At 35.4% G+C, this 58012-nt stretch overlaps 1 protein-coding gene across 1 annotated transcript; it reads left to right on the forward strand.

Moving 5' to 3' along the window:
• Positions 1–24361: 24361 nt before the first annotated feature.
• Positions 24362–41769, forward strand: LOC136819530 (glutamate--cysteine ligase catalytic subunit-like). The gene is made up of 15 exons (XM_067075764.1): positions 24362–24428; positions 25146–25282; positions 27479–27638; positions 28731–28800; positions 29496–29681; positions 31285–31343; positions 31970–32109; positions 32592–32666; positions 32994–33110; positions 36347–36488; positions 36929–37125; positions 38424–38604; positions 39692–39753; positions 41095–41215; positions 41441–41769. The coding sequence occupies exons 1-15, from the start codon at positions 24410–24412 to the stop codon at positions 41722–41724; spliced, it is 1950 nt and encodes a 649-aa protein (XP_066931865.1). The 5' UTR covers positions 24362–24409; the 3' UTR covers positions 41725–41769.
• Positions 41770–58012: the final 16243 nt, after the last annotated feature.

Below are 58012 nucleotides of genomic sequence, written 5' to 3' on the forward strand. Positions count from 1 at the left end.
CCAGCAAAAGCATGCTCATTTTTAAGTATAACCATCATTCTTTCAAAATAAACAAAAATCGTTTAATTCTGATAAATCTACAAGTCAGAATCTTCATTTTAATGAAAACCTCCGTTTTGGGGGCCGTCTCCGTTTTGGGGGCCATATACTGTAAGCAAACGTTATCACTCTTATTTAAAAAAAACAAAACCTTTAAACGATTTTCTAAAGTCTGTTCACGATAAGTGTGCACTCTTTTTTCTTTTACCTATAACTTTTGAAGGAATTCTTCAATCTTTATAAATTTGGTATCGTTGGAGAGATATTTTTGAGTGGAACAATTTGAAATAAAAAAGTCTTTGAAAAAATTCTAAAAACGAAGGTGAAAATGAAGAAGAAAAAAATGAAGATCTTGTAGAGAAGTGCTATAACTTTCATTTTCACTGGAGAGATTCTTTGATCTTAGGAGATCATCACTGTGAAGAAATTTCACTAAAATATTTATTCAATATAAAGTTATGATACAAAGTTAATAAGTGAGTGACCCCAAAAAACAGCAGAAAACAGCAGAAAACAGCGTTTTTAGACGTCAATCAGCTTATAACTTTGCTTGATATCTTTTGACTGAATGATTATTTTCGAGAAATTTTTTCACAGTGATGATGTTCGATAACCAAGGATTCACTTCAGTGAAAATGATAGTTATAGCACCTTTCTACAAGATCTTCATTTTTTTCTTCTTCATTTTCATCTTCATTTTTAGAATTTGTTTAAAAATTTTTTTATTTCAAATTGATCCTCTCACTAATATCTTTCCAATGATACCAAATTTATAAAGATTGAAGAATTCCTTCAAAAGTTATAGGTAAATGAAAAAAGAGTGCACACTTATCGTGAATAGACTTTAAATCAACACAGTATCCGTACTTTTAGAAAAAAATCCATTCCAATCTTCAGCCAACTATCCCTGGAAATGGAATTTTACCCAAAACAACGGAATCTGTCCAAATATGTTCACTTGATTATTCTTTTAAGTACAAACCTTTTTTCTTCACTGTCAAAAACCTTGAGAACAGAATTGTGTGAAAATAGCTATCCTTTAAAGTGTCTCAATGAGATCACAATTACAAATCTCTTCCTTTGATAAGTTCGACATAGTCTAAAACCGCATATGCTCAAGATATTGATCTTTGCAGCAAAATCAAAAATGTCACCGGGATTAATTATATGATAAGAAAGTCAAGAAACCTTTTTGTAAAGTCCATTGGAGTTAGTTTAGCATGCAGGCTGTACGCATTCCCTCTGTAATTTAATGTTTTGATATAGGCATACTCAATATAAAATCCCCGGTCTGGAAAACTTTTGTTTAACAGTTAAGGCTTGGAACACCAGAATTTTTATTTGCGTTGGTGCAATGCAACATGCTCCATCCCACCAACCTGAAACGCCTTCTTGTGTCTCCACCCCATTTTTCTTTCTACCAATAAAAGTGAAATCTCACTTTTGTGCCGGGGACAAAATCAGCGTGTATTTTGGCTATTTCACTCACTTTTTATCCCATGGAAAAGAAAAGAAACCATGGTACACGTAATTTTTTTTCGTGTTTATGGGATTGAGTATGTCAACGCAAAAAAAAACTTCTTTTATCTTTTTTTTTATCTATAGTGTAGGTAACACGAACAAACAGTACAAAACTAAATGTTCCTAACCTCCCGCAAAAGGACCACCAGATCATACCGCCAGATCATACTAACTAAGAGGATAATTACTAACAAAAAATGAAAAACAAAAACAAAAAGGGCTAGGAGAGCAGTTAGAGTAAAAACTAGAATAACGGTCCCCCAAAACGGCTAGTCTCACAGATGAATTTTATCGTTATGCTCAATATATCATGATTTTGGATATTGCTAAACTCGGGGTCGCCATAAAGAAGTATCCTACACAATGTTTTGGGATTAAATGGAAACAAGGTTATGTCAAGTTGAAGAAGGCTGTCAAACATCACAAGTCTGTCGTTAACTTAACACCCGGGGGGTACTAGGGTTGCGAGCTGACGGGGGGGGGTGCCGCCCGAATTTCAAATTTTGGACCCTTACCGGGACTAAAAAGGAGAAAACAAAGGGAAATTTTGGGAATTTTATTACCCTTAGTGGGACAAATTTGACCAATTTTGACCAAATTTTGATCTTTCAGGGGGTAAAAAGTTATATTTTCCTATTTTTCCGACCCTTAGTGGGACTGAAATTAGATTTTTTGATTTTTCCGACCCTTAGCGGGACTTTGGAAGTACAAAAAAGGTACCCTTAATGGCGGCACATACCGTACCCTCCATTTGCCTAAGTAGCCCCCCCCCCGGTACTTAACAGTGAGAAGATTTCGTATATGATTATGAGGTTATTCCATTCATTTATGCAAAAAGGAAAGAAATAGGCAGCATGATAACGCTCGGTTCTACAGAAAGGTGCCTCGAGTCGTGGTTTTATCCTTCGCCCTGTATTGCGTTTTTCCTCTCCTCTCTGGGGAGGAAGAATATTCGTAAGATAAGCAGGAGCAAAGCCTTTTATTATTTTATAAGAAAATATAAGTCTTCTAATTAACCACCTGTCTGCCAGGCTTTCAAAGCCCAACTCAAGGTAAATTTTTTCTCTGGATGTTCCTTTGAAGCATCCAGTAATTGCAAGACAAGTATCATATTGAACAGACTCGAGTTTTTTCAGAGAATGTAGTATTACCAGGATGATCATATACGATATCTCCATAATCTAGGTGTGGTCTAACATAGGTTTTGTATATAGTGACAAGAGAATCCCTGGGTAGAAACTTGCGAAGTCTGCAAATAAGACCAACACCTTGATTAGCTTTTTTTAAATTTTTTCATCAAGGTGACGTTCAAAGGCCAGCTTTTGATCAAGTATGAGACCAAGATGTTTTTAATGATCCTGAACTGCGATGGCAGCATTATTGAAAGTAATTTCTGGCGGGTCAGGTGAATTTAACCTCTGGGTAAAGTACACTTCAACTGCCTGTTTAGAAGGATCAGGGTCGAAGGACATTTTCCATTGATGAGCCCACTCACTTATCTTCTGCATGTCTCAGTTCTCGAGAACAGTGAATATAGTCTAGAATAAGCGAAAACAAGGATGAGTCATCAGCAAAAATTTTGATCATGGAAATGATTCCTTCAGGGAGGTCATTTTAATGTAAATAAAAAAAAGAGGGGGTTCGAGAATAGATCCCTGAGGTACACCGGCCAAGACTTCCGTCCAATCAGAAGCTTAACCATCAAGAACAACCCACTACCGTCTCCCGTGAAGAAAATTCTGGATTAATAAAAGAAGGGAGCCAGAAACACCATATGACTTAAGTTTGAAAATCAAACCATCGTGCCAAACTCTGTCAAAAGCTTTGGAGATATCAAGGAATACTCCACGAGTATCTATGGGTGGATCAACATCAAAACCATTCAGGATGTTGTGTGTTATGGATAACAGCTGGGACACACAATATATTTGTTTTCGTTGGAACGTTAGGAATAAGATTATTGCTGGCATCTCGAACAGGTGGAATCCTTGACGACTTCCTCCTATGGAGAAATTGATTTAGAATAGATCAGTATTTCTTCGAACCCAAGTTTGGTCATTAACATTATTTGCCAAGCGAGAAAAATAAGAATCTTTAGCATCCCTGACAGCCCTTCTACACCTAGATTGATGTTCTTGAAGGTTTTTGAGGTCTTCTCTCCTCCTCCCATTTTTTACATGCCGCTCATAAACTTTCGATTTTATCTCAGCTGTCATCCATACCGCATCCTTATTCCTGATGGTTATGACTTTATTAGGCACAAAGTTTGACATAATACTATGGTATATTATGGTTTCAGTCAAGAGGAAGACCCGGCCATCCATATCAGTACCCTCAAAACACCTATCCCAGTCAACCATGTCTACCGCTCTTCGTATAAGAACGGGATCTGCTGAGGTCCCAAACTTTTCGTTCATAAGATAAAGTGAAGGGGATTTTAAAATTTAGCTTGCAAAAGGTTGCACTTAGGGTGTAAAGATGGGAGGATACTAGTATCCAGAATCAAATGATCAGCTGATAAAAATTAGATCAATGCAAAGAAGTTGAATTATCAAGGAGACGAGGAGGGTCACCGATTAATTGTTTCAGACCATGCTGGGTAGCTAAATTTTGAATTTCTCTACCTCCAGGATCGGTGACGTTACCGCTCCATCAGTCAGTTAATGCTCTCCAAGCCAAAAATTAAAACAAAAAAAAGAAAAAAATAATTGCGAAAGAAGTTGTAAAAAAAGAAAAGAAATGCTTAATGTATAAAAAAATCATTTCGTAAAAAGATTCCAACGTGGTTATTAAAGGGACAATATACAAAAAATGAAAAAAAAGTACTTGAGGCAATTATATCCATGTAGTTAGTATGATATTGTTTGAATTCGCAATCTAAAAATGTAATAGAATGCTAATTAAGAATGCTAAAAGGACACATTTAAATGTTTCACTCTCAAGAGTACTTTTTTATATTGAACCAATGACTTTGTGAAAGAAGGATATACGCACGTTTTCTTTACTTTATAAGAATATTTATGGTGAAATTGCATTATTAACAAAATTCAGCTGCAAATGTGTTGACGAGCGTCTCTTTCCGGTATGAGAGCCAATTCGGAGAGAATTTTCGACGCAAATTGAGTTGAAGGTCTTGGATAGCTAAGATTTGATCGATTTCTAAGTCTTACAGGTCTTTGATCGTTAAATCAGGTCTTGGATAGCTAAATAGTTCCGCGCGGCAAAACAGGTAGGTCTTGAATAGCAAAATCAGGTCTTGGATAGCTAGATTTTGCGTTCAAGTTTTGAAGGTCTTTGGTCGCTAATGGAGGTCTTTGATCGCTTACGGAAAAAAAGTCAATATTCAAAACAAGAGCAGTGCCCAATCCCGAAGAGTAGTTTTACGCTCGAAACGGAGGAAGATATGGCGTAGCCGTTATAGTGAAAATACACCCTTGATTACATAGCTTGATTAGTAATCAAAATATGCTGTGAATTTCATTTTTTCCACTGTCACAATTAGACTTTTGTTGAAAATCGTTTACCTTTTTCATCTCTCAATTTTCTTTTGACTTCATATTCTTAAAAGTCATCCCAAAAGTCATTAAGGTGAACAAAAGAAATGTAAAGAGATGGAAAAACAGCTTTTCTGATTACTTAAAGTTCAATTATCCTTTCTTTTTGAAAATTTTATTGTGAAAATGTTGATTAGGTCATTAAATCAAGTCCAGAAAAGACGGCTCGCCATACAAGAAATTGGACTGTTTCTAAATGATTTGACGATAAAGTTTTTTGCCGATTACTAGTTCAATTTTTAAGAATAAGGAGCAATTTTTACCAATGTATAGCAAAGGAAATTCTTAACGCAATGATATTAAATTAATTCTTGTAAAACTGTCAGAATTCGAGTAAAGTCAAGATAAAGTTATAATTTTCTCGAGCTCTAACTTTCCATATAATGGTGTGGTCATGATGCGGTTGTACACGTTTTTTTTTAATAAGGAACGCGTTTATAAGGAACTTGAGGCTGAAAATGGTGTCTGAGAAATAAGGACTTGTTAAGGAACTGCTCAGGCTGAGAATAAAAAATCAAGTTTATAAACAGCAAGAGTTCAATTTGAACTTGCACACATTTACAACAACCAAAATAAAATAACCGAAAATATTGCTGAAACACCTTTCAATATGTCAAAAAGACAAAAAATGCTGATAAAGAAGCTACACACTTAGCAAATCCAAACTTAACAGCTAAGTAACTAAGGAACTCGATAAGGAACTTTGAAGCTGAAACTCTCTGGCAAAATAAGGAACTACAGGCTCAGAGCCAAGTTAAGGTTCCTTATAAAAAAAAAACGTGTATCAGTAGAATTGATAGGAAATTCTGAGCGAGAAAATATATGTCTATCTTTTCGTATAGGCGAGACCTGATATATGACGAGCTGTTTTTCCATTGTTTTCAAAATACTGTTTTCCATCTCTTTACATTCCTGTGCGTGAACTAAAAGAGTTCTCAAGATTTCCAAACCACTCAAAATACGAGCACAAAAACTGTGCTAGGTCTCTTCTGGCGACAAAAATTCGTTGCTGAATCTATCGCCATCATAAAAACCAGAAAGATTGGATTCAGAAAACGGGTTTTCGGGGGAAGTTATATGAGCAGTTATAAGTTATAAATATATTTCAACTATATAACTATCTTTTTCCATGTAATCCCCAATGAAATAGAAGCCCGAGGGGCTAGAAGTGCTCCTAGGTGGGATTTAAAGCCAATAAATCCTACCTAAGTTGCTTCATATCACACAAATGCCGGATTGAAAGTAAAAATTACTGCAAGATTCTCAAAAATGTACCATTCGAATACAAACAACAAAAAAGTCGCGAGATTCAATCCGTAATCAAACCGCAGCGCACATTTTTAAAGGTTTCACTTTTTCTTGCCCAAGAAAAGTCAAACATTCGCTTTCTGGCTTTTGTTTCATTGGTTATTCCTGCTTCAAAAGATACATCCTCATAGAGCAGGTGGCCCAGGATTTTTGTATAACATTCACCAATCTTTAGAGAAAATTCATGCAGCCTCTTAACCCTAACCCTAGCTGGGAGACCCGTCTACTCTGTTCGTGTGGTTTCGAAGTATAGCATTTAGTTAAAACGAATAATGATGTAGAAATCTCGATAGAAATAACAGAGTAGCCAGGTATTTTTGTAGAAGCCAAATCTGTCCGCAGAATTCTATTGGCTGTTAAACAATTGTTGAAATCACGTGATATCATTTTTTGATTGGGAGTGCACGAATCTGATTGGCTAACCTTATCAACGGCTTTTTTGGCACGAAATTCAAACCAAATGTAAACAAATTCAAACTGGATCATAAATACCATACTCTAAATGAGTAGCTTTTGATGGGATTTTCGCTTACTATGTTGTAAGTTTGAATAGAGGGTATGGATCTCCAGACTACCCTAACCCCTAAACACTGCATTACCAACAGTAAAGAGAGTAAAATAAAAAAACAAAAAAATCATCTCAAGAACAACCAATACATCAAACCAGTTTGCGAACTCTGCAAAATTCGATAAGTAACTTTTGTTGTAACAGCTTGCAATTTTCTATAACAAGATGTCTACGGGATGATGTCTGCGCTATTAAAGGTCATTAAAAAATAAGATTAATTTTCCTTGTTCAAACAAATAGCACTACATACTTTTCATCTTACAGTATAATGTAATAATTTTGATTTGCTTTTATAATTCAAAATTGGAATAAACAGCGGGAACACCCTTTTGTTACATGTTTAAAAGCTCTGACAATAATCAAAAGATCGGTTATGAGATTAAAAATGAAACTTTTGTAAAAGAATTGCTATTTCTCATTTAACACTATTATGAAAGTCTGTCCCAAAAGCCCGGGGGGTACTTAGGCAAATGGAGGGTACGGTAGGTGCCGCCCTTAAGGGTACCTTTTTTGGACTTCCAAAGTCCCGCTAAGGGTCGGAAAAATCAGAAAATCAAATTTCAGTCCCACTAAGGGTCGGAAAAATAGGAAAATTTCAACTTTTTACCCCCTGAAAGATCGAAATTTGGTCAAAATTGGTCAAATTTGTCCCGCTAAGGGTCGTAAAATTCTCAAAATTTTCCTTTGTTTTCTCCTTTCTAGTCCCGGTAAGGGTCCAAAGTTCGAAAGTCGGGCAGCACCCCCCTGTCAGCTCGCAACCCTAGTACCCCCCCCCCCGGGCCCAAAAGATTGTTTAAACAAAGTTATTTCAGATAGTATCTCCGGACCTAGCCATAGTATCATCATGAAATTGGTTTGTTCGTTAGACTTATGATTCTCCACGCTGAATTGCCTAATTCAATTAAATTAAGGGCTCTGATCAAAGTCAAGAAGTTTATTAAGGGATTTAAAAAGAAAACTTTTGTTTTGAGTTCCTTTACACTTTTAACAAAAAACTGTCTCTACAATTTGTTTAGTAATTTACCCTATCAAGGGTTATTAGCAATTTAATTACAAAAATGACGTTATGAAACTGAAAAAGACGTAAATAAAGTGTTATTAATATTATTCTCTTCTACAAAAAGTACTTAGTTTTAATTAACCTTTTTGTTTAATTCTTTTTTAATTATCTGCGCCAAAGGTTGAACTATCTAAAAAAATTCCGGAAAAATTTTCTAAATTGGTGTACACAATTTTTTTATAAGAACTTCCAAAATTTTTTAAGTCTTTAAGTGTTCTTAACTTTTTGAGTTGTAAGCCTAAAAATGTTCTTAACATGTTCCTGTTTTCACCATTCTTTGAGCAATTTTGTCCATTTTACTAAAAAATTGGGTGTTTTAGAGTCCCTAAAGTCTTAAATGTTCTTGACATTTTTGCCATCGAAGCCTTATTTTCTTATATAGTTTGTTCTTATATAAAAAAGCGTGTATCAAGAGTTAGGACTCTTTTTGTACGAATAATTTGGATGAAATATTGGTCAAAAGCCACTATTTCCAAGATTCTGAGAGAAAAAAGGTTTTACAAAAATCTTCCGAAAATCTAGTGCAAAGATTTTTTGAAAATATAATTTTTGAATTTTCAGATTCATGAATAGTTGGCCTAACAGAAAAAGTATAACATGCCATAGTTTTGTTCTCGGTTTTGTTGGTTACATCAGTCAGAAAAAGACATTTTATACATGACGGTTATGAAAAATTCACTATTGTCAAAGCCGTTAAAATCTTTTTTAGAAACAAATTATCTAAATAGATGTTGCAGGTATGCTTTTTTGGACCCAAAAAGTCCCTCTAAGGGTTACAATAAAACAAACACTCCAATAGTTATCCCTAAAAAGGCTAAGTTTTAGAAAAAAGTCCCGGTAAGGTCCCAAGATTCACAAAATTACTTTTCTTCCTTAGATTTTTTCCCGATTTTCAAAAATCGGGCACCCTCCGTCTTTTTGCAAACATATTACCTAAAAAAAGACAAAGAAAATTTAAACAGGTTAACCCAAATTTAATTCTTAATTAATGTAATTCTTAAGCTATAATTGTATACACGTTGCGCATCCTCTACATGTCAGAGGGGATGTTCGGGTGAGTAAGGGCGTGTCTAGATTTAAAAAAATCACAAATCCCGAATCCATGTTCTCAAGAAAAATTATTATTAACAACTAAAATTATTGAAATAATGTTTCCTATAGTACATCGAAGTTCGATAGGCATCCAGTAGTGTAGCCAAGAGGGACGCAAAGTTTGTGTAGGAGAGAAGATTTTTATGACACTGTAATTATCTTTTAATACCATGAATAGATGATTACAGTTTCATAAAAATCTGCTCTCCTACACAAATTTTGCACCCCTCTTGGCTACGCTACTGGGTATCTTCAGGGTTTATTCTTCTTTTCAAGATTGCGGTGAGCAAAAATAGACTAATCTACTGATAACAACGTTGACACATTTATGCCAAAAACATACTCTTTTAGTGTTGTAAATAACCTTATAAAGACATGGTACAGGTTTTGGTTTTATGTGTGGTCTCAAGTTCTTCACCGCGATCCTTCCGTTCTTTATTTCAGGTCCGTTATTTTCTTTAACTTTATGGATTTCTTGAACATCTGGTCTGTGATTTATTGACTGGTCCAATGTCCATTGCGTATCTTCTTCATGGATATTGTTTAGAGACTCGATTATCTTTTGTGATGGAAATGATTTGTCTGAAATGCTGCTCTCCGTGATTTCATTCACGGATTTTCCTTCACTAATATTGACCATGGAAATCAAAACTATTACCAAAAGTATCCAACGTTTTATTTCATCATTGATAACGACTGCCATTTCATCTAAATTCTTCATCGAACATTTCATTTGGTGATTTTGCCTCCCTATCATCACAGACATGGTATTTATAAAGAATTTTGTTACCGGGGTCTCGTTATTTTCTTCGTAGAGGTGTGATTCTAATTGTAAAAACCCCCCATCCTGTATAAACGTCATAACGCAGTTTATCTACACATATAATAGCATAATGCTCCGATTACCAAAATATCAAGAACAAGTTAAGAACATTTTAGGGCTGAGGACTGTAAACACTTTGAAACACCCCAGCTGGCACACAACGTTGTTTCAACGTTCGTCTAACGTTATATGGACGTTGTGAGCGTTAGATGGACGTTGACAAAACGTTGAAACAACGTTGTGTGCCAGCTGGGACCCACTTTTTAGGGAAATTACACAAAAATACTTACAAATTGATAATATTTTTAGGCTTAGAAGATGAAACATTTTGAAAGATCTTAAACATCCGAAAGCTTTCAAAAAATTCATGAATGTTCTTATAAAAATGTGCTGTGTCCATTTAACAACCAAATAAAGTTTAAAACCGTTGCGTTTCTAATAAAATTAAAGTTATGTGTGAAATAAGCCCTTGAAATAGAAGATCCGGAGTCTCAAAATGCATTATGTTTCAGATAATACACACCCCTGTGTCACTGACGTTGCAGGAACTCTCACCCACTGGAAAATTTGATTCCTTTTGGAAACATACTCTTGCATATCTATTGTGAGTTGAAAATTTGCTGGGTAAATGCCTCCTTTCGATAAAAAGTGTATTGAGAAATCTAATACTAAAAATTTCGCGTAAAGTTGATTTCGCTGTCAACAAAAACGCAAAATTATCGAACAAACAATATGGCTTCATTAACAACCGTTCAACCGTGACACAGCTTTTGTACTATCTGGATAAATGTTATGAGAGCATCTCGAAAGGAAACGTTGTTGATAGTATCTACTTCGATTTTGCTAAGGCTTTCGACACTGTACCCCAACGTCGACTATGCAAGAAACTATCAGCATATGGCATCTACGGTTCAATCTTAAAATGGATAACGTCATTTCTAACAGGTCGAACACAATCAGTAAAAGTGAACCAGTCCTTCTCGACTACAGACCCTGTAGTGAGTGGTATTCCACAGGGTAGTGTACTGGGACCAATACTGTTCGTGCTATACATCAATGATCTTCCTGAAAAGGTCATCTCATTGATCCTACTGTTTGCTGATGATACCAAAATCTTCAAAGAAGTCAATTGCATCGAAGACTCTGTTTCCCTTCAGAATGATATAGACACACTTGTGGAATGGTCGAAAGACTGGCTATTACAATTCCATCCTGAAAAGTGTCACGTTCTGACGCTAGGAAAGCTTGGAAACATCAAACATGTTCATCCATATTCCCTAGATGGACGCCAATTGGAACACGTCTTTGAAGAAAAAGATCTTGGAATCCTCATTGACTCAGAACTTATATTTGAAGAACACATTGCAAAGCAAGTCAAAAAAGCAAACGCGATACTTGGCATAATCAATCGAGGATTTGTAAACATGAGTACAAGTACATTTAAAACATTGTATTGTACGTTTGTTCGCATCTGGAGTACGCTCAGTCAGTATGGTCTCCGTTTCTACGTAAACACGTAAATCTGATCGAAGGAGTACAAAGACGGGCAACAAAACTTGTTCAAAAATGTCGTAATATGTCTTATGAAGAACGATTGCGTGAATTAGATCTTCCTACGCTCGAGTTTAGAAGACACTTTTGTGACATGGTCCAACTTTACAAGCACATCAACTATTACGAAAAAGATACCATCCCAAACAAGATAGCCCGTCGAACGCGACCAAACAGAAGGCACAACTTTGAGATGATTCCAAACTTTGGAAGCGATGGACTCCGTGGTGTACCAACGAATCCCTTCTTTTATCGAACTATACCAACCTGGAATAAGTTGCCAAAAGATGTCGCTGAAGCAAAGACAGTCAAAGTCTTCAAAGAAAGACTCAACACTGCATGGAGTAAACACCCGAAAAGATTCAACACAAGACAATTGTAAAATACGTTGTATAATCACGATCAGTTCCAGAGGCCCTCCTGCGCCTAGAACTTTGTTACATTATAATAATAATAATAATAATAATAAAATAAAATTTTGCCAAAATTATACCGACATAAAATATTTCATTATCCTTTCCATTGGACACACTTAAAAGATCACCAAGATATACCTCTTATAAAAAACTTTTATGTTAGGGGTTGAGCAAAAGTATAAGTATATATAATGAGGTATAATGATGCAACAGTATGATCAAAGTTTCCGTTTCCAACGAAAAATAATATATTTCTTAGTATTGTTCTAAATGCCATTGGGACTGCGAGATACTACTTCGGATAGCTTTAAATTCGTTTCAATCTATCTTTTGACAAGTCGACGGCCAATGGCGTTCAGTTTATGAGCTGTACCCACTAAAACTTCGTGAACTGTTTTTTTGAAAACTTCGCTTGGCGATAAAATAAGTTTTTGTTATAAGAACAAGCTATGTAAGAACATAAGGCTTCAATGGTCAAACTGTCAAGAACAAGTTAAGAATTTTGTGGACTCAAAAACACCCTTTTTCTTAGGAAAATGATCAAAAACACTCACAAAATACAAGCCCCCTTCTCAGAGACCCGCTGGGATTTTTTCAGCCAGTTGGGATAATAAAAACCGACCAAAACTCGATGGGGATTGATATTCCAATGTTTTTTATGGATGGGGGATTTGAAATACATTATTTTCATGTCAGAAAATTCAGTGGGTATGGAAAAAACGGAAAGCACGATATTTTGTGGTGAGGATTTTCTTATCTGATTATTTTCAGCGATAACAAAGTAAAATTCGAGTATAATTTTCCACTGGGCACGACATTTTGGCCATTTTTTCGAGTGGGAAGGGTTCACAGTGGGTCTGTGAGAAGGGAATGTCAAAATGGTCGAAATGGTCAAAATAAAATACTATTATAACATTATATGATCATATAGTTATGTTATTCTTTACGTAGTGGGTGTAATGTAATGAAAACTGAAAATCTTTAATACATATCGACGACTTTTAATACTCAGTATTTGTGAAATGAATACTACGTTACCAAAAATTTAACATTTCAAGAAACTGTTGAAATAAGATATTTAGGTTTTGGATTTATTTAGTCAGCTGATTCAATGTGTGTAAATAACAGTAAAAGCGCTCTGCGTGGGGGACAATAATATTATCAGACAAAAAATCTGACAGAAAAAAAACGGGCATAAAGGAAACAGCAAAAAGGCCCTCAAAATATCATAGAAACTCGATTCGTTTAAAAAATACTCTAAATACTCCCAATTTTTTAGGGTATGGTCCAAAAATAGTCACAAAATGGTGAAGGTGAGAAAATTTTAAGATAATTTTTAGGCTTGAAAAGTTAAGAATATCCGAGGGCTTTAGAAATTTTGGACGCTTTTACAAATGTATAAGATTCAGTTTTAGCTGCTTCAGTTGTAGTTTTATCTCGACACCCCGGTGTCACAGACCCGGTGGACCCTCGTCCCGGTGGAAAAATAGGCCGAAAGATCGTCCCCGATGGAAAAAATACCTTATAATTTCAAATTGTTCTATGATTTTATCCCCACAGAAAATTGAATGTAAAGATTGCACTCCAAAACCATCCCACTGGAGTTTTTGAGCTAGAAAAAATAGATTTTCTATCCACATTGGCAATTTGATAGAGATTTTCATACCCACTGAGGGAAAAGTTCCACCGGGGCACTGAGACAGGGGTGTATCTCGGCATGGTACGAAAAATACAAGACACATACCGCATTAATCTTATTTAAGATATCTTAATTTCAAGTCTTCCAAAAAAAAACAAGAATAATAAAATCATTATCTTTAAACATTAATACATTCCAAAACATTCTTGGTGATAGTAAACTCAAGACACGATCCGGATTTAGCACAGATTACCCGTTTCGTATTGATAACACGATTGATACATTTCTGAACACCACCGTACATGTTTCTTGTATTTAAACGGGTAATCTGTGCTAAATCCGGATTATTTCTAATTCTGTTTTGATGAGTCTTAAACAAGAGAAATATTCATTGATAAACTTTTTATACATCAATTTGTCACACACGCACTAGGGCTCCAGCTCTGGAAAATTTGGCAAACATTTTATCTACGGTGTGATACTAGCCGAGAATTTTAGTCACACTAATAAATTAACGTTGATTTTATCCCCATTGAAAATTCAATGGTTGAAAATGTCTCTCTTAGACCATTCCCACTGGATTTTTTTAACCTTGGCGAAGAATAGAATTTCTATCGCCATTAGCATTTCAAAATTTTTTTTTAACTCCACTGGGCAAAAAAGTTCTACCGGGCTGTGAGACAGGGTCTTTTTATTGTACACTGCAGATATTTAAAGAATATGACTCTAACAGGAAAGTTTTAAGTCTCTTTTGGGAATTGGATGAGTGATTTTCGATAAGAAATGCAATAAAAATGCTTCGAAAAATCATTTAATTAATAGGGAAGGAGAGTGAGTATCATCATATCGTCAATAATGTCATACGTGTGAGAAAACGGAGATTTCCCTACCTTCAAAGTGTAACCAAAATAAAGCAGGAGCACTGGAAGGTCACAAGCCCAAAAGGATAAAATCGATAAAAAGATAAGAGAGTAGCGAAAAGGATGTAATGACCACAGAAAAATGGGATTCAAAAAACAAAGCCGTAATAACTGAAATCTAGACCGGAGACCCGTTTATCGCTTCACTGTATGGATATCTCGAAACACTCGAATTCCTATCAAATCGTCATTATGAAGTTAATTTTTCAAAATGGTGTCATAGAAACAAACAAACGACTTTCAGTAAAAAGGAAGTTTCTTATTTTCTTTAGTAAAAACTTCAATATAAACAAAATATTAATCAACAAAACAATCTTTCAAGGGCTCTGACCATAGTCGGAAAATTGATTTCACTATTTGAACATAAAAGTTATGTTTTTAGTGTCGACGGCGCACGCGTCCAAACAATTTTCCATTGTTTTGATTTTAGCGACCGCACTTTCCCGTAAAAAAACGGTAGGTAAAACTCCAGTTCTCGTAAGGAAACCTAGCAGAGAAATGGTAGGTAAAGATATCCTTTTAATCATAACTTCTTTTCCTCTAGATGAATTTTTTGTTAAATTTTCAGGAGAGATCCATAAAATTATCATTGATATCATGTTCAAATATCTAAATCATTCTCTTTAAAGGAAAGAAAAAATGACAATGTTTACATTCCTTTAACCTTCCACAGTTACTAAAGTGCGCTTTTTTACCTACCATTTTCACAGTGGAACACGGTGTATTGCCTTTATAAATTACTTTTTAATCAAATCCCTAGAGAGTAATTAAGAATTTAATTGCAAAAATGACGCTATGAACTTTAAAAAGACGTTAATTATATGTTACATCACCTTCTTCTATAAGTTTTATAGTTTTAATGGGTAATTAGCCTTTTTGTTTTGAACTTTTTTCAAACTATCCGGAGAGAATTGAACTGTTTTAAATTCTTTGGAAAAATTTTCTAAATTAATGCATCAAAAGTTATGGCTGTTTTTCAATGAAAAACTTGGATGGAAAATTGGTCAAAGGCTCGTCAAAAAGCTATTATTTTCAAGATTTTGAAGCAATTAAGCTTTTAGAAAAATTTTCCGAAAAAATTATTTTAATACAGTAAACGATATGACACCATCTACCGCAAAAAAAAATTCAAAAAATTTTTTCTTCACCGAAAATAAGCTCCTCAAAGTTGAAATACTCTTCTTCGCTATAATAAGTCTTTCTTCTTCATCAAATTTTTCATTGCGATTCTTAAATTTTCAAAATCACGGATCACTAGCCTAACAAAATATGTATAACATCTACAGTTTTGTGTGCTACATCAAGTAGAAATTCTATGTATGAATATTTTGTACGCGGCAAATATCAAAAATTCACTATGGTCAGAGCCCTTAAGCTCAACGTACGAAAAATAAGCATATCCTTGGTATTCATGACGTAATCTTTATACGAAAACACCCGAAAATCACCGGGCGTTAGCGACCCGTTAAGAAATTGAAACTGTGAAAGATTTCTTTCGAAAGAAACTCACTTCAATTAGACTTTGAGGTTTCTGGGGAATTTGTAAATAGTAAACTGCATACTGATACAGTCTGCTAGACATTAATAAGGTAAAATTTGCTCTTCATCTTTGATTCTTTCTACAGTGATTAGATTGACACATGATGTGCGGGTTTTCAGAGGTTAATATATTCTTTGAAAACTTAACCTCTGATACTCAGGGTAGCATGTTGCAGTAAGAGAGCTCTTATGATTGGTTTGTTTTCCCGTTTTCCTGCGCGTTTGTTTATTTGAACCAGTTGCTATTACCTACCTACAAAAGGATTTCTCCTCTTTGTCAGTTTGTTATGGATTGGAATGACATTTATTTGGATCATCCTGGCAAGAATAATGTTGCTATTTAATACTGTTGATCTTCATCATAAATTTTCTTTTGCTGGTTCAACAGAGTTGTCGACGCCTTCTACATAATGATTAATTGTTTTGTTGCTAGCTACTTTTTAAGGTGATCTCCTTGATTGTTCTTTGAAAACTCAGCCTCTGATATTCAGGACATTTAACAGTATGATCAAAGCTTCCGTTTTCTAAAGTTGTTCTAATTGCGATTTCAGGTAGATTTAAATTCGTTTCAATCTTTCTTTGGACAAGGCGACGGCCAATGGCGTTCAGTTTATGAGCTGTACCCACTAAAACTTCGTGAACTATTATTTTTGGATTTCGCTGGGCGATAAAGTAAAGATACACGTTTTATCAACTATATTTAACATAAGGCCTCGATGACCAAATTGCTAAGAACGATATAATGACTTTGTGGACTCAAAAACATCCTTTTCTTAGAAAAATGGTCAAAAATACTCACAAATTACACCCCCTTCTCACAGACCCGGTAGGATTTTTTCAGCCAGTTGGGATAATAATAACCGACCAAAACTCGATGGGGATAGATATTGATGTTCCCATGTATTTTATGGCTGGGGGTTTGAGTTCTATTATTTTTGAACCAGAAAATTCAGTGAGGATGAAAAATAGCACGATATTTTGTGCTCAAGATTTTCTTATCAGATTATTTTCAGTGGGGACAAAAATTCGAGTATAATCCACTGGGGACGATATTTTGGCCATTTTTTCCAGTTGGAAGGGTTCTCATAGGTCTGTGAGAAGGAAATGTCAAAATGTTCAAAATAAAATCAAGTTAAAAACATTTTTAGGTATAAAACTCAAAAAATTAACAATATCCTCCGAAGGCTTCAACAATTTTGGATGTTATTAAAAAAAAGAAAACGTGTAAACGTGTAAATCACGTCTAAGATTTTTAATACACTCATTATTCGTGAAATGAATACTATGTTACCAAAGATTTAACATTTCAAAAAACTTTTGAAATATTATATTTAGGTTTTGAATTTATTTAGTCAGCTGATTCAATGTGTGTCTATAGATATCAGAAATTCGAGAATGTTTGAATTGTCGCGAAATGCTGCAAATAAATTTATCATATTAAGTTTATAAGAACAAGGAAGGTCAAAAAAGATAAGAGAACAATTTAAGAACAATACTCTCGGGTGCCTAATAAACGTACATGTACGTTTATTTTTTTCGTATCAAATTTCCCGCCTGTACGCACCTTATTAGGAACTGTACGTTTATTTATTCTGAAGAATTTTCCCGCCTGTACGTTTATTCCCTCCTGTACGTTTATTTACTTTCACCCAATATCGCCCAATTCATACTGCAAAAATTAGTTATTTTTTGTTCAAGTAATAAGATATGTTGAAAGGCGGTTAATTACATTCGAACGTATCGGAGATTTCGAGTGTTACGCGAGTTAATTCGAACGTTTTGCTTATTTAGTACTTGTCATTGATCTATAAGATACATGTACTTAAGTCAGTCGTTTCGATCTAGATGTTCTACTTTTGAAAAATTGGTAGATTATTCCCTGTACGTTTATTTCAGCATGTACGTTTATTTATTTTAGCTCTGATTTCTCGCCTGTACGTTTATTTCAGCCTGTACGTTTATTAATTCCAATTTTATTCTCTCCCCTGTACGTTTATTTTGGTCTGTACGTTTATTAGGCACCCAAGAGTAATGGTCCTCAATGCCTAAGAAATTAGGGTCGAGCTAGTAAAGATTGGTTATAAATCTTTAAAAAAATGATTTTCGCTAAACTCCATTGTTTTTAACCGGAAATCGTTGGCAATGAAGCAGACTGACCCTAAACAAAAACGTCCTAAAATGTCCAAGATAAAAGCTAAAGCGCTCTGCGTTGGGGGAAATTATACTACCAGACAAAAAATCTGACAGAAAAAAACTGGGAATAAGGGAAACAGCAAAAATCAACAGACATGGCGGAAGCGGGGAGACTGGGGAGACTTCAGCCTCGCCACTTTTGAGCAAACAAAATTTTTTTGAAAATTGATGAATGGAAAAGATTGCACTTCAAAACCATCCCCACTGGAATTTTTGAGCTAGAAACAATAGATTTTCTATCCACATTGGCATTTTGATAGAGATTTTCATACCCACTGAGCCAGTGAGGGAAAAAGTTCCACCGGGGCACTGAGACAGGGGTGTATCTCGGCATGGTACGAAAAATACAAGACACATACATTAATCTTATTTAAGATATCTGTCTTCCAAAACACAAAAAAAACAATAAAATCATTTTCTTTAAACATTAATACATTCCAAAACATTCTTGGTGATAATATACTCCACACATTTGGAATTAAAACAGATTTGTTTTTTCGTTTTTATAACACGATTTATACATTTCTGTAAACCACCGTACGAGCTTGTTGTAGGGTCATCTGATACTGCCACCGCAAAAGATGACGAGGTCATGGTTGATAACAGAGCCAAGGAAATCAAGATGAATGTTGTTGAAACCATTTCTAATTCTGTTTTGATGAGTCTTAAACAAGAAAAAAATTAATTGATGATAAATATTTTATACACCCATGTGTCACAGACAACACTAACCCCAGCTCCACTGGAAAATTTGGCAAAAATTTCGTACCCGGTGGGATATTATCCTAGAATTTCAGCAACACTGGGAAATTGACGTTAATTTCATTCATATTCGAAATTTAATGGTCAAAAATTGCTCTCTAAAATCATTTCCATTAGATTCTTTAACTATGGTGAATAATAGAATCTCTATATCCATTGGGATTTCGATAGGAATGAGTTTTAACTCCACATGGGACAAAAAGGTTCCACTGAGGCTGTGAGACAGGGTTGTTTTTATTGTACACTTCACATATTCTTAGTCTTTGCATACCACGATTGGTATCGTCGTTGTGGGTACGATTCCCCTTACCAGTAAAATTCCACCAACGTTTCCAAAATATTTCCACAGTTTTTCATATTTTGTTAATTAAGTAACGCAATTTCCGCCATTATGGAAGAAAAACGTTCGAATCTCTGGAGGCGATTCCTTACGCAAATCGAAGGTTTGCTTCCATAATGGTGGAAATTACGTTACTTAAAAAAACATGAAAAACCTCTATAGCTGGCATAAGATTGGAAAGGAGCATTACGAAAATCTTGTTTTGACTTAAGAAACTGAAGTTGGGACTGTTGTCTTTTTCCCAGGGGATGGGTACTTAGGGTAAGGGTCGGAAAAATTAAAAAAATCAAATTTCAGTCCCACTAAGGGTTCAAAATTCGGTCAAAATTGGTCAAATTTGTCCCAATAAGGGTCGTAAAATTCGTAGAATATTCCTTTGTCTTCTCCTTTTTAGTTCTGGTAAGGGTCAAAGGCTCCCCCCCCCCCCGTCAGCTCGCAGCCTTAGTACCCCCGGGTCTTTTTCCTTCAGAAAATGGCAATGGAATCTTATTATGACAAGTGAAAATTTTACCCAAAGTGACGGTAGGTGTTTACCCTGCATTGATTTCTATTTTTACCTAGTTTGGGTGTGGTGCACCTTTAAACTCAAGAATGTTTGAAAATTTAAAGATACCTAGTGATTTGACTCAATGATGGTCAAGAAAGGTTTCATTCGTGAAAAGATAACCTTGTCACTCGTACATGTTTGGTACTCAACTATTCTACTTATACCCCCTGGAGGGATTCTTCCAGGATCAGTACAGAGGAAAAGAAAAGTGTGTGAGGTCCACTGACCTTTATATATCCCTTGACCAAGCAATATCCGCCTTCTTTGATTGAAGTTTGTTTTGAATTAGTACCCGAGAAGAAGCCATTTCAATGTTAAAGATTAACGGCGCTTCATCATCAAAAGTATTCGAAAGTAGATCTAACGCGCTCGATGCATTTTCAACACTATTGAGTAGTACCGCCATTAGGGTACCAATTTCAAATAACTCTAATCAAAGATTTTTGGTTGGCCAGGATTGTGTTACTTGGTCCAGGGATATATAAAGGTCAGTGGCGAGGTGAGAAAAACGAAAGATTTTCCATCTACCTTCAAAGTGTAACCAAAAAAATCTAAAAATGATATTTGATTGCTTCTTGTCTCTCACAGCGCAAAAAACATAAGGAATTCTTTATCTTTCACAATGTCCATAAAACAAAGATTGATAGAAGTGTATATTTACAAAAAAATTGAAACCATCATGAAAAAGAAAAATCACTCACTCTAAATATTTGCACAATGAATTTGATCCCAGCTGTCACACAACGTTGTTTCAACGTTCATCTAACGTTATATGGACGTTGTGAACGTCAAATAAACGTTGAAACAACGTTGTGTGCCAGCTAGGATGATTCCCATCATAAAGAATATATAAAAAAAACATATTTATTCAGTTTAGATTTCGTCTTCGTAGTTCACAGCACTTGCAAGTCGAATATTCTAAAATAAATTTTCCCTCTTTGGTCTTAAAAACAACACTTCAGACTGCGGTGAAGGGGGTGTCCGAAATGTCCGAAAATTAATGATCAAAGAGAAGCCATTTTGCATCCGGGGAAAGGTATTAAAACGCTTTTTTATAAAAATATTCGTAATGAAATTGGAGAAAAAAATAAGAATATGTTAAGACTATAACGATCATTTTGGCAACTGAACCTTAGAATGTCATTTTTAGACCATTTTACCTGTAAATATCCCCAAGCAATAACGCTCAAAACTTTCACGCCCCTCCAAAGCGGTTTGCGTGGATGCGTGAAAATTGAAAACAAATGTGTGAATCGATAAAAATTTTTGTGAACGTGAAAATCCACTTTTTGATTGTGTGAATGCGTCAATCTGCCTTCTTTTTTGTGTGAATACGTGAATTTTCTCTTTTTCCGCTAATTTTGTGTAAATTTCCCGATTTTTCCAAATGTTTTTCCGATTTTCTGAAAAATTGGGTTTGCGTGAATGCTGAAAAAAATGCGTGATTGTGTGGGGGCTCATTCACGGTAATACACAACCTTTGCTTGAAGGTGATTAGCTCTAGTTTAGACGGTCAACTTTCTGCCCTGTCAGTTCTAATTGTTAGAGTAGACAGAAAGTTGGCAGTTAAAAACTTCCTGGAAGGATGACTTTAAAAAAAAGATATGAAATATTGCTAATGTGCTGCTGGAGTTTAGAAAATAACCCTGGTAAATCTCATTCTTAAGCGAAAATTGGACCCTGTGTCAGACATTTCGTCCCTGAAATGTAAAATTTAGAAGTAATTTGGATCTTATAAGATGAAAAGTGATCAGAACACGACCATATCAGATGATATTATTGTAAACTTCTAATGGTGTCAAAAACAAATGTCCTGAGTGGTCATTAAAGACACCCCTGTCTCAGTGCCCCGGTGGCCTGATTTCAGTACATGATTTTTTTCAGTACATGGTTTCAGTACATGATTTTTTCCTACGTCACTGCAGTAATCAAATTTTTATTGCACTCATTTGTGAATTGAGATATAAATTGAATAAAGACAGCGACAATAAAAAACAGTTCTTGAATTCCCAAGCCATTTAGGATGATTACAAATGAGTGCAATAAAAATTTGATTACTGCAGTGACGTAGGAAAAAATCATGTACTGAAACCATGTACTGAAAAAAATCATGTACTGAAATCAGGCCACCGGGGCACTGAGACAGGGGTGTTTAAAGATAAGGCCAGAGAAAAACGATTAGACGCTTGCTTATGAGAATAAAAAATCTTTCGTGGAAGAACCATCCCACACTTCTTCAGATCTAATGGAAATGTTCCTAGAATTTCTAAAGTTCTTAAGAAACGGAGAACTCAATTTGCGGGACACTGCTATCGCGCTGAGCACGAGATCATTTCCTCTCTTCTTCTTTGGACAATCCATCGGGGTAGAAGGCTCTCATCTCCTGATGTTATTCTCTCTAGGGACACAGACATACTAAAACAAGATCTTGGAACAGTTATGAGGGATAGGCATGTTCGGAGAAGTATTGTTAATGCCATGTATACATAATATTAATATAAAATTTTAGCTATTTTTAGAAGCTTCTTGGTCTAATTTTTATAATTCAATGATAAACCTTGCAATACAGTATCTGTTTATCGATTCACTTATATTTTAGACAGGAGATCCATCCTGTATTTTTATAAACTGATGTATACAGGACAGGTTCCAGACTGTCAGGCAGATTTCTGCCTCAAAAAAAATACTGCAGGATATTAGAATTTAGCGCTGTCCTCACTTAAAATTAAAACAACTTTAAAAAGTTGAGTTTTTTCTACAAAAGTAGAATAGTGAAATAATAACAGAATCTGACTGTCTGTGTTTTCAGTCGTCGTTTGAAGCTGGGGAGTCTCGTTATCTCCACGGTCCTCCACCGCAGAGGTGGTAAGTAAAAATGCGCATTTTAGTACTGTGGAAGGTTAGAAGGAATGTAAACATTGTCAATCTTTTTCTCTCCTTGAAAGAGAATGATTTAGATATTTGAACATGATATCAATGATAATTTTATAACCTGATAACAGCTGTTCATAACTTTCTTACGCAAACGGTAAACCTCTGAAGGCGCTTGAAAATTATACATCTGAGGAAAATAGTCCTCCCGCGGAAAATTCTACAATATGAATCTTGTTGTGCGCCGGAAAGTAAAAAACTGATACGGCACCCTATTCATAAAGAGCCCCCCAGCGGTTTGTGTGATGGCGTGATTGGGACTTTTTTCTTGCGTGATGGCGTGATTAGAGATTTTTTTTGGCGTGATGGCGTGATCAATATTTTGGCGTGATGCGTGATAGGGCAAAAATTTGAGGCGTAATGCGTGATTTGGGCTATTTTTTGCGTGATGACAATTTTTAGCGATTTTCGTGATGCGTGATGGAGAAAATTTCTTTGCGTGATGGCGTGATTAAGGGTGCCGCTGGGGGGCCTCCATAAACACAATCATGCAACTTCGTTGTCGTTCCCAGTCCTTTTAGACGAACATGGTCCTTTCGATTTCGAGATTGCATATTTGTCAGATTGTTATGTTTTCACACATCCCTTTAGAGCTTCAGTGTTGTGTGCAGAAAACATTCACAATCCGATATCAGGTTATAACTTTATGGATCTCTCCAGAAAATTTCACAAAAATTCATATAGAGGAAAAGAAGTTATGATTAAAAGGAGTTCTTTACCTACCGCTTCTCTGCTGGGTTTCCTTATGAGAACCGGATTTTCACCTACCGTTTTTCTGCGGGGGAGAGTGAAGTTTCCCGCAGTCGCTAAAATCAAAACAATGGAAAATTGTTTGGACGCGTACGCAGTCAACATTCCTAAAAGGTGTATTCAAACTTGTAGTCCAAACCATTCTGTTCATTTCAACTTCAGTAAATAAAAGAAGAAATCACAGCATGGTAATCAATCGACTTGGCAGAGTTGACAAAGTTGCACATGCTTCCTGCATTATTGAATTGTTTACGACTTAAGGCACAGCATAATATCAACTATTGACGAAAGATGAAAGGATTACAACTTAATTCATTTAAGGTGTTCAATGAAAAAGCTTGAATGGAGATTCAACATTATTCTAAAAGGATTTTATTCACAAGTTTTCCCATTTTAAAATTGATTTGATATTTTGATACCTCAAAACATTAATATTTTAGTATTTATCAAAAAATAGTTCAATGGTTAGATTATTCTTATCCAATTAAGGATCGCCTTTCAAAAAACATTTTTTACGTCTATAATATAAATTGGTGATGGCTGGTGAACTTTATAAGAACGGGGGTCACGAACATCGAAAAAACAGACACTTTTTCCTCTGATAATGTGAACAAAGACAGCTATAATTTATAAAATGCAATTTTTTTTCACCGCTTGGCACGTTTAACGCCACAATACATTGACCTTTTTCTTTAAACACCGAAACAGTGACGGAAAAAGGGGTTAATATCATCACAACGCCAAACCAACGCTCCCCCTTTTTAAAAAATGAATGAATTAAGGAAATGTATCAGTTCATTGAAAATAAAATTTGTGTCAACCAGGAAGTTTATTAGTTGAAGTTCAATTGTAAAAAATGGGAGTTTTAACAGAGGGTAAGAAAATAATTTTTTCTGTCCTATTTACAAAAGAAATCGTTGAAACATAGAAGAATCTGAGCCTCAGATTTCAGAAACTACTGAGGACTACAGGTTTCCATTTTCATTAATATTGACATTTAAGCCTGAAAAAAACTCAAATAAAATTAAGAGCAGCCCAACCAGAATCATATGACTTACTGGTTTTTCCTATAAAAAGCGTATATCTGAAGATACTGCTCTTCATATGTGATTTTACTAATGTACATGTTTAGCAACATAATCGAATACTTTGAGTAGAGTAATATTATTAACCTATGAAAAGCGTTTAATAACTACTTGTGGTATAAAAAGGGAATTTCCCAGAAAAGGGAATTTCTTAGATTTATTAACTCTCCAGGGATAAGAAAAAGACAAACTGAGATTTCAAAATGAGTAATCAGATCAAAATAACTCCGGAAAAGTCTTTTTGATTATGATAAAACAATAGAGAGACCGTAAGATAAGAATGCTACCGTTAAGCAGAACTAAAATACTGAAAACGCGAAAATTATGAGATGTTTGCCCAACTTCCTTATGCGTGAAGCTATGAATGCCATCCTCGGGAGCTTTAAGCTCCCTGCGGTGGCAAAAAAGGTGTAGTGATCCAAAGCTGATTTTTCACCAGCAAAAGCAACGTTAAAAGTAAACAGCAAACTGTTTTTTGAATCTTCATAATCACATCAAACTTTTTAGGAGAACTGACACCTCTAACATTTGAAGAGATTCAACAATACAAAGAATTTCTGAAGACACATGGAATTCAACAATTCTGCAGACATTACAACAAAATCAAAGATAAGAATTATGAAACGCTCAAATGGGGTGACGAGGTAGGTAAAACCATAATCATTATAAAAACACTGGTCTGGAAGGCTTTTGTCTCTTTTTATTGTTAAAAATAGAGCTTACAGTATTTGGCCCCCAAAACGTAGATCAAATTTAAAATTTATCTCAAATCTAGAGGAAAAGACGTTTTACAAAAATTTTTACTGCATGAAAAGTTTTAACATCTCTACTTTATTTCCCAGAAGTTCTTCTTCAAAATTTTCAATTTCAACAATATTTTTCAATCGCTTAAAGATAAGTAGCTTTTTTCTAATGGCCCCCAAAACGGACGTTTGCAATTTTAGCGATTTCTCAAGATATCTTTAAGATATGAATACAAAATTTTGACCATAGTTTTGAAATGTGATTTAGAGGGTTATGGGCATAAATTTGTTTGATAAAATTTTTACAGTATACCCCTGGTTGTCAGAACGGAGGTTTGGGGCCCCCAAAACGTAGGTGTAGTTAAAATCAAATTATTAAGTCCAGTGGTAATAGGGGGGGGGGAACTTTGAACATATTTTTGTTTTCCCTTAAATTTACGACCCGGTGGATGTAAAATTTATGATTTTTATAAAGCAGTTCTAGATTTTCGATGATGCAAAGTCCAAACTGAAAATTTAGAAATTTTCAAAATGACAATTTTGATTTAACAACGTCTTAATCAAGTTTCTGAAAACCAATCTCTTTTGAAAATATTTCCATTCATGTATGGAATATGCCTGTGAAAATCTTAGAAAAACAGCTTAACTGAAACTGAAAATATTAAGCTTAAAAGTTATTTTTCTCCTGTATTTTGCAAAAAAAATGACAGAATTTGCCATTTTTGCTGATTCAGCGAAAATTTTTATATATAATGTTAATTTTTTGTTATAAACTATTAAGTCAAGCTGATAGGAATGGAATTCCAAGATTTTTTGCTGTTACTCATATTTAGAATTTTCGGTTTTATCAATGGCGATTCTAGGGCCCCAAAATACTAGTTGACCTTTCAGATGTTATATCTTTTACCCATCTTCTAAAGTCACAGATGTATCTGCATTTTCTGAACAGTATTAGGTGTAGAAAGTTTCCTATACCCCATATTTTCATAACTTATTTTCAATATCCAAGGAGCTAGAGTGAGTTATATGCAATTTTTATCTAATTTTGGTGTTAAAATATTTCCTTTAGACGCAAATATGTTATTTTGAATGAGTCTCAAGCCATCAAAAATATGCTCATTTTTAAGTATGACCATCATTCTTTCAAAATAAACAAAAATCGTCCAATTCTGATAAATCTACCGGTCAGAATCCTCATTTTAAGACGACCTACGTTTTGGGGGCCGTCTCCGTTTTGCGGGCCATATACTGTACGTACCAAAATCAATTTATTTTGCAAACTTTTTGATCATGTGATTAGAAAATAGACCAATCCCAAGAGGAGATTTTGGTAACGTGATCAAAAAGTATGCAAATCGCAACTTGTCTTTTGTTTGTAACAGGTATGGTTTTGCGGGTTATTCCAATGCTTCAGTCAGTCCACTGTTCTTAAAGGTGCAAATATATAAACTCACTATAATCGTTCATAAATTGTGGAAGTTTAGCTGGGTAGTATTGAAAAGTTATATATTCCTTTTAGAAATAAGATGTACCTCTGTGCTTTCAAGGCGAAACAAGCATTTCAAATTTTTTTCAAACTGTCTGCAAAGAATTGAACTGTTTTAATTTTTTCGGAAAAATTTTCTGAATTGATGCATAAAAAGTTATAGCTGTTTTTCTATGAAAAATTGGGACGAAAAATTGGTCTAAATAGCACTTTTTTTAAGATTTTGAGACAAGTAAGCTTTTAGAAATATTTTCCGAAAATGTATTTTTAGTTCGGTAAAAAATACACCATCTACCACAAAAGTTTTTTCAAAACATTTCTTCTTCGCCGAAAATAAGCTCTTTAAAGTTGAAATTCTCTCCTTCGCATAAGTCTTCATTCTCTTCGTCATCAACAATTTTTTCTTTGCGATTCTTAAATTTTCAGACTCAAGGATAGTTGGCCTAACAGAAAAAGTATAACACGTCAAAGTTTTGTTCATCAGGCAGAAATTTATATTTTGTACGTGACAAATATTAAAAACTCACTATTGTCAGAGCCTTTAAGCAAATGATAGGAGATGCATGGATATATCATACTTTAAAAAAGAACCTGTTTTCATCCTTCCTCAGATTGAAATGATGATGATTCGATTAGATGATGAAAAGAAGACAGCTCCGTTGAATTGTAAAGCTGTTGAAATTCTTGGTCCTCTCATGGAAGCTGAAAGACAAAACCCTGGTGATACTGACACTGCTTGGAGACCTGAATTCACCGAATTCATGATCGAATGTACGTACGAAAATATTTTTTAATTAAGAACCAGTACAATAGCACACCGCTATGCAAACGTCATAATTATTACTTTTAACATTTGACCAAAATTCAATCCCACAATCCTTTTCATCCTCGGGTAACTTAATGTATGTCCCAAAAATGCATTAATTTTTCCGCCCCAGTTCCAGTCCCTAAACTATAACAAACTATACATTTTTTGAAGCGTATTTGGATGTAGAATACCGTATTCGGTGTAACTTAAATTCTTTTTCAGCAGAATTTGAGTTTTTTTAAGAAAACGTGATTATGAAGTCATTATTTATGACGCCATAATTTTAAAAAGTTGAATATCTCAAGAACTAATTTAAAGAATTAAAGAACTAAGAAAGAATTCTTGCCATTTCTGTTGACGTCATTAATTTTGGGAAATACTTTGAAAACTTTTTGAAACATCTCAATGTACTTTATCACTGGTCCAAATTTCATAAAGTTTTGATTTATATTTCTCGAGATATTCAACAAGGATCAGGTTTTCTTAAGATATCTCTAATTAATTATACTGAGAAAGAATTTAAGTTACACCAAATACGGTATTCTACAAACAAAAACGCTTCCAAAAATGTATAGTTTGTTATGGTTTAGGTACTGGAACTGGGGCGGAAAAATTAATGCAATTCTGGGACATGCATTAACTTACCCGAGTCTTGTTTCGTTTTGCGTGCAAGTCATGTATTGTCAATAAGTGTAACTAACTTGCAAAAGCAATTAATGCAAAGGGTGATGGGATTAAAACTCGGACAAACAGTAATTTTGATGTCTACTTTTAGAATCACTGCGGTATGCTATAAATTTTGAGGCTATATGAGAGTGATGGTACCCAGTTCCCCTCACAAGGCATAGGTCGACCTGGGCGTAGGTACATTCAGTCGCCAAGTGAATCATAGCACCGAGTGAGAAAAAAACCCTGATCTTTTAGACGGGAAACAAGGTTGATAACCACTACACTCTACGCCATTCATTTGCTCCTGATGAAGGCTGATTTGTTATTGACTAGTAACAGATTTGGGTATGATATCCTCATTTAATAATATACTTTTGACTTTTCAGCATCTCCTGGACGCCCGTATGGAGGAAACATTGATCACTTTAATACCGTCGAGGCTAACATGAAAATAAGGTAAAATTGATTTTAAGAATTATATCCCATATATTTAAGATGAAATTTAATTTAAAATTAAATATTTTTCAACTCAGGCAACTTCTTCGTAAAGGTTTTTGCTATTTTTCGATAGTACTTAGGAATATTTTTTCTATTTTCGTAAAAGTATGACTTCGTCAAAAAAAATTTATGTCGATTAATCCAATTAAATGTCAAGGATCTCGTGTGCCAATTTTCATTCAGAAAGAGCAACTGAATTAAAAGTTAAGGTGTTAAGAGGTGGTAAAAAAGCACCCCTGGTTTCACCCCTTTCTCACTAACCGAGTGGAACCCCCCTCTCACTGGAAAAATCGGTAAAAAAATCATGCCTAGTGACAAATTATAGTCCAATTTTTGTTGTGCTGAAATAATCAAATAAATAATCTTTTCCAACCCCGTTGAATTTTACGTGGGGATGACAATAGAATTCAAATCTCCAGCCAAAAATAATTGATCCCCATCAAGTTCCAGTCCGTTGATTATGGACTAAAATTTTTAACACTTATTGGCTGAAAAATCCTATAGGGTCTGCGAGAAAGGGGTGTCTAATTCTAGAACCACCCCTACAGCAAGCCCATATTTGTTTAAAATCTTTATATCTGCGAATCATATTAAAAGCATCAGCAAAGTCCATAACACTTGAATCACTTTACAAACTTTCACACAAATTTCAGGCGAGACGAATTGATGTCTTATTTCACTGATGACAAGGAGCAAATTTTATCTTTATCAACATATCCACGAATCGGTTGTCAAAATGTTTTTCATCCACCTGTCAAATGTAAAATGGAAAACAATACGGCTACACGGTCATACAGTGTTCCGGATAGCGTTATAAATAAATCACATTTACGACATAGGTATGTTTTTATTAATGATAGTCATGAAGTAATGTTTTCTACGGAAATACCCCGGTTTTAGCCAGTAGTGGTAAATTTAAACTAGATAAAAGTTGTATAAGATTAATTGCCACTTCTGGCAAAAGCCGGGGTCTTTCCGTAGAAAGCATTACGTCATGAATATCATGAATTCAAACTAAATATTTCATAAATGATAAACAAATAAGATCTAAGGAGGCGTTTATTCATTTCTTGGATTTAGCTGAGCTTGCAGTAACTCCATACCACTAGATCCCAGTCTCTTTTTTGAGAAAAGTCATGACTTTGACCATTTTTCTTTGATAACTCTATGAAGTATTTTGGCGTTTTTATAATTTCTAATGAATATTTTATTACTTTAGCGTCTTCATACAATTTTTAAAAGCGAAAGTAAAAAAATCCAAGATTGCAAAATCTTCTATTTAACTTACTGGACTCAAAATCGTCAGTAGGATGAGTTCAAAAGTAGACTCTAGCCTTATATATTTTCAGCGTGTCAGATTTGGTTAAATCCAACGGCACAAGGAAATTGTATATTAATTTCAAAATTTCCAGAAAAAAACCGCATACCCCCTGTTGAGGAAGTCCATCCCTCTGTGGCTGGAAATGCTGTAACCCCCTGGAATTCCAGGCAATTTCGGGTTTAAACCCCTCTGTAATTCTGAATTTTAGTTAACCTGAATATCAGAGGTTGAGTTTTCAAAGAATATAATCAACCTCAGAGGACCAATAATATCGATTCTATCGCGCATGTGTCAATCTAATCACTGTAAAAAGAATCAAAGATGAAGAGCAAATATTACCATATTTATGTCTAGCAAACTGTTCAGGGTGTCCCTAATTAAAGTATCGAGTTTGAACATGCGATTGAGTAGAAAAGTTTGTGTGTGTTATTGCTAAAATATAAGAACGTTCTCCATCACACAGGCTTATTACAAAAGGTAGTTACAACGTATAAATTAATCGTAATGACAAAGAAAGAGAGCTTAAAATACAATTTTGTGAACACGCACATAAATTTTTCTACTCATAGTTGTGTTTCGACTCGATACTTTAATTAGTATCGTAGTATTAGCAGTTTACTATTTACGAATTCCCCAGAAACCTCCAAATGTAATTGAAATGAGTTATTTTCGAAAGAAATCTTTTACATGATTCCCAAATGTATAACAGTAATTACTGAACTATCAGTTTTGGTAATGTTACTTTAATAAAATCGAAATAATAGGCAGATCTTTATGTTATGATTCTCTATCACTGACTCTTTTTGAAAAGCATTGATGACATTTTTAAGTTGTGTTTTCAACGATGGGAATAAAAATATCAACTTTGAACTTCATCATCCAAGATCTTGGATGGTCGCCATGGTTACTTTTCTCTGCGTTTATTGCGCGCTGAATAGAATCTCGATTGGTCGGCACAGTTCAATATATGATTTTGGCCTGTGCTTTTCACGGTAAATTTTAGCAGGATTTAAAAAGAAATACACCTCGTCGACAGGGGGTATACGGCTTTTTTTGGAAAAAGCCAAATACAGGTTCTCCATTATATTCCGTATGTAATTGAACTTATTTATATTTGTTAGAAATCTGGCCACACAAATGACAAAGAGAAAAGGAAGAAAGATTTTCCATAACGCTCCAAGTAAGAAGTGCATCATTTCTAATACAGCTTTTCGACCGTAGCCGCCAATGACTGCGCGCGCATTTTTGTGTCCATTTTACCACCCTAAAACCTTCCCTTTATTTTGCAACTAAAGACAATAGAAAAAAGGGTAAAAGAAGGATTGGATAGAATTTAGGGTGGTAAAGGTGGCACGCGCTTGACCACGCGACTACGGTTAAAAAGGTGTATCAACCCAGTGGGACACCCACCTACTCGTAGACTACACCAAAACATTATCTCCAAACAATACAGTAGCGTGAAGAACAATCTCGTACACAGAGCCACTTCGTCGATTTTTGCTTCATTTCCAATCCCATCCAGGAGTCTCGAGTCTATTTGGGATTGGAAGTCAATGGATACACCTTTCAGAGCAAAAAGCAAATTAAGGGACTGGGATCGAGTTTACATGGGGACGTAATTTTGATTAAGACTTTAAAATTTTTACATTATTCTTTGAAGTCTCTATACATTTTATTCAAAGTGGTCAACATATCTATCTTTGAAGCCAGGACTAATTGAAAATATGTTGAAATTTCTGCAGATAAATTTCTTTTTGAAATCCTGCAAAGAATATAGCTTGCGTTAAAACATTGGAATCTTTTCAGTTTTCCGTGATACAAACACACCAAATCCGTTCATCGATCCTGACGTTCCAAAAGATTCCCCAGAAGATATGGAAGTGATGAAACCGAATCATGTGCATCTAGATTGCGTAACTACTGGGCTTGGATGTGGATGCTTGCAGGTTCTAAATTTACTTTGAATCAGTTTTGCTTTGGACCGTAGATTAATTTTAGTTTTGTGTAAAACAACTTTTTTAAACCATTTGACTACTACATCCCTGTGTCTAACCCGCTGGGACCCCAGCCTCGCTGGAAATTTTGGCAAAAATTTCGTTCCCGGTGGGAGAATACCCTGAAATTTCAGCCCCACTGGGAAATTGATTTTGATTTCATCCCCATTCGACATTCAATGTTTAAAAATTGCACTCTAAACCAATCCCCATTGGATATTTAAACCTTGGAATAAATAGAATTTCTATTCCCATGAGTTTTTATCCCCACAGAGGTGAAGAGTTCCACCGAGGCAGGGGTGTATTATACCTTATCAAAGCGCTCTGTCAGGGCAGATTACGATCAGTGAAAATTACGAAGCATTGCAGAATGGATCAATGATATATAACTGCTTACAATATTATACAACATCTTTTTTTCTTTTTCATTTTAGACCACGTTCCAAGCATGCAATGTCGAAGAAGCACGAACTCTGTATGATCAACAAACAGTCTTGGCTCCTATTGTCGTAAGTTTTATCCATCACAAATATCTTAAGAAACTCAAAAGAAATCATTAAAAGGTCTGTAGACGATCCTATAGTCTAAGACGAATTTGTAAATAAAAGAAAAGTAGCCGCGTGGGAAATAAAAAGTCGGGCGGGAATTTTGTCCGCGCAGGCAGGTAAAAATTCGGAGGAGGCTCAATGTCTTATAATTCAACTTCCGCAGCATTTATCCGGGAGGGACTTCATGTAATACTTTTTTCACAATTTTTCCTGCGCGCTAATCTTGACGGACGATACCATCGTCTAGAAGGTCTTTTGTCTATTGCTTATTCATCTTCTATCAACTAGATGGCATTGTCAGCAAGTTCGCCATGTATCAAAGGGTATCTTTTGGAAACAGACACAAGATGGGAAAATATAGCAGGATTATGTGATGAACGTACTCCTGATGAACTTGGCCTTGAGGTAAGTGATAAAGTCTGCGACCACGGTCGTAGGCGACCCAAAGTCTCCTCTTTCGATAGCCATCTACTTGAAAGTAGGGGGTTCAAGTCTTTTCCCCGGGATTTATCCACTTACTTTAGGCGTACAAACTTTTGCGAACAGAAACTTTCACGATTTTCATGAATTTTTAGCCTTTTTCGCGAAGGTAGATTTCTTTGTAAATTCTTGAAGTACCATTGATCATTTTTTCAATTGCTGAGCATCAGCAAGTATCGAATCATTAAATTCTATCTTTGTTCTATGTACGAAGTATTTAGTATGTTTCGGCCGAGGATTAAGACCTTATACACTGTAGTAGCACGAGATCATTAAAAAGGGTGATTAATTTAAAAATGGTGGTAAGCCCGGGGAGGAGTAAGCAGTGGCGGAAGTGTTTACAGTGTTTGCTCCAAACGCTACCGCCACTTTTTTCCTATAAAGCGCCATGACGCCCTGACTATGCGCTTATATATTTTCCGTGGTTACTGACCCTCTAAAACGGACGATAGCATCGTCTAGCACTGTAGCACAAATCTCTTTGATTGATGTTTAACTTTCCGATAAATCACAATGTTTTAAACTAGTACATAGCTTACACTAACATGCCACCGCAGCAATATAATATTTAAAGAATTCTATAATAAATTGTATAATCATAACAATGTCAATTGCAAGATTATAAGAAATGCATGGGGACAAAAAAATAGTAAGTAACTACACGTTTGGTTAAACGAAGAAATAAAAGATTTTCTTTTTTCCTGAAAATAATAACAATAACACTCCATCTAAATAAATAAAAACGATGGCCTAGTTATAATTAAGGTTTCGACGAAGACATGAAAAAATCTAATTAAAAAGAAATGACTCTTATGTTTTGCAAGCTAAAGTTTATTCCACTTAAATTGGCATTCATTTTTGCTATCATGTGGAAACCATATCAGAGTAATTAGACTACTCGAGTACCTAATAAACGTACAGTAGCGAATAAACGTACAGGGTCGAAAATGGAGGCATGCAAACCTAATTGAAGGATCTTTTTAATGAGGTTAGGGGGTAAATATTGGGTAATTTTGCTTTCTTTTGACGAGTAGAACAAACCTCAAAAGTCAAAGATGGATATTTATCATTAGAAACAAAAGTAGGCACTTGAAATTGAGGAAAATTTTTGTTAAAATTAATAAACGTACTTGTACGTTTATTAGATACCCGAGAGTATCTTCCTTGAGAGTGGTTTGTACATGGTAGCAAAACAAAACTTCCAATTTACATGGAATAGATTTTAAATGTAAGACGGGTTCAAGAAACGAGCTTGTCGGAACAGGTTGACGAGATAAAGCTTTTAATGCTTTAAAGATTGAAACATAAAAAATAATCAGGAATAATTAATTGATTTGATTATTGATTGATTTAATTACTGATTGATTGATTGATTGATTCTCTATTGCTACTTTGCCTAATAAACAATAGTCAAGAGGATCTGCGGATAAAATTTATCAAAAAGTTCTGCGCCATCTTAAATAGGGCGAAATAGAAACCATCCTAGCTAAGGCCCGGACTCCACTCGCCTACGCTTTGATTGTACTTCTCAAGCAAAATCTTTTATGTTGTTGGTCAAAAGAAAAATAAAGATATGCCATTGTGGTCCATTCAGACGTACAGTCGAGAAAAGTTGAAATGCGCCTAATCTTTTTTAAAGTGCATAGTACTTTTTCATGATGCAATCTTTTCTCCAAACTAAAAGCTGATTGAATCCATTAAGATGATCGCAGCGCAGACAATGAAGAGACGTGCCTTCAGGAAGCTAGACTTTTTGAGTTTATAGCTATATACTTTCACTTTATGGTGTTTCTGTATGACTGTCTGTGTGCCTAGTCTAACCACCGTTTAAATGCCTTCGGGAAGGTCCCTCCTAACTTGGAAACCCAATTGGAGCTATTTCACCAAACTACTGGAGCGCAAGTTATTACGTAGGCTATCACAACTGAAAAAGTTTAATGTATGCGCCTATACAAACTTTTTTCAGGTTTTCCAAATAGATTTTACCACACTGAACAAACAGTGAAAACACTCTAAGTGAGGTAAATCTATTTTGAAGACCAAAAAAAAAGTTTGTTTACATCGATTCACATTCAATTTTGGATTCATATGCTACATTCTACTTTTTTGTACTTTGCCGGTATCTTGCTTTACCGAGTTAAGAAAGATATTCCCGAGTTACGACCATATAATGGTCTTTAAAGCTTAAGAAGCTCTATAAACAATAAAGGGTAATTATTAATAAAATACAGACAATATAAATTACAGTTTGATAAGTTTGAACAAAAATATCAACAAAATGTACATTTGAAAACTTGAGCAAATTTCTTTACAGATTCCCGAAAAAAGAATTGAAATCATTGCTGAAATGAACTTTGACTAAATTACAGTATTTATTCAGTTTTAAAGACAAGAAACAAAATTAGACATACAAAACACTTTTTCCATTCAATGAATCGAATCAGCTCATCATCATAACCAGTCTGCCATTTTGTTTGTTTTGATTTGCAAAAGTAATATTGTAATCCTTGTTATGGTGTAATTATATACTTTTTCTATAATTTGCATTTATAACACTCGCTTCAGCTTTTCAATCCTAAATCAAAACTAATGAAATGCAATATATAATAATGGTAATAGCATATAACGTAATATGAAAATGTGTATAACATTTACCGCTGTATAATTTACCGCCATATTTTTGCGGAACACTTAATTGGCCGGAACATACAATACGAACAAACGCGCGCGCCCAAAAATTCGAGATTCCTGTCCAATATCCTTGCGTGAAGCTATGAAGGCCTCCTCACTCGCTACGCTCGTTGCGGGGGCAATAACTTCTCTCTTGCAATAATGATAAGGATATATTTCCTTTTGAAAACTATATTTAAGTAAACAAAGGCTTGGGGACACAAGAAGTTTTTTTCGCGTTGGTGCAATGCAACACGCTCCATCCCACTAACACAAGAAAAAAAGTGCGTGTTCCATGGTTCCTTTTTTGTTTTATGGGACAAAAAGGGAGGGAAATACCCAGTAGAAAGAAAAATAGGGTGAAAACACGAGAAGGCGTTTCAGGTTGGTGGGATGGAGCATGTTGCATTGCACCAATGTGAAAAAAACTTCTCGTGTCCCCAAGCCTTAAAAAAATCTAGAATTCGGAATTTTATTATGTTATGTTATAGCCGTTAAAAGATAAGACACGTCGTCGTTTGTACAAATCGCGCTACGGAAGTGTGGACATGTATTTATCTGAGGAGAATGACAAGTACAACGACATTGATGTCATTTATCGTGATGAACACTTGCAAATACTACTCGATGAGGGTATATTTTTATTTCTTTCTTTTTTTTCACAAGGGCTTCAAATTGAATTTAATACGTTGTCGTTGGAAAGATAATTCTGAGCAAAGACAAACTTTATTGCACCTTATCGGTTTTATTTTTTTGAACCTGTGACAGAAAGGGTCATGGAAAGGGGCCGACTCTATTTTAGTAGAACCGTTGTAAAATAGTCAAATACAAATAAAGTAGCAAACTTTGCTAAAAAGGAAGCTTGCTCATTTGCGGCGGGTGAAAGAACACCGTTTTTGCTTTTTCCTTCAAAAAACCATACTTCAAAAATAGATAAAAAAAGCAACAACAGCAGATTAAATTTTCTCAAGGTATCGAGGCAGTTGAAATACCCTGATTTTGCTTTTTTTTAACAATTCAAAAAAAAGGAAAAAGATAAAAGCAACAACAGATTAAATTTTCTATTCCTCAAGGTATCGACAACCAGCTCGCCCGCCATATTGCTCACCTTTTCACACGTGACCCACTTGCTGTGTACAAAGAGATGCTTTCTGATGAGGAAATGGATCATTTTGAATTGTTCAACTCAACCAATTATCAAAGTGTACGATTTAAACCTCCTCCACCAGCAACCAACATTGGGTGGAGAGTTGAGATGAGACCGATTGAGGTTTGTTTCCTTGAACCTTCAGATAAGTCCCAGGGGTACTAGGGTTGCGAGCTGATGGGGGGTGCCCGACTTTCGACCTTTGGACTCTTACCGGGACTAAAAAAGAGAAAATAAAGGAAGATTTTGTGAATTTTACGACCCTTAGCTGGACAAATTTGACAAATTTTAACAAAATTTCGAGCTTTCCGGGGGCAAAAAGTTAAAATTAACCTCCATTTGCCTAAGTACCCCCCCCCCCCCCCCCGGAGTTAAGTCCAGCTGGCACGACACAACGTTGTTTTAACGTTCAAATAACGTTATTTGGACGTTATGAATGTCACATGGACGTTGTTTTGACGACACAACGTAGTTTTCACACAAAGTATATTAGAACATAAAGCTTCGATTTCAACACATCTAAAAAAACATTTCAAATCTTTAGACTTTGTGGACTCTTAAGATATGATTTCTTAGGAAATTGTTGAAAATAAGAACATATATTCAGAAACATTTTAGGCTTAAAACTCAAAAAGCTATGAACATCCAAAAGCTTAACTTTGAGGTTCTTTTAAAAAGTGCACTATATTTAATAAATGTTGTGTAGTGTATCAGCCGAAGACCACTTATCATTACATCCACCAGTGTCACAGACCAACTGGTACCACAGCCCCACTGAAAAATTAGGCAAAAATTGCGTCCCCGGTGGGGAAAAAATCCTGGAATCTCAACCCCACTGGGAAATTGTCTTTAATTTCATCATCATTCAAGATTCAATGTTTAAGAATTGTACTTCAAAATCATCCATGATTTTTTTTTACCTTTGGGCAATAAAAATTTTTTTTCAATTCAGATTTCAATAGGAATCTTTATCCCCATTGAGGAAAAAAGTTCCACCGGGGCTGTGCGACAAGGGTGTATCATTTTAAGACTTCTAGTCTAACTTATTCGAATATCCCTTTAAAATGGACACACCTCTCTTATTGTTTCAAAAAAAAAAGATTTTAATGATCGTTAGCAAAGTATCAACATAAGGGAGGTTAAGTATCAAATATAAATCAACGCGACGAACGAATGGGTTTTGACCCGCAACCTGCAGTAAACATGTGGACCTGCATTTTCTAGAATCCAGGCTAAAACAGCTCAAGAACGAAAAACCGTGAACATCTTCGTTGTTGAACAAAGAATATGTAACATCTACTTTGCTATACCCTTACAATCTTGCAGAGAAAAGGTCCGTTCGTCGCGTAAATTTACCCTAGATACTAAACCTCCCTATTATGTCCCGTTGTTAGAATGCTACAAATTTTGTTTCATTTTAGTCGCAACTCACAGACTTTGAGAATGCAGCTTTTGTCAGTTTCGTGGTGTTATTGACAAGAGTGTGTTTATCATATGAATTGAACTTAGCAATCCCAATGTCCAAAGTGGAGAAGAATATGGAAAGAGCTTCAAAAAGAAATGCTTTACAAGAGGAAAAATTCTTCTTTAGAATTAACTTAGGTAGTAATTTAAGTGCTGTGTAGTCTATTCATGAAAATATTTTTTGTCGATTTTATAAATTTTACACGTTTATCCTTCGTTCTAATGTTGCGCAAGATACATAAAAAATCCATTGCATAATTTCAAAAACGGCTGAAATCTCTGCTTAAAAAGTCAATTTTAACAGACTCCTTTGCTTATGACAGGAGAAATGACTGAGAAACTTAATATTTTCAGAAGAATAAAGGCTGGTCGACACTTACGCGCACTGCGATCGCACCGTTTGGCTTCAATACTTTTTGCTTGGAAAAAAGATTACGTTATAAAAATGTAGCGCGCGCTCGAAAAAAAAGTTAAAAATATTTTAACTTTTTCCAACCATTAAGTCAGATCGCGCCAATGGAATTACTTCATTTTTCTTTTGTTTTGACCAATAGCGTGGAAGCTTTGCTAGATAAAGTACGATCGCAGCGGGCGCAAGTGGAGACCGGCTTTAAAAAAAACTAAAGTCTGTCTCAAAATAATTTGCAGCTGGAGAAAAAAATAGCTGTAACTTTTGATAGAATTCGAATCAAGTTGCGATTTTGTGCTCGTTAAAAAGATATTCGTGAGTGGAATATTATGAAGTAAAAAATTTGTGAAAAGTGTGAAAAGATTTTTCAAAAATATTCATTCAATCAAAAGATATCAAACAAAGTTTATTGCTGGTTGATCGACAAAAGGCTGTTTTTTTTTGTCGTTTTTTACTACTTTATAGTGTTTATAGAGTCAACCAGCAATAAACTTTGTTTGATATCTTTTGATTGAATGAATATTTTTGAAAATTTTTTTGACAGTGATGATGATCTAAGATTGAAGAATCACTGCTGTGAAAATAATAATTATACCACATTTCTACAAGAAATCGGTTTTTTTCTTCTTCATTTTTCATTTTCATTTTCCTTTTTTTTCTCAAATTTTTTACTTCATAATATTCCACTCACGAATATCTTTTTAACGAGCACAAAATCGCAACTTGATTCGAATTCTATCAAAAGTTACAGCCATTTTTGTCTCCAGCTGCAAATTATTTTGAGACAGACTTTAAGCATAAATTTCACATTTTCAGGACCCGAAGAAACTGAAGCAGAATGCAAAGAGATGACAATGAACGAAATCATCAATGGGAAGGTAATAGACCATAGACCATTTTCATAAATTACGTCACAAACATCACTTGCCTCGTATTCAAACAACTACCATGGTGATTATGTCCCTCTTGAGACATCAAATGATTTTTTTATGAATAGAAAGTAGTTTTAATAAAATCCGCCGGGAGTTAATCACCTTGGTAATACTTGATACGTGACGTAATTTATGAAAAGGTCTATTGAAATCGAGGAGATAAAGGGACATGATGCCTGATCAACTCCATGTCCCTTGGTAGAAAAGCAAAGAGTGTCTACTCCTGCCCCCTGACTTCAACTTTGGGTACGGGGACATGTCGCTGATTAGGGTCCCTTTGTTAGGCTCTGAAGATATCTAACATGGTTGACTTTTGTAATCTTTGACAATTTTCAGGGTGTAAATTAGGAAAATTTTTAATTGTTCGTCTAATTTTAATCATTTTAATCATTCCAAAAAGATTTACCAAATACTCATATCTGACAGAGTCCATTTTCGAACTCCAGCGGCACGTCCACGTTGACTGTCAAGGTCAATGCCCCCCGGAAGTCCTGTATGGCAAACCTGAGGTTATACCTAGCTCTAGGGGAAGTCCTTTTTAATACTTCCTCTTCTTCTCCCACCCGTCTACTGACCTTCTTGGATATTCCAAAAAAGCCTAAAAAATCACACCACTTACATATTTACATCTATCCATCCAAGCGACCGCGGTGCAGTGGTAGAGCATCCGGCTACGGCTCGCAAGGTTGTGGGTTGAACCCCCAGCCGGGTCATACCAAAGATTCCCAAAATGGTACTTGACGCCTCTCTGCTTGATGCTCAGCAACTATAGAGACGGGTCAAGGGTAAGTGCGGAAATCCAGGGAAAGGAGTGGCGCCCTCTCCTACCTTTGGCTAGACAGCCAGAGAAAAGGTTGCCTTTGGTTCGCCCTCGACTGCGGTCGCAAACTTACTTTATTACTTTATTCTGTTTAATTTTCAATACAAATTTACAGTTGTGTGAGAAGATACACAATACCTGTCTATGCTTTATTTTGGTTTCATAGAGGGTTACGCTTCCTTGTGTCATCGAAACACCTATAAAAGAATTAAAGTATCACATGGGAACCATTTCAATAAAATTAGGCTGATTTATTTTCCATTTAATGACAGAAAAAATACACCTTATTACACAAATATTCCTAGTCATTTTATTAACACGAATTGAAAAATTTCGTGTTAATAAAAAAAGCAGAAAATTCGTGTTAATTTCAGATCGTCCAAAATTTCAAATTTCATTTCCGTTGAATATTTGCCTAGTAATATTCATGTAATAAGGTATATAATTTTTCTCGACGGTTTATTCAGGATGATGACTTTCCAGGACTGTTGGATATTATTCAATTTTATTTGGATCATTTGGACATCGATGCAGACACTAAATGCACAATCAGCCAATATCTAAAATTGATCAGCGCCAGAGCTTCAGGTATAAACTCGACGTTGAGATCATAAAGACTTTTTTATTGACCTTATTTGCGTGTAAAATGTACACGAGTGAAGTGCCTGGCCTCTGCATTCCGTCAAAGATGGAAAACCTGCAGAATCTTTTTTCGACTATTGGCTTATTATTTTTGCTCTTAAAAAAAGATGAAACGTTTTCAACTAAGGTAGAACGGACTCCGTCCTTCCACTTCTAAATTTTTGATTCCAGGAGAGCTTTTAACAACAGCAAGCTGGATGCGAAAATTCATTCGATCACATCCAAAATACAAATTTGACTCAGTTGTCAGTGAAGAAATAAATTACGATTTGATGAAAATGTGTACTGAAATTACCAACGGGAAAGTTCATTGTCCGGATTTATTCACAGCTGATCAAATGTCGAAGTCGTGTCGATATGTGCCTGAGAAGAACACAAAGATGTTGGAAGAGGTCGAGAAAATAACGAAAAGTTTGACGGAAAGAAACACGAGTTTTTTCTTTAATAGTAAATAAGATCATTGGTATAATGTCCCAGATTCAAAAACAATGTTCTTTTAACTATTATCTTTTTGTTAAATAGATGTTTTGGACGTTAGAAGAACTACCCAGTGTGCACAAGACGTCCTATGGATGTCCTTAGAAAGTCGATTTTGGACGGGAGGATGTCTAGTGGAGACGTCTAGATTGGACGTTCTACGGACGTGCAAAATGAAGTCTTATACGTCCGATTTAGGTCCGAATATTTTAAATTTGGTTTTGATTTGGTTGACTGATTTTTAGGGGCACCAGAAGAAAAAATTGCGCACAAAAGTAACCTCTAGCCAGTGATTCTGGTGCCCTTTGCCGATAATTATCTAAAGAGTTATACGTACCAATTGTACCTTATATACCCCAATGTTGGTAAACCCAACAACAACATTATGTGACAGTGCTAAATAGACAGGTTGCAAAATGAAAGTCTGAAGACAAATCACGCTTTTTTAACTCGAAATTTTTATGTGCTTTTTACATGATCTTCATTTCTGATTGGTTCGAATTTATTTAATTTTGCAACCAAATTTACAACGAATCCGATCAAAAATATTGCAAATTCAATATTTCAACAACACACTTAACAGTAATGGAGACATCGACAATTAAAAAAAAACACGAAACTATCCGTCTTGTTCCAGTGGCATCATCAACACCCCAACTAAGTTGATTTCTTTTAGATCCAAGCTGGATTTTTATGTGAAAATAATAGAATTTTAACGCTTTTGTTTTTAAATTGTATTGTTTGCTTACTCATTAATTTTATTTTACAAGCTTTTTCATATTGAATTGACACGGATGTGAAGCAAGACAGGTTGGAAAGAGAGACATAAAACAATTTTTTGTTTACTCAGCACAAAATCGAACACACTTTAACAATACAATAGGAGACACACCGGCCTGATATAAACCATGTGTCTGATATGAAGCGGGAACACTTATTCAAAATTAAAACTTTTAAACCCAAGTAACGAGCATAAGATATTCCCAATAAACTTCCATTGATAAAATAGCCTTTTCATTTTAACCCAAGTACTAAGAAATACTCACCGGATCATTGAAACAGGGTGTAATATTTTGCACATTTAAGCATTTAGCACCAATATCAGCATTTTGTATTTTCTTTAATTTATACATACTATTTATGCTTTAAATTTATTCCATAAAACATTACATATGGTGAACACCTTGATAACCTTTACATTACAGATTCTCCGGGGAAATGCTTGTGTGACCTTAAGTTATAGATATGATATGACATACAGACTAAGGATGGCCAAGTGGGAAAAATAAAAAAAGTTCTTTCGTTTTTAGCGGTTTCTGATCAGACAGTCCTTTTTTAGCCGAGATTCTCCTCTTGTCTCCCGAATAGACGTCCCCCCCGCTAATTGTTAAGAGACAAAAAAATCCCCCCCCCCGTTCTTATTAAGACCCCCCTGCTAGAATTAATTTTAGCGTTTTCGTCAAAATCGCGAAAATTTGAGCCCGCGAAAAATTTGGAGAGTTAAAAACCGCGAAAATTAATTTCCGCGAAATACAATTTTTTCCAATTTTATCGAAAAATTTGAAAAATCCCCTAGGAAAATGAAAGAAATTTGTCCAAAAAGGCAAAGACGCGAAAATTTCAGAATGAAAAAATCATTTATTTGCTAGGACCCATTAATCAATAGAATAAAACTCCAAGTTGACAAAAAGGTACTAACTGTATGAAAAATTGAAATATGTCTCAACCTTGCATGTTAGCGTTTAAAAATACTGTGGAAAAGTCATCAGTGACTTTTGTGTCCTTTCTATGTGACCTACTTCGACGAATGCAAAGTAGGGATGCTCTTAGTATTGAGAAGGATAACTTGCATTTAATTACGTTCATCACGTCACTATACTTCTCCTCGTTCTTCTTTGAGACCTTGTCCGCCATATGTTTATGAAACATTGAGCATTCTTTCCTCGTCACTCTTGTAACAGAAAAAACCAATGGAGTGAAGGTTCCATCTCCATGCTCAATGATCATGATTCGATTGTTATAATGTCTCTTTTTCTCTCTCTCATGCTTTTCAAGACATTTCATTGTGTTTGTTTCAACTTGGGATTTGCTGTTTGTGTTTGTAACCCTGATGATATCGGGGATGATATCGACATCAAGTTCTCAAATTGAGTGTCACAAGTCTCCGATAGAATGGGTATCCCAATTCCTCCTTTCTTTATAGGGAGTGAGAAGAGCTGTCTTTCTTGATCGGTAACGATTGAGTTAAGTAAATTTGGAATGAATTTTTGAGTGATAATGTTGTCCCATAGAGGTAATAAAAATTAGATGGAGTAACAACTTTTCTGTAATAGTCAGAGAAGTCATACAACTCTTTAGAAATTTCTTTCAAATCAGCCTCCTTTGATTACCAATCCTTGATAGCAAAAATCAGTCAAGATATAGATTATAAGAACTAAAGTAAAGTTATTCTGTCCAACGAAACTTTGGCGTATTTTTAGGTAAAATGCGAATTTTTTTCGAGTAATAATTTCTTTATAGTTTTAAAAGAAGTTTTTATTTTATCGGGAAACTTTATTCTTCAAATTTTGCGAATTCTTTGTTGTTTGTGGAAGGTTCTTTGCTATAATTATCTTTAGATCTAAAATAGCAGCTGCCTCAAAATTTTGATAGGTTATAGTTGAAAGATTGGCATTAGTAAATATGTAAAAAATGACAAAATTTGCCGAAGATTCCCTGAGCAGCGAATATTTCAAATTCGATGTTATGTGCTTATTCTTGCAAGGTTTTCTTATGTTTTATAAAGAAAACTGTCAACACACAATGAACAAATTAAAAATGTAGCGTGATTTTACTGGTTGTCCAAAGGCTCAATAAACAATCTCATGGCTGGAATTGTGAATAATGAAAAAAGCTGCGAAATGCAATTTTTCGGATATTTTTTTCCGACCGCGAAAATTAGTTCCAATAAGGTACAGTCTAACATGGAGGTAATAAAGATAGATGGAGAGTCAATGCCTTTTTTTCTATTCTGATTTATCATCGGAAGCAAACAGCTGTTTGGTTGCTTTGGGAATAAGATGATTAATTTTGGGTATACTCGTGGGAATATTTAAGTTCATAAAAAAATGAATAAAAAGATGTTCGATTTTTAACCACTCTATTGTGAGATAATAACTTTGTAGATCAAAATAAGAAAAAGGTTGCCGTAACAAGCACAAAATCCTATATTTCTAAGGGTCCCCTCTCATAAAATCATCGATAAATTTCAAAAAGAATTCTATATTACGATTAGGTAACCTTTTAATTCATCATCCATCAGAATTTGAAAACCCCCTCCCTTTTAGACGTAAAGATTTATAATGAAGAAATTTTCAAGTAAAATGTGCTGAAACTCTCAAAATTAGCACTGTGTTCACCCAAAAATACATCGACATGAAATCATAGAACTTTTGTAACCTGACTTTGAGAAAATTATTTTTGTATCGCGTTTGAACAAGAACTTTTTGCATAATAAGTTTATTTCAATCGGGATAACATTCTCACTTCTGTTCTTATAAATTTACATTTCGGATTTTTTTGCTTCCAATGATGGTACATCAAAGAAAAGCCGTTTTGAATAGATTTATAAAAGATTTCAACGATCATTTAGGTCATTACCGAGACGTTTTCTCTCCATCGATACAGGGATCCCACGCCTGAATATCTTAATCTTAGGACAAATTTTAGGAGGATTTTGGCTAAATTTTGGGAGAATTTTAGTAGAATTTTCAATTTTTTAAGAGGATTTTAGGAAATTTTAAGAAATAAATTTCTAAAATCGACCTGAAGTCAGCCATTAGAAAGATGTTCTACCGAAAAAAATCACACACAGGAAGACTGAAATAAAATTACTTTACGTATCAGATAATACGTTCTAACAAACCCTATGTATGCCATACCATAGTGTGCAGAGGGGTCCAGCCCCCAGCATTTTTTAGGGGGAAGGCTAAGGAAAAAACCCCTGGATAAATTCTTAAAACTTAGCCTCCACTTTCACAAAACAAAATATAGAAATTTTGTATGCAAATTCTTAATAAATTTATTGCGCCACAGGCAAAAGTTTTTTGTTAAGAGGGGTCAAAACCTTCCCCACAGCATAGATTTTTAGCATAATTTAAAATATTTGTAACCTATCAGCTCTACCCCCAGTTCTATTACACAACACTCAACCCCCTAGCAAGCTAGCCCCAGTATTTTTTTTAAAATACAGCCCCCAATCAAGCAAAAATGGTTTAGTCCCCCTAAGTTCAGGGGGTGCATTCTAGGTACCGTGGTATAGTGGTAGTCAACCTTGGCTTCTGTGCAGGGGGCCAGGGTTCGATTCCCACTCACGGCAGTTCACTTGGCAAGTGAACGTTCCTTCGCCCGAGTCAACCCATGCCATGTGAGGGTAATTGGTTAGTCAGTTCAAGGTGCTGACGGGACGCTCATCAGTAAGCGTCTATAGTTGCGAGAATAGGCCTCTAAAGCCTCCTGCAACTCAACCAAATAGAAATATGCTCAAGTGAAAAATTCACAGATGAGGGCGCAAACCACCAAACCTTGCTCTTAAACATTTGAGCCCTCTTTGTTGAATAAAGTCTGCACTCTTTCAATAAACATAGGCTTTTGTTTCAAATATTTCAGTGCAAAAATATATTTTAAACATGTTGTTTCAAGGTCAGGTAGCTTACTCCCATTTTGTTTGACTTTACTGATAGAAAAAAATCTTAGTTTTTTGTCTGATTATACAATATACAAATATAATCAGCTACATGCTTGATAAAGTTTTCAGATTTTAGGAATTTAGGAGAATTTGTTGAATTTTAGGAGTTTTGACTTATTTTGGGATTTTTAAGAATTTTAGGAGGAGTGGGATCCTTTATCTATATCTTTATTACCTCCATCAGTCTACTAATGATTGTAAAATAAGTTACTAAAACCTAATTGGATGCGATAAAACGAGCCGCAACGAAGAGTTGTTTGGAATCTTTCTGTAATTCGATCGAAATATTAGTCAGCTGCAAAGTGGTTTAGATTAAATTAATTTGTTTTACGGGAATTTCGCCAGTGAAATTTCCTACAAAGGCGGCAAAATCTTGACAAAAATGCGACATAGAAATAGATTTTGAAGCCTGGAAAAGCAATGAAAATAAAGATGTACTTTTGAAATTTCAGGGTCTGTCGGGCTCGTAAAACAATTAATCAAGGTCTCACCTAATCCGAAGATAATTTTTGAAAATCGAAATAGAGAAAGTCAATAGTAGTTTAGAAGATTTTGACTTAGACTAAGTGTGACAAATGATTCAGGGACCACAAGAAGAAGTCATCAAATCACACCGGTGTGAAAGTGAAAATCACACGGTGTGAAAGTATACATTTCACACTGCTATCCCACGCGCGGGAATCGGTTCGTTTTTACGCCGGTGGGAAACGCAAAATCACACCCCTCAAAATCACACGTGTATAATTGAATTTCCGACGTGGTTAGTGCAGGATCACACGCTTTAAACATTGCGTGCTGAATCGAACAATACGCGTGTTCGTCACGTGTTAAATCGAAAATCCCACGTCGAATTTCGTACTTCAGGCCCTCTCTCCTCGCGTGTTAAATTGAAAATCCCACGTCGGATTTAGCATTTTACACTCGCTTATCTTATCGAAAACCACACGCCGAAATTTTGATTCCCCACCAAGTTTTTGGAAAATGGCTTTGATTTGTATTTGATAAATTGTTAAATGTATTCGATCATTCGTGAGCATTGGCTCGGTAGCTCCCATTCGTTCTGTCATGTACTTGCGCTAATTTGAGAATCCCGGCACTTTTGTCACAACAGTGGAGCTGTACTAGAGAGCCAATTTAATGACCTCAAACCCGTCTCACCGATCCACTGAGCCCTTCCGACGCAAGTCCATTGCGAACGAATGAGGCCGCCCTTGCGGGACGCCTCACCTTTAGCGTTGTGTTACACACTGATCGAATACACCCTTATAATGTTATGATTTGGATGCAATCTGAACAGTTTTGGCCCAATTTTCACTTGTGGTTTTCTTTACGCATGCGTAGTACAAGGGTGGGAATTGTACCTTCCCACCGTGTTAAGGTATGTGTACACCTTTTTTCCGATTTTTTGTCAAAAACATTTTGTTCAGTCAAAGTGGAAAAAAAGTTACTGGATTTCATTTTGGTAAAATCGCGATCTTAAAATCTTTTTTTGATCCAGAGTTATAACCATTTAAATTTCAAAACAAAGTTCGTCTTATGATGGATTATTTACTCAAATAATTGTCTCTTTCGGAAACAACAAAGACAAAAGAGAGAATTTAGCTGATGATTATTCTCCCCTCTATTGAATGGTAATATTTTTGACACATTTCACTGATTACTCAAATAAACAGCAATCATCTCGTTAAAAATTTCAAATTGATGTAGAAAAAAACGAAATTTTACCACACCATACTACTTTTAACGAAGTTAAAGTCACCCATAGCATTTAGATATCGACTTCATTCTTTTTTATGACATTCCCAAAAGATCAAACTTAAAAAGTGTCCTAGGATTTTATTTCTAACCGAGTTGTTTTTCCTCAATTTACAGATAACTGAAATAAAAAATCACATTTAAATTTACTTTTTTATCGATATTTTTACAGAATTTAGGATTTAAAGAGTTAAAGTCAATTCCAAAAAAAATCCCAAGACACTTTTTTAGTTCGATCTATTAGGAACATAGTAGCGAAATTATTGGTGACTTTAACTTCTTTAAAGTAGGTAAGGTTAAAATTCTTAAGATTTTAATTATATCCTGCCCAGTTTTTTAAATTCAGCTGAAACTGTTACCATTAGAAAGAGAATATTATTGGCTTTCAGAAAATATATACTTTTGATATATAAAAATTTGTTGTTCTAAAGATATGATCAATTAAAGAGAATGTGTCAAGAAAGGTGAACACATACCTTAATTTGACTTTCCCACCCGTGGGAACTAATGACTGCGATTTCTTGTTTCTATATTGTCCTTCTACGTTTTTAGAGTTTTGTAGTGTAAGTTTTATACTTCTTGGACTATAGTTGCCAGTGTTTGACAAAGTGTTAAATTGGATTTCACACGCCGAAAATTTATAGAGTACAACATACTGAAAAATTTTATTTGCCTGTGGAAATTAGAATTCACATGTGTGATTTTGATAAAGCCTTTTCAGTGAAGTTTTAAAGTGTTAAATTGGATTTCACACGCCGAAAATTTAAAGTGTACAACATGCTGAAAAACTTTATTTGCCTGCGGAAATTAGAAATCACAGTGTGATTTCGATAAAGCCTTTTCAGTGAAGTTTAAAAGTGTTAAATTGGATTTCACACGCCGAATTTAAAAAAATAGAAATAACTATTTGAAAAATTCCGCAGTGTGATATCGGAAATCACACTGCCAGAACAATCACACCTTATCAGTTTATAAAATCACACGCAAAAATTGATTTTTGAAAATTACGGCGTCGGATTTTAAGTTTTCCCACCCGTGTGATCTGATGACTTTTTCCTGTGACTCTAGTAGCCCAGGGTCCACTTAAAGCTTTTTGATAGACTGGGTGGCGCGATAAAGTGGCCTGGTAGTATATGGTAATTGCCGCCCGTAGCGAGCTTGCGAGCGTAGGGTGGCCTACATAGCTTCACGCAAGGATATTGGACAGGAATCTCGATTTTTGCGTTTGTTTTGTAATCGGTCTTCCGGTTAATTAGTGTTCCGTAATTATCCGGCAACGTTTATAGCTTACCAAACTAGCAAGTAGCTTTCGCTAAATGCGCGGCGGACGTTTTTCGTTATTTTTCCATTCGGAGTTTTTTTTTTTCTTCTGTCGTGCGTTAAGTTGTGGATTAAGTTTTCAAACGCAGGTAATTCTATGCACATTTTCGATGGGTAGATGTTATATCGGATGGGCAATCGTCACCTTTTTTCATTTCTTATCTTTTATCCTATTTTTCTCTTTTCTGACTGTCTGAGACTTTTTTCTTATTTTCTAACTATCTAAGTTTTTCTAAGTTTTGATCTGTCAATCATATTTCGTCCAATTAAATCATTGCACCGCATGGGGATCGAACCTTCGCTAAAGAAAGGCCTTCGGTTCTGGATACCAGCACTCTATCCACTGAACCGTCGTCGCATACCAAATTCCGCAATTTGAAAGAACTTATATAGAACGAACAAATCTCTTTATATAGATGAAACTCTCAACCCTACCGGTGCCCCTACAAGGATCCCTTCGGAATCCTAAATTAAATCACAGGGTACGAGTGCCCCTATGAGGACCTTCGGTCCTTTATTGTGACTCTCGAGCTCCAACCCTGACCCTTACTGATAATAACCGAACCCCAGTCTTCCAGGGTGACTTTTAGCGATGCGCGGATGAGAAAATAAATAGTGAATTTTGGCCATCCGATCTAAGAGCAACCTTTTCGATGAGTTAGGCCATCTTGATTTTCAAAAGATGTCCTGAAAGCTCTCGAGCAATAGTCCAGCAGTTGAATTGCATTCACTTTTTTCAAAAAATTGAGATATAAATCAGTGAATTTGCTGACAGTAAAACTATACAATCTGTCTACTGTCTTAGACATTCAGATTGATTCATTTTTCGACCCAAACAGTAGAACAATGATTGAATATGGGCAAAAGTGATTATTGTTGGTGGTTGAATTGGCAACGAAATTCCACTGTAGTAACTAGATTTATTGAACAATCGTCATTCAACATACTCTACTCCCAACAAGAATGCTCAAAGATCCTGTGTTATGGTACTTCGACAGTAAGTACAAATATTTTTTTTGTGTACTTTTATAAGACTTGGTTTTATTAATCTTTTATGTTTAACCTGTGTTCTTGTTGATACTTAGGCGGTCATCGAAAAAATGCTCTGTTCGCGTCACAACTGGTGTCATGTCAGTAATTCAGCCAACATTAATCGGCCAACAAAGTTCGATTAAAAATACCGTTCGATTGGTTCGATTAATTACGTCTGGATTCAGGGGCAGGTGCACAGATCTGTAAAGCCCGAAGGGCTAGATTTGCGGCTTTTATCGAAAAGTGAAGCCTAGGTTTGGAAGGATTTCCTACCAAAGTCACTTGACTAAAATATGCAATTTCACCGGTTTGAGAGATGTGAAATAGCGTTTGCCGCCTACTTTTTTTGATCTCGCGCTCCGAAAACAATTAAAATGCTAGATCCTATCCATCGGCACGAAATTTAAAAAGTATCAAATTTTTGCTTCACTTTTTTTTGCTGGAGAAAGCTCAAAGTTGCCTATCTAGCCCTTCGGGCTTTACAGATATCTGTGGGCAGGTGGTGACGCGAGCAAAACAATTTTTCGATGGCCGTCAGAGCAATTGAGAAAAAAGCTATACTTTGAAAGAACAAATGGTTTTCCCGGATTTTTTTCCACATCTCCGCAACGGAAAATCAGCAGAAAATATGATGCGAATAGAACAATTTTTCGACGACCGCCTTACCAGGAACTATTGGGAAATTATTATCAAAGATTGAAAGAAACTTTTGTGAACTAGTTTTGAGGAAATTTCAGTACACTCACCATACTTTAAGGGAAGAAATTTTCGCGAGAAGAAACTTTCGCGGAATTTAGTTTCGCGAATCAGAGTTTCAAAATGGCAAATTTCGCGGAATTTAAATTCGCGAATGAGCCGATTTTAAAAGTTTCACGGAATTTAATTTCGCGATTGAGAAGAATTTATCAACTTAGATTAACTTTTAAGCATCACGGAGTTGTTTATATTTGTTTATATTTGATAAAAAATACACGTTATAATGCTTAAAAATCAATTGTGTCCATCTTTTTTGGTAATACCTGGTCAAAAACAACAAAATAAAAGAAGAAGAAAAAAAAATCGAATTTCGCGGAATTTAATTTCGCGATTTAACAATTTTGGTGTGTTTCGCCGAATTTAATTTCGCGAATTACGCCCAAATTCGCGAAATTAAATTCCGCGAAAATTTCTTCCGCGAAAATTTCTTCCCTTAAGTTAGTTGATGAAAATCAGTTCACTACGCACGTGACGATGATTGTGACGTCATTAAGGGATTTTCATAACTGAACTCACGTTAATGGGATTGTATTACAATAATTCACAATTTCATGCTTTCCGATTTTAAATCGGATCATTATATCGGAAATTCTTTTATAAATTTACAATCTGATTCCGATTTGATTGATTTATTTAAAGAGAACGTTTTCCCTGATTTCAATATTTGAGTATCTGACCCCTTTCTGTAAACCGTAAGCCCTTCCTTCAACCCGTCATTTTCCAGTCAAAGGGCTCATAAGCCCTTGGCCCTTTATTTTTTCAACATCCTTACACAAATAGCTATTACATACAAGGTTGTCTGGCGTTTTAACCACTCTATAATAAATATGAACAATTTCAAAAAGGTTCTACACTTTTTGAGTGTTGACTAGTGTCTGGTATCTTACCTTGTAAAACTTAGAATATTTGAATCTGACCCCTTTCTGTTAGCCGTTAGTCCCTCCTTAAGCCCTTCATTTTTATGCTAAATCGATCATAAGCCCTTTAGACCTTCATTTTTGACCCTCCTTTCCAAATTTATTATTACAACCAAAGGTGTTTGGCGTTTTAACCACCCTCTATTGGACTTGATATTTAAAAAAAGATTTGACACCTTTTGATTGTCTTGCCCTGTCAAACTCAGAATATTTCTATTTCAGACGATCCTAATTATTTGAATCTGACCCCTTTCTCTTAGCCGTTAGCCCTTCCTTCAGCCCTTCATTTTCCAGCTAATTCGATCATAAGCCCTTTAGACCTTCATTTTTTGAACCTCCTTTCCAAATTTATTATTACACCCAAGGGTGTTTGGCGTTTTAACCACCCTCTATTGGACTTGATATTTAAAAAAAGATTTGACACATTTTGATTGTCTTGCCTTGTCAAACTCAGAATATTTCAGATGATTTCATGATTTGTGTCTGAACCCTTTATCTTAGCCGTTAGCCCTTCCTTCAGCCCTTCATTTACAAACTAAATCGATCATAAGCCCTTTAGACCTTCATTTTATGAACCTCCTTTCCAAATTTATTTTACACCCGAGGGTGTTTGGCGTTTTAACCACCCTCTAATGGACTTGATAGTTAAAAAAAGAATTGTCACTTTTTGAATGTCTTGGCTTGTCGAACTTAGAATATTTCTATTTCAGATGATAATCTTAATATTTGAATCTGACCCCTTTCTCTTGGCCGTTAGCCCTTCCTCAAGCCCTTCATTTTACAGCTAAATCGAACATAAGCCCTTTAGACCTTCATTTTTTGAACCTCTTTTCAGAAATTATTATTACACCCAAAGGTGTTTGGCGTTTTAACCACCCTCAATTGGACTTGATATTTAAAAAAAGATTTCACACTTTTTGAGTCTCTTGCCTAGTCAAACTAAGAATATTTCAGATGATGGTTTGATTCTCAACCCTTTATCTTAGCCGTTAGCCCTTCTTTCAGCTCTTCATTTTCAAGCTAAATCGGTCATAAGCCCTTTAGACCTTCATTTGTTTGAACCTCTTTTCAGAAATTATTATTACACCCAACGGTGTTTGGCATTTTAACCACCCTCTATTGGACTTGATAGTTTAAAAAAGATTTTACACTTTTTGAGTCTCTTGCCTAGTCAAACTAAGAATATTTCAGATGATGGTTTGATTCTCAACCATTTATCTTAGCCGTTAGCCCTTCTTTCAGCTCTTCATTTTCAAGCTAAATCGATCATAAGCCCTTTAGACCTTCATTTGTTTGAACCTCTTTTCAGAAATTATTATTATACCCAACGGTGTTTGGCGTTTTAACCACCCTCTATTGGACTTGATATTTAAAAAAAGATTTTACACTTTTTGAGTCTCTTGCCTAGTCAAACTAAGAATATTTCAGATGATGATTTGATTCTCAACCCTTTATCTTAGCCGTTAGCCCTTCTTTCAGCTCTTCATTTTCAAGCTAAATCGATCATAAGCCCTTTAGACCTTCATTTGTTTGAACCTCTTTTCAGAAATTATTATTACACCCAACGGTGTTTGGCATTTTAACCACCCTCTATTGGACTTGATAGTTTAAAAAAGATTTTACACTTTTTGAGTCTCTTGCCTAGTCAAACTAAGAATATTTCAGATGATAATTTGATTCTCAACCCTTTATCTTAGCCGTTAGCCCTTCTTTCAGCCCTTCATTTTCAAGCTAAATCGATCATAAGCCCTTGGCCCTTCAATTTTTGAACATCCTTTCCAAATTGATTACTACACCTTAGCGTGTCTGGCGTTTTAACCACCCTTTAATAGACTTAAACAATTCCAAAATAATTTAGACAAGTGTACCTACCCCTTCGAAACATATGTACTCGCATGATTTCACAATTTGAGTCTGAACCCTTTCTGTAAGCCTTTAGCCCTTCCTTTAACCCGCCATTTTCAAGCTAAATCGATCATAAGCCCTTGGCCCTTCTTTTTTTGACATCCGATTCAATTAATAATTTACACTCCCATTGGTGGAGGGTGCCCAACCCACTCTTCAATGAGGAAAGACTTTGTTTCTCTAAGTTTAAACCTCTTTTTGAAAACAAATGAGTCTTTTTAACTGCGCAGTAGCATGAAAGGTTGACTATTGTATCATGTTAAAAGGGTATTGTCTTAATTAGAACCCTTATTTTACATCCTTGGGCCCTTCTTTGAGTCCACCGTTTTTAAGGTAAATTGATCATGAGCCCTTGGCCCTTCATTTTTGGGACTTTGATTGAAAATTATTTTAGCACCCATGGGTGGAAAACGTTTCGACCACCCTTACATAAAATTATACAATTTTTAAATGTTTACTGTCTGGATTCTGAACCGTTTAGGTTAGCCGTTAGCCCTTATCGGAGACCGTCCTTCCCAAGGCAAATTGATTGTGAGCCCTCGAGCCCTCATTCTTTCGGCAGAGATTCATACAAAATATTTAAAAACATATCAAATCCTTATTGGAGCCCAGGGAGCCCGCTAGTTGGCCCTTCACTCCCAGGCTATTATATTCATAGGCCCTTAGGCCCTTGATTTTTGAATTACAAATTTCATCAAAAAGTGACTTTTGAATTTGTTAAAGTCTTTCTGTTCTATACAAAGACCGTTATAACGGGCCTCGTGTAATATGTTACACTCTAAATATTTAATAGGAGGCCCGGTATGACGGGCCTCATGGATTCATAAAAATTCTAACTTTTTTAAGGGAGGCCCGTTTTGACGGGCCTCATGGACTCAATTACATTATAAATTATATAAAGGAGGCCCGTCATAGCGGGCCTCATGACGGGCCAAATGGACTCTATTACATTATAAATTTTAAAAAGGAGGCCCGTCATGGCAGGCCACATGGACTCTATTACATTCTCATTATTTCATAGGAGGCCCGTTATGGCGGGCCTCATGGACTCAATTAGATTCTAGATTTTGTAAAGGAGGCCCGTCATAGCGGGCCTCATGACGGGCCAAATGGACTCTATTACATTATAAATTTTAAAAAGGAGTCCCGCCATGGCAGGCCACATGGACTCTATTACATTCTCATTATTTCATAGGAGGCCCGTCAGGGCGGTCCACATGAACTCTATTACATTCTGATTCTTCCATAGGAGGACCGTTATGGCTGGCCTCATGGATCTAATCAAAGTATATGTATTTAATAAGAGGTTGATATAGACTTAAAGAATGAAGGGCTCACGGGCTTATGATCATTTTAGCCTTGAAATAACGGGGCAAACAACGGGCCCCACGGATTCATTTAAGGACTTGATAACTTTCAAGATTCAAAAATATTCAAAGAGGAAAACTTGAGGGGCCAAAGGGCTTATGATCAATTTAGCTTGAAAATGAAGGGCTGAAGCAAGGGCTAACGGCTAAGAGAAAGGGGTCAGATTCAGAAATTGAAATCATCTGGAAAATTCTAAGTTTGACAAGGCAAGACACTCAAAAAGTGTAAAATCTTTCTGAAATCTTTAAGTCCATTAGAGGGTGGTTAAAACGCCAAACACCCTTGGGTGCAGTAATCAATTCGGAAAGGAGGTTCAAAAAATGAAGGTCTAAAGGGCTAATGATCGATTTAGCTGGAAAATGAAGGGCTGAAGCGAGGGCTAACGGCTAAGAGAAAAGGGTCGGATTCAAATATTGAGATCATCTGAAATATTCTAAGATTGAGAAAGGTAGACAACAGCTATCAATCATAAATTGTAAAACCGTTTTCAATTTATTAAGTCCATTGTTAAAACACCAAACACATTTAGATTTAGTAGGAGGTTCAAAAAATGAACAGCAAAGGGCCCTTAATCAAATAACCTTAAAAACAACGGACCTGAGCATGGGCTTAAGGCTGAGAAGTAAGGATTTGAAATGAAATACACACAATCTGAAATACTAAAAGTTGAGATGGGGTGTATATACCACCTAACACAATCAACTGTTAAATTGATCTTGAATAAGATCGCCAAAATTGAGGGACCAAGGGCCTCTAACCAAATTACCTTAAAAACAACGGACTTGAGCAAGGGCTGAAGGCTGAGAAATAAGGATTTGAAATGCACAGTACAAACAATCTGAAATACTAAAAGTTGAGATGGGTGTATCTACCGCCTAACACCCTAAACTGTTAAATTGATTACGAATCAAGAGTGCCAAAAGTGAAGGACCAAGGGCCTCTAACCAAATTACCTTAAAAACAACGGACTTGAGCAAAGGCTGAAGGCTGAGAAATAAGGATTTGAAATGCGGAGTACAAACAATCTGAAATAATAAAAGTTTAGATGGGGCGTATCTACCGCCTAACACCCTAAACTGTTAAATTGATCTTTAATAAGAGTGCCAAAATTGAAGGAGCAAGGGCTTTTAACCAAATTACCTTAAAAACAACGGACTTGAGCAAAGGCTGAAGGCTGAGAAATAAGGATTTGAAATGCGGAGTACAAACAATCTGAAATACTAAAAGTTGAGATGGGTGTATCTACCGCCTAACACCCTAAACTGTTAAATTGATCTTTGATAAGAGTGCCAAAATTGAAGGACCAAGGTCCTTAAACCAAATTACCTTAAAAACGACGGACTTGAGCAAGGGCTGAAGGCTGAGAAATAAGGATTTGAAATGGACTAAAAACAATCTGAAATAATAAAAGTTTAGATGGGCGTATCTACCGCCTAACACCCTCAGGTGTTAAATTGATTACTAATCAAGAGTGCTAAAAGTGAAGGACCAAGGGCCTTAAACCAAATTACCTTAAAAACAACGGACTTGAGCAAGGGCTGAAGGCTGAGAAATAAGGATTTGAAATGGACTAAAAACAATCTGAAATAATAAAAGTTTAGATGGGGCCTATCTACCGCCTAACACCCTCAGGTGTTAAATTGATTACTAATCAAGAGTGCCAAAAGTGAAGGACCAAGGGCCTTAAACCAAATTACCTTAAAAACAACGGACTTGAGCAAGGGCTGAAGGCTGAGAAATAAGGATTTGAAATGCACAGTACAAACAATCTGAAATACTAAAAGTTGAGATGTGTGTATCTACCGCCTAACACCCTAAACTGTTAAATTGATCTTGAATAAGAGTGCCAAAATTGAAGGACCAAGGGCTTTTAACCAAATTACCTTAAAAACAACGGACTTGAGCAAGGGCTGAAGGCTGAGAAATAAGGATTTGAAATGCAGAGTACAAACAATCTGAAATACTAAAAGTTGAGATGGGTGTATCTACCGCCTAACACCCTAAGCTGTTAAATTGATCTTTAATAAGAGTGCCAAAATTGAAGGACCAAGGGCCTCTAACTAAATTACCTTAAAAACAACGGACTTGAGCAAGGACTGAAGGATGAGAAATAGGGCTTTGAAATGGAGTACAAACAATACTAAAAGTTGAGATGGGGTGTAGCTAACGCCTAACACCCTCAGGTGTTAAATTGATTATGAATCAAGAGTGCCAAAAAAAGTATTTTTCAACTATCAAGTCCAATAGAGGGAGGTTCAAAAAATGAAGGTCTAAAGGGCTTATGATCGATTTAGCTCGAAAATGAAGGGCTGAAAGAAGGGCTACATACATTTCGAAAGGAAAAATACTTTAGTCTAAATCATTTTGGAATTGTTTAATTCTATTATAGGGTGGTTAAAATGCCAACCACCCTTGGGCGTAGTAATGAATTTGGGAAGGGTGTTCAAAAAGTGAAAGGCCAAGGGCTTGTGAATGATTTTGCTTGAA

The sequence above is a fragment of the Clytia hemisphaerica genome, unplaced genomic scaffold, assembly GCF_902728285.1.
Source record: "Clytia hemisphaerica strain Z4C2 unplaced genomic scaffold, Clytia hemisphaerica genome assembly, whole genome shotgun sequence".
Classification (NCBI taxonomy): Eukaryota; Metazoa; Cnidaria; class Hydrozoa; order Leptothecata; family Clytiidae; genus Clytia; species Clytia hemisphaerica.

Bases quoted from the DNA above. Each gene is read 5' to 3' on its own strand.
- LOC136819530 (XM_067075764.1), top strand. The intron at 32,110-32,591 runs GTTCTAAATTTA...TTTTCATTTTAG, and splicing joins TTGGATGTGGATGCTTGCAG to ACCACGTTCCAAGCATGCAA. The intron at 32,667-32,993 runs GTAAGTTTTATC...TCTATCAACTAG, and splicing joins CAGTCTTGGCTCCTATTGTC to ATGGCATTGTCAGCAAGTTC.